Raw genomic sequence first — 72,089 nt, 5'->3', positions numbered from 1 at the left:
CAACTGTATGCATCAACGCTCCCTATCCCCGACGGTTTCTGGGTCATGTGGGAAGGACCCCCCTATCGCCCACACTCACTTGGCAACGGTTCCAAATGCCATCGCGGAAAGGGGTTAAAAACCGTTTGTATAGCACCGACGCGCACCAGTGCATGCAACTTCCACCACTTCCATTTGATGACTTGAGCATTCATTGTCATATTGCTTTGCATGATCATATAGCTGACATAGTAGCTGTGGCTCATCCACCGTTCATCATTTTTCATACATGTTACGCTAGATCATTGCACATCCTGGTACACTGCCAGAGGCATTCATATAGAGTCATATTTTTTCATAGGTATCGAGTTGTACTTTTTATTTCTTTTGAGTTATAAGTAAATAGAAGTGTGATGATCATAATTATTCATTTTTAGAGCAGTGCCCGAGTGAGGAAAGGATGATGGAGACTATGATTCCCACAAGTCGGGATGAGACTCCGGACAATGAGAGAAAAAGAAAAAGAAAAAAAAAGAAAAAGAAATAAAAAAAAAGAAAAAAAGAGAAAGAAAGAAAAAAATAAACAAAGAGAGAAGGGGCATTGTTAGTATCCTTTACCACACTTGTGCTTCAAAGTAGCACCATGTTGTTCATCTGGAGAGTCTCCTATGTTGTCACTTTCATATACTAGTGGGATTATAGGATTAGATGCACACCCACTTAGTTTTCATATTGAGCTTTCATACACTTATAGCTCTTAGTGCATTCGTTGCATGGCAATCCCTACTCCTCACGTTGATATCAATTGATGGGCATCTCCATAGCCCGTTGGTTAGCCGCGTCGGTGTGAGACTTTCTTACCTTTTTTCCTTCTTTATATTTACCCCTATCATCATACTCTATTCCACCCGTAGTGCTATATCCATGGCTTGCGCTCATGTATTGCGTGAGGGTTGAAAAATCTGAAGCGCATTAAAAAGTATGAACCAATTGCTCGGCTTGTCATCGGGGTTGTGCATGATAAATACTTTGTGTTAAGAAGACAGAGCATGACAAGACTATGTGATTTTGTAGGGATAGCTTTCTTTAGCGTTGATATTTTGAAAGACATGATTATTTGTTGGGATGCCTGAGTAATGATGTCTTTATGTCAAATTATAGACTTGCTTTGAATCACTTATGTCTTAATATTCATGCCATGATTAGACATATGATCAATGTCGGAGTAAAATGACCACGGGTAGCCTAACCGACTCCCCCTGGCTCTTCAAAACTTATCAGGCCGATCGAGCCTTCAAGCACCCAAAGCATAGGGCCGCCTTCCCCTGGCCAGCTATGTCACAGGCCGACTACTGGAAGGCGGCCCGGCCCTAAAACCCTCCCGAAGAGAGCCACAAGAAGGCAGACTCCAAGAAGCCGGCCACAAGAAGACCGACTCCACGATGCCGTCCACAAGAGGGCCGGCTCCCGGCAAGCGGCCAAGATTGCACCCTCAAGGACTGCACCCACATAACGGTGACGAGACGGGGCGTGGCTACAGCAAAGCCTGCCACCCCCGAATCCCGGAGCACGCATGGCCACAGTGCGCCGTACGGGTCGGCCATCCCCCGTCCAGCGCGGCACTGTTGCCATGTTGACCATGACGCCACCCACGACAAGCTGTCAGTACGGCCCGCGGGCGGCGGGCCCCTTCAGCCAGAGAGACGCTCGAAGGCGGCCAAGCCCCCCAGTCGGCCTGGGGTGTAGCCGGCTCCCAATAGCCAGCTACCTCACTCCCTCGAAGTATGTGCATCATTAAGGAGACAAGACGAGGTAAGACTACAGTGAGAGCCTGCCAGACGACGGCACTGTAGCCATGCTTACCTCGGCAAAGCCCTCTTCATCAGGGGCGAGGCTACAGTAACCAGCCACAGCCAAGACCCCCAGGCGGTGGGGCCGGCCTGTCGGCCAAGAGGCCGGCAGCCGGCGGGACCCACCAGTCGGCGGGCCCCAGCGGCCGGCGGAGAAGCCGGCGGATACAGACACTGTCGGCCTGGACCCGCATCCAGCCGGATTACCATTATACCCCTGGGGGGTAGGCCTATATAAACCCCCAAGGGCACCCATGCAAAGGGTTGATCTCTTAGAGTTTTAGACGGCACATAGAGAGAAGAGGAGAGCTAGCCTTGCCCTTATTCTTCCTCTAGCCGAACAGCTCAAGGAGCCACTTGTAGCCACTTGTGTTGATCTAGTGATCATGCGGAGACCCCGCAGAGCAGGACTAGGGGTGTTATCTCCATGGAGAGCCCCGAACCTGGGTAAGATTCTCCGGCGTGCATGTCTTCGCCTTATCCCGTTTCCAGGCACCGGCGATGTCTTACTGGCTCCCACAATGATAAGCCACCCGTTGGCATATGTCGCACCTACCACCCGACATTTGGTGCCCACCGTGGGGCCAGGTGCACCATCGTCCGGAGACCTATTCTGGACTGGAACCCATTTCCTTCCCAGCGAGCATAGCCAGCCCGGCACGCCCAATGGCGCTTGCCCCGACGCGCTGCAAGGCGTCAACGACACCAGCGCGGCGAGCTGCCTCGCCGATCTTGTTAGCGAGGCTCGCATCTCCGACGAGCCTGTGTCCGACACGGGCACAGACTGCCCCGAGAGCCGCCTCGTCAGCCTCCTCGATCAGGTTCACGTCTCCAGCGAGCCTGCTGTGAATTTGGAGTCAGTCGGCTCCACCGACCCGATGCTTGTCGACTCCGACACGGCATCGCTTGATGCCTTCCCCACCAACGTGGTGATCATCAATGACCCTCTTCCTCGAGCCGACGGTGGCGGCAGCACTGTCACTGAGGTGCTGGTCATCAGCCATGGCGCCGCCTCAGGCGAGAACGCCCACGATGCCCTACAAGCGGCGCTACACGACCTGTCCGCCCCCATCCCGGCCGACGCCGACGCCGAGACACTGGAGGCACGCCGCCTCGCCCTCATCGCAGAGGGCCAGAAGATAGCATCCATGAGACGCCTCACTGAGGCTCACAAGCACGAAGTCGACCGCGCCGCCTTTGGTACGCCGCCTCCTGGCGGGCCGAGCCGAGCCGGCATCGTCAAGAAGCGCGGCGCGGCCATCGCCGGCATGCTGGGAGCAGACCGCCCAGTCTACGCAACACCACTCGAGAACCTGCGTGCCACTCAGGCGGCCGTAGACGAGTTGAACGGGCTGGGGGCCGACGAGCTCCCCTACATGACTAGACGCATCCAGTAGCTGATCGACGCGACCGCAGAGCGGCATGAAGCTGGCGCCCGCGCTGAAAGTCCTCCCCCACGCCGAGAGCACGACGCGACATCCCGGACGCCGACTCCAAGCGGCGCCCGCGCGAGAAAATACAAGGAGACGGCTGCTAGCCGCAGTCGGACTCTGCTCACCATCGAGCACGACGCAGAAGGCCGCCCCCGAGCTGTGGAACGACGAGGCAATCCGCCTCCTCACCCGCCTCATGGGGAGAGATATCCCACCCCGCCGCCTATTACGCATCCGACTCTCGGCGACCGACTAGGCCACCGCGAAGGAGTCGGCGAGAATGACGCCCGCCATCGGATCGACCACCTAGCGCGATCCCTGGCGCTAGAAGAAGAAGATTATGTCGGCCCGCCTTGATTTGGCCCCCGCATCCGCGACGAGCCCTTCCCCAAAGGGTTCTCACTCCCAAGAGACACGCCAAAATACAACGGCTCCGTGAAGCCGGAAGACTGGTTGATCGATTACTCCACCGCAGTCCGTATAGCAAACGGCAACAGGCGCGTTGCCGTGAAGTACGTCCCGCTCATGCTTCAAGGCACGGCACGCACCTGGTTGAATAGCCTCAAGCCCTACAGCGTCAACAGCTGGCTAGACTTCACGGAAGTCTTCATCCACAATTTCACCAGCACATACAAGCGGCCTCCCAAGCCCCGCCAGCTTTCCTTGTGCGTCCAAGGGCCCAGCGAATCAACTCGCGACTACCTCACGCGTTGGGCCGAGCTCCGAAACTCCTGTGAAGGGGTGCACGAGGTTCAAGCCATAGAGTACTTCACCGCCGGGTGCCGAGAGGGCACCCTCCTTAAGCACCGACTCCTCTGCGACGAGCCGACTACCCTCGACGAGCTGCTGATCATAGCAGACAAGTACGCCACGGCCAACTCTTCAATGAAGACCGAGCTTCGAGTGGATGCCTCTGGAAAGGTGCTCGCTCCGGCTCCCAAGACGCCGGCCGGTAACTGCAATCGACACCCGTACCCAAACGACAACAAGCGCAAGGCTCCTATGCCGCCTTCCACCAGTCGGCAACTAGCCACAGTCGAAGACGAACAACCTGAAGGGCGGCCCATGCCCAAGAAGCAGAAGGGCGGCAGGCCGGCTTGGCAGCCGGCTTTCTCCTACAAGCAAACCCTTGATGCCCCCTGCAAGTTCCACAGCGGCGCGAAGCTGTCCAACCTGAAGTGTCATTGGCTCACGCGAATCTCCAAAGGCGAAGGGCTGGTGCTGCCTCCACCTGCTGGCCAGCCACCTCCAGCCCCTCAGCAGCCGGCTGCTCGACCAGCAGTCGGAGCCATTCAAGACGAGTTCCCGGACGAGCATGCTGCCTACGTCGTCTTTACAAGCCAAACTGAAGACAGACGCAGTCGGCGCCGACAACACCAAGAAGTCAACGCGGTCGCCTCTAACAACCCAGAGTTTATGCATTGGTCTGAGAAGCCTATCAGCTGGAGCCGGGCCGATCACCCAGAGGTGATGCCGTCTCCCGGCTGTTATGCATTGGTGTGGACGCCTCCCTCGCGACAGAAAGGCGAGCTGCCCGTTTCTCCCGAGTACTGATTGACGGTGGGAGCAGCATCAACATACTGTACCGTGACACCATGGAGAAGCTGAACATCAAGATGAAGCAACTCATGCCAAGCCGGACTGTGTTCCATGGCATCGTACCCGGCCTGTCCTGCTCACCAATCGGCAAGATCAAGGTAGATGTTCTCTTCAGAGACAAGGATCACTTCCGCCGAGAAGCAGTCTGGTTTGAAGTGGTGGATCTAGAGAGCCCTTACCACGCATTGCTTGGCCGACCTGCCCTGGCCATGTTCATGGCTGTGTCCCACTACGCCTACCTCAAGATGAAGATGCCTAGTTCAAAGGGGATCATCACCATAGCCGGAGACTACAAGAAATCCTCTGAGTGTGCTGCAGCCAGCAGCCGGCTCGCCGAGTCCCTCGTGATTGCCGAAGAAAAAAAGATGCTGGACCTAGTCGTGGCCATGGCCGGCAAGCAGCCGGCCCTGTCCCCTGACCCCAAGGAATGTGATGCTCAAGGCTCCTTCCAGCCGGCCAAGGAAACAAAGAAGATACCTCTGGACCCAGAGAACCCGGAGAGGTTTGCCGTCATTGGAGCAAACCTGGACAGCAAATAGGAAGGCGAGCTCGTCGATTTCCTCCGTGAGAATCGGGACATCTTTGCATGGTCCCCAAAGGACATGCCAGGTGTTCCGAAGTATTTCGCCGAGCACAAGCTACACGTCCGAGCAGACGCAAAACCAGTCAAACAACCTCTCCGCCGACTGTCGGAGGAAAAGAGAAGGATTGTAGGAGAAGAGATAGCCCGACTTCTGGCAGCCGGCTTCATTATGGAGGTGTTTTTTCCAGAATGGCTTGCCAACCCGGTCCTTGTATTGAAGAAAAACAATAAATGGCGAATGTGTATAGATTATACCAGCCTCAACAAAGCCTGCCCCAAAGATCCGTTTGCCTTACCTCGAATCAATCAAGTGATAGACTCCACAGCCGGATGCGAGCTGTTGAGTTTCTTGGATGCTTACTCGGGCTACCATCAGATCAAGTTGGATCCAGCCGACCGCCTGAAGACCGCCTTCATCACACCATTCGGAGCTTTCTGCTACCTGACTATGACATTCGGCTTGAGAAATTCCGGTGCCACTTTTCAGCGTTGCATGCAGAAATGCCTCCTCAAGCAACTCAGCAGAAATGCCCACGTCTATGTAGACAATATTGTGGTGAAGACGGAGAAGCGCGGCACCCTGCTGGAAGACCTCAGAGAAACATTGGACAACTTGCGTCGGTTTCAGATCGAGCTCAACCCTGAGAAATGCGTGTTCGGAGTACCAGCCGGCCAGCTTCTAGGCTTCTTGGTCTCCGAACGTGGCATCGAGTGCAACCCAGTGAAGATCAAGGCCATAGAGTGAATGGAGATTCCTACCAAGCTGCGAGACATCCAAAAGTTTATCGGGTGCCTGGCCTCCCTGAACCGCTTCATCAGCCGGCTAGGAGAGAAGGCTCTCCCCCTGTACCGACTGATGAAAAAGTCCACCCACTTCGAGTGGAACGACCAAGCAGACCAAGCTTTTCATGAGTTGAAGAAGATGCTGACCACGCCACCTGTCTTGGCGGCGCCAAGTGAGAAAGAGCCCATGCTCCTTTACATTGCCGCGCCTAGCCGAGTGTTCAGCACAGTTATTGTGGTCCAACGCCTAGAAGAAGGCCGGGCTCAGTTAGTCCAGAGGCCGGTGTATTATTTGAGCGAAGTACTGTCCACCTCGAAGCAAAACTACCCGCACTACCAGAAGATGTGCTATGGAGTATACTTTGCCGCCAAGAAGTTGAAGCCCTACTTTCAAGAGCACCCCATCACGGTCGTATGTACTGCCCCGCTTGCCGAGATCATAGGTAGCCGGGATGCATCCGGCCGGGTGGCCAAGTGGGCCATTGCGCTGGCTCCTTACATGATCGTCTACCAGCCTCGCACCGTCATCAAGTCCCAAGCATTGGCCGACTTCCTTGTCGACTGGGCCGAGACCCAGTACCTACCACCGGCTCCCGACTCCACTCATTGGCGGATGCACTTCGATGGATCCAAGATGCGCACCGGCTTGGGAGCCGGCATCGTCCTCACCTCTCCCAAGGGCGACAAACTCAGATACACATTGCAAATTCATTTTGCCGCCTCCAAAAACGTGGCCGAGTACGAGGCGCTCATACATGGGCTCCGGCCAGTCAAAGAGCTCGGCGTCCGCCGGATCCTGTGCTATGGCGACTCGGATTTGGTAGTCCAACAATCATTTGGCGACTGGGACGCCAAGGACGCAAACATGGCGAGCTACCGATTCCTCGTTCAGCAAATCAGCGGATACTTTGAAGGATGCGAGTTCCTCCACGTGCCACGGGCCGACAACGAGCAAGCAGATGCCCTGGCACGAATCGGTTCCACCCGACAAGCTATCCCAACCGGCGTCTCTCTCCAACGCCTCCTCAAACCGTCTGTCAAGCCGTCTCCAGAATCAGACTCCATCTTCGTACCGCCTGACCCTGATGCAGTCGGATCCGACTTGGGGAACCCAGCAGGTGGCTCGGGGACTTCGATAGGCGGCTCGGGGACTGCCGTAGTCGCACCCGGCTCGGGGACTTCAGAACCCGGCCCGGGGACTGCAGCAGTCGGCCTGGGGACTGCAACGGCACAACAGGCGGTGGCCGACTCCAACTCTTCACTACCCAACCCACCCACCCTAGTCGCAGTAGCCGTATTGGCAATAGAAGAAGTCACAGCTCCATCATGGGCCCAACCCATCCTCAACTTCCTGGTAAACAGAGAGCTGCCGACTGACGATATCTCGGCAAGACAAGTTCAACGCTGAGCCGGAGCATACACCAATAGTAAACAGAGAACTCGTTAGGCGCAGCGTCACTGGAGTCTTCCAGCGCTGCGTCGAGCCAGAGAAGGGCATAGCAATCCTCAAGGACATCCACCAAGGCGAATGCGGCCACCACGCGGCCTCAAGATCACTTGTCGCCAAAGCTTTCCGCCATGGGTTCTTCTGGCTGACTGCTTTGGAAGACGCCAAGGAATTAGTGAAATATTGCAAAGGGTGCCAAGTCTTCAGCTCCAAGCAACACCTGCCGGCTTCTGCACTCAAGACCATCCCCCTCACCAGGCCCTTTGCCGTCTGGGGACTGGACATGGTGGGCCCATTCAAGACGGCGCGCGGCGGCATGACACATCTGCTTGTCGCCGTGGACAAATTCACCAAGTGGATTGAAGCGAAGCCAATCAAGAAGCTGAACGGGCCGACTGCCGTGACATTCATCGCAGATATCACCACTCGGTATGGCATACCACACAGCATCATCACCGACAATGGCACGAATTTTGCCAAAGGAGCACTGGCACGTTTCTGTGCGACACAGAGCATTCGACTGGACTTAGCGTCCGTAGCCCACCCGCAGTCAAATGGCCAAGTCGAGCGAGCAAACGGCCTCATCCTCTCCGGTATCAAGCCCCGACTGGTCGTACCACTAGAGCGTTCGGACGGCTGCTGGCTCGACAAGCTGCCGGCCGTCCTCTCGAGTCTGCGTACTACCCCGAACAAGTCAACCGGCTTCACCCCTTTCTTCCTTGTATATGGCGCCGAGGCTGTCATCCCAACTGACATTGAGTTCGACTCACCTCGGGTCACCATGTACACGGAGGCGGAGGCCAAGGAAGCGCGAGAAGACGGCGTTGACCTGCTGGAAGAGGGCCGGCTATTAGCACTCAGCCGGTCCGCCATCTACCAGCAGGGTTTGCGCCGTTACCACAACCGGAAGGTCAAGCCAAGATCCTTCCAAGAAGGCGATCTTGTGCTCCGGCTGATCCAGCGAACAGCCGGCCAACACAAGCTCTCGGCCCCTTGGGAAGGCCCCTTCGTCATCAGCAAGGCCCTCGGCAACGACTCCTACTACCTGATCGACGCACAGAAGCCGAAGGCACGCAAGAGAGATGATTCCGGCAAGGAGTCAAAACGACCATGGAACGAAAATCTCCTTCGAAGATTTTACAGCTAAATGCAGTATGTACCACGCTACCTTTTGTATTAAGTACAAGACAACGGGCCCCCCAAGGAGCACTCGGGGACTACCCTCTTTTATCTATGTATGATGAGTGTCATACCTATGAATGTATTACTACATTTGTTTCCCTGTCCGGCACCGGGTTTGATCAGTCGCCCCGGGGACTTGCCGCCTTGAGTTATATTAAAGTTCTACCTGCAGTCAGAATAATAGTGTGCCGGCACCGAAGCCCTCTCTCGTTGAAAGTCGCTGCTCGAAGAATCGACTGTCCGACTGGCAAGAGTCAAGGGCAGGAAAGGATGCCCACACGAAAAATGGCTAAGGACTAACGAACTTATATAACACAAGCCGGCCTCCCACCCCGCCAACCGGCTGTCAGAACAGCCGGCTTGCCGGCTTCCGATTCACCTTGCTACAATCTAAGAAAGCTATACTTGCCCTCCCAAACGGCCAAGCCCTTCCCCAGCCACAGACTGCAGAGAAGCTGTCCGGCTGGGAAGGCAGCGACCAAGGGAGGGCGGCAAAGGAAACAGCCAAAAGGATGAAAAGCAAATACAATCGGAAGCCAAGCACATGCATGATTATATTTACACAAAAGGCCTTTGAAAGTCCGGCGTTCAAAATAGTTTGAATACACCCCCAGTGGGTGGAACTGCGCAAACCTAACAAATATTGTTCAAAGAATAATAAACAGGAAAGCAAAGGTGGCGGATCAGGCCAAAGGTGCAACAGGCGAGCCAGGAAGGTCAGTGGAGACGGCAGTGCTGGCTGGAGGAGTGGCCGGCTGGCGAGTCTCGGCTTGATCATCACCGGCTGCAGGCGGCGCGCTCGCAAGCGCCTCGTTGCTGGAGGCACGATCAAGCTGAGGCTGGCCGGTTGCTCCACCGTCTCGCACAGCGTCTTCACCATCCTCTCCCTCCTCCTCTTCGCCCTTGTCACTGGAGTCGATCTCCTCCGCCGAGTCGTCACCATCCGCTGGGTTCAGCCCAAACCACTCCTCCGGCTGAGCAACGCGGTCATCATTCACCTTAGGGGCAAAGGCAGTGGTGTCGGTGTAGTCGGCGATCGCCGAGGCGCGCTGGATGGTAGCCGGCCGCACCGCCTCCAGCTCCTTGTTGGCCTCCTGCCGCCAGGTGGTCAGCTGGGCCAAATCCCGCCCAGGATACCAAGCTCGGATGAACTCCAGCGCCCGCCTAGCGCCTGACCGAGCTGCAGAAGCCTTCCAGGCCTCGAAGCGGCCAACCGCTACCTCCAGCCAATCGGCAGTCCGACTGGGGGTACGGGGAACCACCTCGCCGGGCCAGAGGGCGGCCAGCACTTGCGCCCCAACGCGCTGAAGACGGCGGAGCATGCGGTGAGCCGGCTGGAGGCGGGCTTGGATCGCCAAAAACTGCTCCTCAAGCGACCAGCGAGCATCCGGCGCGATCTCAGCCCCAGCCTGCCTTTGCGCGTCGTGGCGGGCCTCGATGACTTGGTTGGCGGCAACTGAGTAACTAGGGAAGTACTCTGCGCAAGTAAGAAAGAAAAAATTAGAAAGTCAGAAAATGGACCAAATGGCAGGTGGCAAGCAAAGGGACGAAGAAGAAGGTGGCCTACCGTCAACCAAATCTTCGATCCGGCCGTAGCCGTCGCTCGGCGCTTGCCTTGCCTCAGCCCAGCTCGCTGCCTCGGTCTCATATTCGGCTTGGAGGGCGGCCTCGCTGTCCTGCGCCGCCTTTAGGGCCGCCTTATGGCTCTCCTCCTGGTCGGCCAGCTTCTTGACCAAGCAGTCACGCTCCTGAGCCAAGGCGTTGCACTCGGCTTCCTTGGCGCGAAGGTCGGTCTGGGCCCCACCCAACTGCTCCCTAAGGTCGGCATTGGCCTCTATAGATATGGTAAAGAAAAAAAAGCAATAATAAAGAAGTCGCCAGGAAAGATCCGGCCCGAATCTCGGGGACTACACCCAGTGGGTGCGCTGACGCGCCCCCACGTGAGATAAAAGATGAAGCACTTACTCCGGCTCTCGGTCAGTTCAATGGTCTTCTGGTTTAGCTCCCGAGCCTGGGAGTTGAAGGTAGCCGCGTGGAGGTTGTGATAGTCCTGCAAATAGGACAGAGGAGCGAATAAGAACAAGATAGCAATCGAAGTCTACTAAGAAGTTCCAAGCCGCCTGCTCAGCAGCCGACTTGGAACTCGGGGACTACACCTAGTGGGTGCGCTGACGCGCCCCCACGGAAGAAGTCAAAAAAAAGAAACAAAAAAGTGGGAAGACTCACCCGAATGGCCGTCCGTGTCACGAGGAACTCTTGAGTACACTGCTTCAGCACGGTGGCTTGGGATTGAAGCCGGTTCTGGACTTCTTGCACCGCCACGTTCAGCACGGCCGTCCCACCACCCGGCGTCCACCCTGGCGAGCTGGCGTTGGCCGTCTCCAGATCCTGGGCCGACGAGTTAGAGCCCGCGGCCTTTTGCAGGTCCGGCGCCGAAGTCGCCTTCCCTGCGTGCTGGCGCGATGGCGACCGGACCACAAGGTCTGCCCTCGCAGCCAGATCGCCTCCAGCCGGTTGCACGGGCGGCGCGCTAGGCCGGCTGCCTTGGTCCGCCCTAGTCGGCGATGGCGGTGCCGCCTCCCTCTCCAGGACGGCGACGTCGCCCTCCTCCCTCTCCACCACCAGCTGCTCGCCACCGGCTTCCTCCGGCGGGGGCACCGGATCTCGGGTGCCACAGCGCGAAGGGGGACGACAAGCTACGGATGCCGGTTACGCAGGGCCTTCGCCGCCCTCTCCGCGGCTGCAGCCTCCGCCTGAGCCTTGGCTGCTGCGTCGGCTTGTGCCTCCGCTGACCTCTCCGTCGTCTCCTGCGCCGCCGTGGCAGCGGCCGCCCTCAGGTCCTCCGCCTCCCGCTCCTCCGGCGCCTCCCGCGCATTCCGCTCCGTCGCCGGTTGAAGCTCGGCACGGGGGTCCACGCGGCGGGCGCTTGCAGATCCTCCCGCCGCTCCAACCACGAAGGCGGCAGCGGTCCGCTCAAGAGAAAGCGGAGCCCTGTTTTTTTTAAGTCAAGACAAGGACTCAGAAGAATATCAACAAAAAAGAAGAAGGAATACGTGAGAGAATTGACACTTACGCCGAAACCATTTGTGGCTGCTTCACCACCTTGCGGAAGCGGGCAGCCTTCGCAGCTGCCTCGTCCCGCTGGGTCGCCGCCGCCGCGCTCTTGGGCTTCTTCGGCCGACTGCCGAATAGGCTCGGCGCGGCCCGGCGTTTCTGCGCGCTGCCTCGGACAGCCGGCGCGGCAGATGAACCCGCGCCATGATGATCGGACGCTGGCTGGCGGCGCGGGACGACTTCCGCCTCGTCATCATCCGACCAGTCGTCGAAGCTGGCTCCAAGCCCGGAGCCGCCTGCCTTGCCGCCTCCCCCCACGTTGTCGTCGTCCAGAGTGGTCGCCCCCAAGTCGGGGTCGTCCAAGTCGTGCGTCGTCCGGTCGGGGGGATATTGGCGCTCCACCCCCGCTGCCCCGGCTGCCGGTCGAAGGAGGGGGCTCTGTCAAGACAAACCGACTGGTCAGAGTCGGCCAAGAGAAACTTGGTGACGAAAGTAAAGAAGATAAGAAAAAGAAAGCTTACCATAGGCGGGGCATTGGCACGGGAGTACGGCTCCTTGCCAAACTGCCACTCGTCGAGGAGCTTGCAGTTCGCAAGGTAGTTCACCATGTGCGCTACCTCTGCATGAGGCATCTCCTTGTAACACAGCCGACTCGGATCGAGTTGGCCGCTCATTTGACAAATCATATGAGGGCGGCCTTGGAGTAGGAGCACCCAGCGCGCCACGAAGGCAGCCAGCAGGTCGGGCCCGGTCAGGCCCTCCGACTGGACCAATACCCGGAGTCGCGCGATGGCGGCGGCTCCAGCAGGCGACAGTGTTTTGGCCCGATAGGACCATTGGGGCCGCCTCCCAGCCGGCGGGCCGGCTACATAAGCCGGCAAGTTGACGAAGTCGCCTTGCGGAGCGACGTTCTTCACATAGAAGTAGGATTGCTGCCAGAGCTTCACCGACTGGATTAGCGTGATGGGAGGAAAAGGGTTGTCGGCTACCGGCCTCCGCATCGCGATGAAGGCGCCGCTGTGAGCCGGCACGCCCCTCATGGCGGTACCGAGCTTGGACTGGAAGAATTCCCCCCTAGAGCTCAAGGGTGGGAAGGATGCCGAGGAAGCCCTCGCACAAAGTGATGAAGGCAGACAGGAGCACCACCATTATTGGAGTAAGGTGGTGCGGGTGGAGCTGGTAGAACTCGAGGAAGGAACAGAAGAAGCCGCTCGCAGGCAGGCCGAGGCCGATCAGGTAGTGCGAGCAGAAGATTACCCGCTCGCCCTCCTCCGGCGCCGGCGAGATCTCCCTCTCCAGCGCAAGACGGACCCGCACATGATCCTTGCCGGGCAACTGCAGCGTCTTGCGGAGGAAGTCGATGTGGTCCTCGTGGACGTTGGAGCCGTCCCAGTCTCCGCCGCGCGACATGAGGACAAGAAGCCGATGAAAAAGGTGCAGCGACGGCAAAAGCACAGCCCCGCAGCGGCGAAGCTGCGGGGTAGTGCGATGACTGGAGGGACGGCGCGGCAGCGAGGGGCTACAACGATGGAGAGGAGGGAGAAGAAGAAGATGGCGGAGCGAGGGCGAGAGTGCGAGCGTCTGCCGCTCCTCCTCCTCCCCCTATATATAGCCTCGTGCAGCGAAGCCGAGGAGGCGAGGCGTGGGGGGGCGTGGGATTAACTGCTCCCACTCCCCCACGTCCCGCGATTATTGCGCCCTAACGGCGTGCGGAAACTGCCGTTGGAAGGCGAATGGCCCGTTTTGGGCCACAGAAGATCCACACCTAGGCCGAGGCGTGGAAGTGGCAGGCCCCGGCCTGCGACTGCGTCCCGTTGCGCGCGTGGGCTGGCGGGCTCTCCCAGCCGGAGGGCGCCACGTGGCGCGCGGGCGGCAAGCGGTCGGCTCCTAGCTGCTGGCTCGTTAAGATAGGAAGCTGATTAAGCTTCTCATCATCCTTTCAGCCGCGAAGCCCAACCAGCTTCGGGGACTACTGTCGGAGTAAATGACCACGGGTAGCCTAACCGACTCCCCCTAGCTCTTAAAAAATTCTCGGGCCGATCGAGCCTTCAAGCACCCAAAGCACATGGCCGCCTTCCCCTCGCCGGCTATCTCACAGGCCGACTACTAGAAGGCGGTCCGGCCCTAAAACCCTCCCGAAGAGAGCCACAAGAAGGCTGACTCCAAGAAGCCGGCCACAGGAAGACCGACTCCATGATGCCGGCCACAAGATGGCCGGATCCCGGCAAGCGGCCAAGATTGCAGCCTCAAGGACTGCACCCACATAACGGTGACGAGACGGGGCGTGGCTACAGTAAAGCCTGCCAACCACGAATCCCGGAGCACGCATGGCCACAGTGTGCCGTACGGGTCGGCCATCCCCCGTCCGGCGCGGCACTGTTGCCATGTTGACCATGACGCCACCCACGACAGGCTGTCAGTACGGCCCACGGGCGGCGGGCCCCTTCAGCCAAGCCCCCCCAGTCGGCCTGGGGTGTAACCGGCTCCCAATAGCCGGTTACCTCACTCCCTCGAAGTATGTGCATCATTAAGGAGACAAGACGAGGTAAGACTATAGTGAGAGCCCGCCAGACGGCGGCACTGTAGCCCTGCTTACCTCGGCAAAGCCCTCGTCATCAGGGGCGAGGCTACAGTAACCAGCCGCCAGCAAGACCCCCAGGCGATGGGGCCGGCCTGGCGGCCAAGAGGCCGGCAGTCGGTGGGACCCACCAGTCGGCGGGCCCAGCGGCCGGCGGAGAAGCCGGCGGATACAGACACTGATGGCCTGGACCCGCATCCAGCCGGATTACCATTGTACCCCTTGGGGGTAGGCCTATATAAACCCCTCAGGGCACCCATGCAAAGGGTTGATCTCTTAGAGTTTTAGACACCACATAGAGAGAAGAGGAGAGCTAGCCTTGCCCTTCTTCTTCCTCTAGCCAAATAGCTCAAGGAGCCACTTGTAGCCACTTGTGTTGATCTAGTGATCATGTGGAGACCCCGCAGAGCAGAACTAGGGGTGTTATCTCCACGGAGAGCCCCGAACCTGGATAAGATTCGCCGGCGTGCATGTCTTCGCCTTATCCCGTTTCCAGGCACCGGCGATGTCTTACTAGCTCCCACAATGATAAGCCACCCGTTGGCATATGTCGCACCTACCACCTGACAATCAAGTTTATGCTAGGTAGCATTCCACATCAAAAATTATCTTTTTTATCATTTACCTACTCGAGGACGAGCAGGAATTAAGCTTGGGGATGCTGATACGTCTCCGTCGTATCTATAATTTTTGATTGTTTCATGCCATTATTATACAACTTTCACATACTTTTGGCAACTTTTTATATGATTTATTGGACTAACCTATTAATCCAGTGCTTAGTGCAGGTTCCTATTTTTTGCATGTTTTTGGTATCGCAGAAAATCCATATCAAACGAATTCCAAATGCAATGAAATTTTACGGAGAATTATTTTGGAATATATGTGATTTTTGGGAGTTGGAATCATCGCAAACGGAGGCCCACACAGCCCACAAGATACCAGGGTATGCTAGAGGCCCCTGGCGCGTGGTGGTGGGTTGTGTCCTCCTCGAACGTCGGTTGGAGCTCTACTTCGGGCGCAAGCAACCTTATATCCGAAAAAAAATTGTGTTAAAATCTCAGCGCAATCGGAGTTACGGATCTCCTGGAATATAAGAAACGGTTTTGGCCAGATCAGGGGAACGCGAAACAGAAGAGAACAGAAAGGGAGATCCAATCTCGGAGGGGCTCCCGCCCCTCCGCCGCCATGGAGACCATGGACCAGAGGGGGAACTCTCCCCCCATCTAGGGGGAGGCCAAGGAAGAAGAAGAACGAGGGGGCTCTCTCCCCCTCGCTTCCGGTGGCGCCGCAGTGCCGCCGGGGCAACGATCGGGACGGCGATCTACATCAACAATCTTGCTACCGTCAACACCGACTCTCTCCCCCTCTATGCAGCGGTGTAACACCCCTTCTCCCCAATGTAATCTCTACTTAAACATGGTGCTCAACTCCATATACTATTTTCAATGATATTTGGCTATCCTATGATGTTTGAGTAGATCTGTTTTGTCCTCTGGGTTAATCGTGATCTTGGTTGGTATGATTGTATATTTTATTTATGGTGCTGTCCTATGGTGCCCTCCATTCTCGTGCAAACGTGAGGGGCCCCCGCTGTAGGGTGTTGCAATATGTTCATGGTTCGCTTATGGTGGGTTGCGAGAGAGACAGAAGCTTAAACCCGAGTAAGTGGGGTATGACGTGTGAGAGTAAAGAGGATTTGATACTTAATGCTATGGTTGGGTCTCACGACCTCAATGATCTTTAGTAGTTGCGGATGCTTGCTAGAGGTCCAATCATAAGTGCATATGATCCAAGTAGAGAAAGTATGTTAGCTCATGCCTCTCCCTCATATAAAATTGCAAGAATGATTACGGGTACATGTTATCGAGTACCTAGGGACAAATAAATTTCTTGTTTACACAAACCCTTTTACTAAACACCTAACTTTTATTATCTTGCAAAGTACTTCTAGTTTTATTCTTGCAAAGTAGTTCTAGCATCACTCCTACAAAATAGTTTCATAGTTGTTTTTGGTAAAGTAAACATCAAGTGTGTGTAGAGTTGTATCGGTGGTCGATAGAACTTGAGGGAATATTTGTTCTGCCTTTAGCTCCTCGTTGGGTCCGACACTCTTATTTATCGAAGAAGGCTACAAACGATCCCCTATACTTGTGGGTTATCAGTGGCCCAATCCTTTTTGTAGAAAAGGACAAGCCTGGACGGACTCTTATTTAATGCAAAGCGCTCCCGAGGACACATGGGAATATTCGTCAAGTTATATTTCATCATGCTCATATGATTCACGTTCGTTGCTTTGATAATTTGATATGTGGGTGGACCGATGCTTGGGTGTTGACCTTACTTGGACAAGCCTCCCAATTATGATTAACCCCTCTCACAAGCATCCGAAACTACGAAAGAAGAATTAAGGTAAACCTAACCATAGCATGAAGCATATGGATCCAAATCAGCCCCTTACGAAGCAACGCATAAACTAGGGGTTAAGCTTCTGTCACTCTAGCAACCCATCATCTACTTATTACTTCCCAATGCCTTCCCCTAGGCCCAAATAATGGTGAAGTGTCATGTAGTCAACGTTCACATAACACCACTAGAGGAAAGATAACATACATCTCATCAAAATATCGAACGAATACCAAATTCACATGATTACTTATAACAAGACTTCTCACATGTCCTCGGGAACAAACGTAACTACTCACAAAGCATATTCATAATCATAATCAGAGGAGTATTAATTATCATTAAGGATCTGAAAATATAATCTTCCACCGGATAAACCAACTAGCATCAACTACAAGGAGTAATCAACACTACTAGCAACCCACAGGTACCAATCTTAGGTTTTGGGACCAAGATCGAATACAAGAGATGAACTAGTGTTTGAGAGGAGATGGTGCTAGTGAAGATGTTGATGGAGATTGACCCTCCCTTGATCAGAGGATCGTTGGTGATGACGATGGCGATGATTTCCCCCTCCCGGAGGGATATTTCCCCGGCAGAACAGCTCCGCCGGAGCCCTAGATTGGTTCTGCCCAGGTTCCGCCTCGAGTCGGCGGTGCTTCATCCCGAAAGATGGGCGTCGGAGGCCTGCCGGGGGGCCCACAAGGACGGGGGGCGCGCCCTCCACCCTTGTTGCTGGCTGGTGGCCCCCTCTGGTATTTTCTTCGGCCAATATTTTTTATATATTCCAAAAATATTCTCCGCCAAGTTTCAGGACTTTAGGAGTTGTGCAGAATAGGTCTCTAATATTTGCTCCTTTTCCAGTCCAGAATTCCAGCTGCCGGCATTCTCCCTCTTCATGTAAACCTTATAAAATAAGAGATAAAAGGCATAAGTATTGTGATATAATGTGTAATAATATCCCATAATGCAATAAATATCAACATAAAAGCATGATGCAAAATGGACGTGTCAACTCCCCCAAGCTTAGACCTCGCCTGTCCTCAAGCGAAAGCCGATATCGATAAATATGTCCACATGTTTAGAGATAGAGGTGTCGATAAAATAAAATACAGACATGAGGGCATAATGATCATCCTTAGAACATCAACATATAATGTCATATAACTTCTTATGCTAAAGTAACAATGCATTCACAAGGTAAAGTATGAATCGGAAACTTCATTGAAAACTAACAAACTATGATCTCAGTCATTGGAGCAATTGGAATTTATCATAACATCAGAAAGAGTCAATATAAGAGATTTTTCAGCAAGTCCACATACTCAACTATCATTTAATCTTTCACAATTGCTAACACTCACGCAATACTTATGGGTACAAAGTTTCAATCGATCACAGAGAAAGATAGGGGCTTATAGTTTCGCCTCCCAACCTTTTACCTCAAGGATAATGTCTGAAGGAAATATGCCCTAGAGGCAATAATAAAGTTGTTATTTATATTTCCTTATATCATGATGAATGTTTATTATTCATGCTAAAATTGTATTAACCGGAAACTTAGCACATGTGTGAATACATAGACAAACAGAGTGTCACTAGTATGCCTCTACTTGACTAGCTCATTGAATCAAAGATGGTTAAGTTTCCTAGCCATAGACATGAGTTGTCATTTGATTAACGGGATCACATCATTGGAGAATGATGCGATTGACTTGAGCCATTCCGTTAGCCTAGCACTTGATCGTTTAGTTTATTTTCTATTGCTTTCTTCATGACTTATACATGTTCCTATGACTATGAGATTATGCAACTCCCGAATACCGGAGGAACACTTAGTGTGCTACCAAACGTCACAACGTAACTGGGTGATTAAAAAGGTGCTCTACAGGTGTCTCCGATGATGTTTGTTGAGTTGGCATAGATTGAGATTAGGATTTGTCACTTGTCGGAGAGGTATCTCTGGGCCCTCTCGGTAATGCACATCACTATAAGCCTTGCAAGCAATGTGACTAATGATTTGAGTTTATGTGTTTTGATGTACCGAAAGTAGCTCGTTTTCCCGGATATAATCATGGACATGACAAGGAGTGTCAAAATGGTCGAGACATAAAGATTGATATATTGGATGACTATGTTTGGACATCGGAATGGTTCCGGGTGAGTTCGGGCATTTACCGGGAGGTTACCGGAACCCCCCGGGAAGTATATGACCCTTATTGGGCCATAGTGGGATAGAGGAGAAGGGAGCCTAGGAGGGGGCGCCCCCCCCCCCCCTAAGCCCAATCTAAATTTGTTGGGGGGGCACCCCCCCTTTCCTTCCTCCCCCTTCCTTCCTGTCCTAGTCCAACTAGGGAAGGGGGGAATCCTACTCCCGGTGGGAGTAGGACTCCTCCAGGGCGCGCCATAGAGGGCCAGCCCCCCTCCTCCACTCCTTTATATACGGGGGAGGGGGGCACCCCATAGACACACAAGTTGACATTGTCTTAGCCGTGTGCGGTGCCCCCCTCCACCATAATCCACCTCGGTCATATCGTTGCAGTGCTTAGGCGAAGCCCTGCACCAGTAGCTTCATCATCACCGTCATCACACCGTCGTGCTGACAAAGCTCTCCCTCAACATCAGCTGGATCAAGAGTTCGTGGGACGTCACCGAGCTGAACATGTGCAGATCGCGGAGGTGCCGTACTTTTGGTACTAGGATCGGTCGGATCGGAAGACGTACGACTACATCAACCGTGTTGTCATAATGCTTCCGCTTTCGGTCTCGAGGGTACGTAGACAACACTCTCCCCTCTCGTTGCTATGCATCACCTAGATGGATCTTCCGTGTGCGTAGGAATTTTTTTGAAATTACTGCATTCCCGAATAGTAGCATCCGAGCCAGGTCTATGCGTAGATGTTATATGCACGAGTAGAACACAAATGAGTTGTGGGCGATAATAGTCATACTGCTTACCACCATGTCATACTTTGATTCGGCGGTATTGTTGTATGAAGAGGCCTGGACCGATATTACACGTACGCTTACACGAGACTGGTTCTACCGACGTGCTTCGCACACAGGTGGCTGGCGGGTGTCAGTTTCTCCAACTTTAGTTCAATCGAGTGTGGCTACGCCCGTTCCTTGTTGAAGGTTAAAACAGCACACTTGACGAAAAATCATTGTGGTTTTGATGTGTAGGTAAGAACGGTTCTTGCTCAGCCCGTAACAGCAACGTAAAACTTGCAACAACAAAGTAGAGGATGTCTAACTTGTTTTTGCAGGGCATGTTGTGATGTGATATGGTCAAGACATGATGCTAAATTTTATTGTATGAGATGATCATGTTTTGTAACAGTTATCGGCAACTGGTGATACGTCTCCAACGTATCTATAATTTTTTATTGTTCCATGCTATTATATTATCTGTTTTCGATGTTTATGGGCTTTATTATGCACTTTTATATTATTTTTGGGACTAACCTATTGACCCAGAGCGCAGTGCCAGTTCCTGTTTTTTCCCTTGTTTCAGTGTTTCGAAGAAAAGGAATATCAAACGGAGTCGAAACGGAATGAAACCTTCTGGAGAAATTATTTTTGGAAGGAAAGCAACCTGATAGACTTGGAGTGCACGTGAGGAAAGAAACGAGGGAGCCACGAGGTAGGGGGGCGCGCCCACCCCCTGGACGCACCCTCCACCCTCGTGGGCCCCTCGTGGCTCCCCTGACGTATTTCTTCCGCCTATATATATCCATATACCCTAAAACGATCAGAAAACAGAAGAGATCGGCAGTTCCGCCGCCGCAAGCCTCTGTAGCCACCAAAAACCAATCGGGACCCTGTTCCGGCACCCTGCCGGAGGGGGAAACCCTCCCGGTGGCCATCTTCATCATCCCGGCGCTCTCCATGACGAGGAGGGAGTAGTTCACCCTCGGGGCTGAGGGTATGTACCAGTAGCTATGTGTTTGATCTCTCTCTCTCTCTCTCGTGTTCTTGATTTGGCACGATCTTGATGTATCGCGAGCTTTGCTATTATAGTTGGATCTTATATTTCTTCTCCCCCTCTACTCTCTTGTAATGGATTGAGTTTTCCCTTTGAGGTAATCTTATCGGATTGAGTCTTTAATGATTTGAGAACACTTGATGTATGTCTTGCCGTGCGTATCTGTGGTGACAATGGGATATCACGTGATTCACTTGATGTATGTTTTGGTGATCAACTTGCGGGTTCCGCCCATGAACCTATGCATAGGGGTTGGCACACGTTTTCGTCGTGATTCTCCGGTAGAAACTATGGGGCACTATTTGAGGTTCTATGTGTTGGTTGAATAGATCAATCTGAGATTGTGTGATGCATATCGTATAATCATACCCCACGGATACTTGAGGTGACATTGGAGTATCTAGGTGACATTAGGGTTTTGGTTGATTTGTATCTTAAGGTGTTATTCTAGTACGACCTCTAGGGCTTGTTGTGACACTTATAGGAATAGCCCAACGGATTGATTGGAAAGAATAACTTTGAGGTGGTTTCGTACCCTACCATAATCTCTTCGTTTGTTCTCCTCTATTAGCGACTTTGGAGTGACTCTTTGTTGCATGTTGAGGGATAGTTATATGATCCAATTATGTTATTATTGTTGAGAGAACTTGCACTAGTGAAAGTATGAACCCTATGCCTTGTTTCCTAGCATTGCAATACCGTTTGTGCTCACTTTTACCATTAGTTACCTTGATGTTTTTATATTTTCAGATGACAAAAACCCATATCTACCATCCATATTGCACTTGTATCACCATCTCTTCGCCGAACTAGTGCACCTATACAATTTACCATTGTCTTGGGTGTGTTGGGCTCATAAGAGACTCTTTGTTATTTTGTTGCAGGGTTGCTTGAGAGAGACCATCTTCATCCTACGCCTCCCACGGATTGATAAACCTTAGGTCATCCACTTGAGGGAAATTTGCTACTGTCCTACAAACCTCTGCACTTGGAGGCCCAACAACGTCTACAAGAAGAAGGTTGCATAGTAGACATCAAGCAGTTTCTGGCGCCGTTGCCGGGGAGGCTAGGTAAGCGGCACTCACACCCCATCAACTAAGCTCATTTCTGGCACCGTTGCTGGGGAGGTGAGGGCTTGAAGGTACATCTTTAGATCTTGCAATCGAATCTTTTTGTTTCTTGTTTTAGCACTAGTTTAGTCTATAAAATAAAACTACAAAAAAATGGAATTGAGTTTGTCGCATACGCTTCGTCTTTTTAATATCTTTCGTGAGTATGATGGAAAGGAAAATTGTGCCAAAGTGTTAGAAGAAGAATGTATTAAAATGTTTGGCACTAAATCTTTGAATGATGAGCATGATTGCAATGTTGTTAGTATGAACTCCTTGAATATCCATAGTACTAATGATGATTGCACTAGTTATGATGAAAATGTCTCCTATAAACATGTCAATTTTTGTGGAGTGTATTGGGTTTGCAAGTACACACCAAATAGAGAAGATAGATATTGCAAGAGGCATAAGCATTTAGAAACTAAATTGTTGCAAGAAAGGCTAGATGATTGTACTAAAAATTTAAATTTTCTTGGCCGTACTTGTGAACTTTGCAATGAAACTGGTCATTTAGCTATCCGATGCAAATTGTTTCATGATCTAATCGTGTCCAAAATTTGTGATGAGTTGATTTCCCTTGCACATTATAATGAACTTAGCTTGCTTATGGGTTGCGAAGAAATGAAACATATAACTAGGCATCTTCCAAAATTTGCCCGTTCTAAACTTCTTGGTTTGATTTAGAGGAAATTTATATGTATTGTGCGGTGAATTGCATTGAAAATCCTGATATTGCCAATTACATAAAGAAAAGAAAACAAATAGAAGATGAAGAGAATGCTAACGAAAGGGAAGAGACTTCCCAATATTCTCCTATTATTTCTTATGATGAATCAGGTAACGAGGAGGAGCCTTCTATTCAACCAATCTCATTAATAAGGAGCTCCAAAAAGAGGATTAAACCCACACATGAGGTGAATAAGAAGAAAAGAAAAAGGAAGAGAGGTAAAAAGGTATCCCTCCCAAATAATGTTGCTCCTATTATTGTTGTGCCCCATGAAAATGAATCAAAAATAATTGTGGAAGATGATGCACTTGATGATGATCTCGTTATGCCTATTGCTTGTTGTGATGATTATGATTGGGAAGATAATGATACTTCTTATGATCTTGAAAATCTTTTTGGCACTTGCTTGGAATAATATGATAATTGCTATACTATTGGTGCTATCCATACTATTAATGATGAGAGTAATTATGCTTATGATTTGAAAAGGCCCAAGCTTGGGGAAGCTATGTTTGATGAGAATGACATATTTGAGAATATATTTGCTGCAATTAATGTTTGTCCCAAGCTTGGGGATGCTACGTTTAATGATGATGATATTTTTAGCCTCCCAAGTTTTGATATGCAAAGTTGTTATGATGATAGCATGCCTTCTACCTATGATGATTATATTGATGAAAGTGGGTTTGGAAGAGTGTCAACTTTAGGAAGTAATGATCCCACTATTTTGGAGGATGTTGAATCTTATAATATTTATGAAAGTGGATTTGGAGAGGTCATGACTTTATTTAGTGATGTATCCACTATTTCGGAAGAGGTTTCAATTGATTATGATGAGAACAAAGTTGCTACTTATGATGATTATTGTGATGAAACTTATGCTATAAAAAGTAATGATGATTATATTTATAAAACTTGTCATGATTATGATTACCCTTTTCCTGAACATCACTCTTTTAATGTGGAAACAATTTATAGTATTCAAGTCTCTTATGATACTCCCACTATTCCGAATGAGAAGAATTTTGCTTATGTGGAGAGTAGTAAAATTTCTATGCAAGTAGATCATGAAAAGAATGATTTAGGTGCTGGTTATATTGTTGAATTCATTCATGATGCTACTGAAAATTATTATGAGGGAGGAATATATGCTTGTAGGAATTGCAATAATATCAAGTTTCCTCTCTATGTGCTTAATGTTTTAAAGTTATGCTTGTTTTGCCTTCCTATGCTAGTTGATTATTGTTCCCATAAGTTGTTTGCTCACAAAATAGCTATGCTTAGGAAGTGGGTTAGACTTAAATGTGCTAGTCATATTCTTCACCATGCTCTCTTTATGTTTCAATTCTTATCTTTTATGTGAGCATCATTGAAATCATCATGCCTAGCTAAGGGCGGTAAACGTTAGCGCTTGTTGGGACGCAACCCAATTTTATTTTAGTTTATTTCTTTTTGGTTAATTTTAAGAATAAATAATCCATCTAGCTTCTGTTTAGATGTGTTTTTGTGTTTTAATTAGTGCTTGTGCCAAGTAGAACCTTTGGGAAGACTTGGGTGAAGTCTTTATGTTCATGCTGTAAAAAACAGAAACTTTAGCGCTCACGAGATTTGCTTAAACTCTTTACTGGAGAGTGATATTTAGTTGATTCTTTTTGAAGATGATTACTAGACAAATTCCTCAGGTCCAAAAATTTATTTTAGAATTTTTGGAGTTCCATAAGTTTGCGTTAGTTACAGATTACTACAGACTGTTCTGTTTTTGACAGATTCTGTTTTTCGTGTGTTGTTTTCTTATTTTGATGAATCTATGGCTAGTATAAATAGTTTATAAACCATAGATAAGTTGGAATACAGTAGGCTTAACACCAATGTAAATAAGTAATGAGTTCACGACAGTACCTTGAAGTGGTGTTTTGTTTTCTTTCGCTAACGGAGCTCACGAGATTTTCTGTTAAGTTTTGTGTTGTGAAGTTTTCAAGTTTTGGGTAAAGATTCGATGGATTATGGAATAAGGAGTGGCAAGAGCCTAAGCTTGGGGATGCCCAAGGCACCCCAAGGTAATATTCAAGGACAACCAAAATCCTAAGCTTGGGGATGCCCTGGATGGCATCCCCTCTTTCGTCTTCATTCATCGGTAACTTTACTTGGAGCTATATTTTTATTCACCACATGATATGTGTTTTGCTTGGAGCGTCGTTTTATTTTCTTTAGCTTAGCTTGCTGTTTGAATAAAATTCCAAGATCTGAAATTATTAAATGGTAGAGTCTTCACATAGTTGTATAATTATTCAACTACTCATTGATCTTCACTTATATCTTTCGGAGTAGTTTGTTGTTTGCTCTAGTGCTTCACCTATATCTTTTAGAGCACGGCGGTGGATTTATTTTGAAGAAATATATGAACTCTCATGCTTCACTTATATTATTTTGAGAGTCTTTAGAACAGCATGGTAATTTTCTTTGGTTATGAATTTAGTCCTAATATGATGGGCATCCAAGAGGGATATAATAAAAACTATCATATAAAGTGCATTGAATACTATGAGAAGTTTGATTCCTTATGATTGTTTTGAGATATGAAGATGGTGATATTAGATTCATGCTAGTTGAGTAGTTGTGAATTTGAGAAATACTTGTGTTAAAGTTTGTGATTCCCGTAGCATGCACATATGGTGAACCGTTATGTGATGAAGTCGGAGCATGATTTATTTATTGATTGTCTTCCTTATGAGTGGCGGTCGGGGATGAGCGATGGTCTTTTCCTACCAATCTATCCCCCTAGGAGCATGCGCGTAATACTTTGCTTTCATAACTTGTAGATTTTTGCAATAAGTATGTGAGTTCTTTATGACTAATGTTAAGTCCATGGATTATACGCACTCTGATCCTTCCACCATTGCTAGCCTCTCTAATACCGTGCACCTTTCGCCGGTATCATACACCCACCATATATCTTCCTCAAAACAGCCACCATACCTACCTATCATGGCATTTCCATAGCCATTCCGAGATATATTGCCATGCAACTTACCACCGTTCGGTTTATTATGACACGCTCCATCATTGTCATATTGCTTTGCATGATCATGTAGTTGACATCGTATTTGTGGCAAAGCCACCATTCATAATTCTTTCATACATGTCACTCATGAGTCATTGCACATCCCGGTACACCGTCGGAGGCATTCATATAGAGTCATATCTTGTTCTAAGTATTGAGTTGTAATTCTTGAGTTGTAAGAAAATAAAAGTGTGATGATCATCATTTTTAGAGCATTCTCCCAAGTGAGGAAAGGATGATGGAGACTATGATTCCCCCACAAGTCGGGATGAGACTCCGGACGAAAAAAAGAGAAAGGCCCAAATAAAAAATGAAAAAATGAAAAAAATGAGAGAAAAAGAGAGAAGGGGCAATGCTACTATCCTTTTACCACACTTGTGCTTCAAAGTAGCACCATGATCTTCATGATAGAGAGTCTCCTATGTTGTCACTTTCATATACTAGTGGGAATTTTTCATGATAGAACTTGGCTTGTATATTCCAATGATGGGCTTCCTCAAAATGCCCTAGGTCTTCGTGAGCAAGCGAGTTGGATGCACACCCACTTAGTTTCTTGTTGAGCTTTCATATACTTATAGCTCTAGTGCATCCGTTGCATGGCAATCCCTACTCACTCACATCGATATCTATTGATGGGCATCTCCATAGCCCATTGATACGCCTAGGTTATGTGAGACTATCTTCTCCCTTTTTGTCTTCTCCACAACCACAATTATATTCCACATATAGTGCTATGTCCATGGCTCACGCTCATGTATTCCGTGAAGATTGAAAAAGGTGTCAAGCCGGTGACGATGGTGATCATGACGGTGCTCTGGAGATGGAGATCAAAGGCCCAAGATGATGATGGCCATATCATATCACTTATATTGATTGCATGTGATGTTTATCCTTTATGCATCTTATTTTGCTTAGTTCGGCGCTAGCATTATAAGATGATCTCTCACTAAATTTCAAGGTACAAGTGTTCTCCCTTAGTATGCACCGTTGCGAAAGTTCGTCGTGCCGAGACACCACGTGATGATCGGGTGTGATAAGCTCTACGTTCACATACAACGGGTGCAAGCCAGTTTTGCACACGCAGAATACTCGGGTTAAACTTAACGAACCTAGCATATGCAGATATGGCCTCGGAACACTGAGACCGAAAGGTCGAGCATGAATCATATAGTAGATATGATCAACATAGTGATGTTCACCATTGAAAACTACTCCATCTCACGTGATGATCGGACGTGGTTTAGTTGATTTGGATCACGTGATCACTTAGATGATTAGAGGGATGTCTATCTAAGTGGGAGTTCTTAAGTAATTTGATTAATTGAACTTTAATTTATCATGAACTTAGTACCTGATAGTATTTTGCATGTCTATGTTGTTGTAGATAGATGGCCCGTGTTGTTGTTCCTTTGAATTTTAATGCGTTCCTAGAGAAAGTTAAGTTGAAAGATGATGGTAGCAACTACAAAGACTGGGTTAGTAACTTGAGGATTATCCGCATTGCTGCACAGAAGACTTACGTCCTGGAAGCACCGCTAGGTGCCAAACCCGCTGCAGGAGCAACGCCAAATCGCCTGGCAGAGCAAAGCTGATGACTACTCGATAGTTCAGTGTGCCATGCTTTACGGCTTAGAACCAGGACTTCAACGACGTTTTGAACGTCATGGAGCATATGAGATGTTCCAGGAGTTGAAGTTAATATTTCAAGCAAATGTCTGGATTGAGAGATATGAAGTCTCCAATAAGTTCTACAGCTGCAAAATGGAGGAGAATAGTTCTGTCAGTGAGCATATACACAAAATGTCTGGGTATAACAATCACATGATTCAACTGGGAGTTAATCTTCCTAATAATAGTGTCATTGACAGAATTCTTCAATCACTGCCACCAAACTACAAGAGCTTCGTGATGAACTATAATATGCAAGGGATGGATAAGACAATTCCCGAGCTCTTCGCAATGCTAAAGGTTGCGGAGGTAGAAATAAAGAAAGAGCATCAAGTGTTGATGGTCAACAAGACCACCAGTTTCAAGAAAAAGGGTAAAGGGAAGAAGGCGAACTTCAAGAAGAACGGCAAGCAAGTTGCTGCTCAAGTGAAGAAGCCCAAGTCTGGACCTAAGCCTGAGACTGAGTGCTTCTACTGCAAAGGGACTGGTCACTGGAAGCGGAACTGCCCCAAGTATTTGGCGGATAAGAAGGATGGCAAGGTGAACAAAGGTATATGTGATATACATGTTATTGATGTGTACCTTACTAATGCTCGCAGTAGTGCCTGGGTATTTGATGCTGGTTCTGTTGCTAATATTTGCAACTCGAAACAGGGACTACGGATTAACCGAAGATTGGCTAAGGACGAGGTGATGATGCACGTGGGAAATTGATACGTCTCCAATGTATCTATAATTTATGAAGTATGCATGCTATTATATTATCTGTTTTGGATGTTTATGGGCTTTACTAAACACTTTTATATTATTTTTGGGACTAACCTATTAACCGGAGGCCCAGCCCAAATTGTTGTTTTCTTACCTATTTCAGTGTTTCGAAGAAAAGGACAAACGGAGTCTAAACGGAATGAAACCTTCGGGGGAGTTATTTTTGGAACAGAAGCAATCCAGGAGACTTGGAGTAGACGTCAGGGAAGCTTCAAGGAATCCACGAGGCAGGGAGGCGCGCCCTACCCCCCTGGGCGCGCCCCCACCCTCGTGGGCCCCTCGTGGCTCCCCTGACCGACTTCTTTCGCCTATATATCCATATACCCTAAAAACATCGGGGAACAGAATAGATGGGGAGTTCCGCCGCCGCAAGCCTCTGTAGCCACCAAAAACAAATCGGGACCCTGTTATGGCACCCTGCCGGAGGGGGGTCCATCACCGGTGGCCATCTTCATCATCCCGGTGCTCTCCATGACGAGGAGGGAGTAGTTCACCCTTGGGGGTGACGGTATGTACCAGTAGCTATGTGTTTGATCTCTCTCTCTCTCTCTCTCGCGTTCTTGATATGGCACAATCTTGATGTATCGCGAGCTTTGCTATTATAGTTGGATCTTATGATGTTTCTCCCCCTCTACTCTCTTGTAATGGATTGAGTTTTCCCTTTGAAGTTATCTTATCGGATTGAGTTTTTAAGGATTTGAGAACACTTGATGTATGTCTTGCATGTTCTTATCTGTGGTGACAATGGGATATCACGTGATCTACTTGATGTATGTTTTGGTGATCAACTTGCGGGTTCAGTGACCTTGTGAACTTATGCATAGGGGTTGGCACACGTTTTCATCTTGACTCTCCGGTAGAAACTTTGGGGCACTCTTTGAAGTTCTTTGTGTTGGTTGAATAGATGAATCTGAGATTGTGTGATGCATATCGTATAATCATACCCACGAATACTTGAGGTGACATTGGAGTATCTAGGTGACATTAGGGTTTTGGTTGATTTGTGTCTTAAGGTCTTATTCTAGTATGAACTCTATGATAGATCGAATGGAAAGAATAGCTTCGTGTTATTTTACTACGGACTCTTGAATAGATTGATCAGAAAGAATAACTTTGATGTGGTTTCGTACCCTACCATAATCTCCTCGTTTGTTCTCCACTATTAGTGACTTTGGAGTGACTCTTTGTAGCATGTTGAGGGATAGTTATATGATCCAATTATGTTATTATTGTTGAGAGAACTTGCACTAGTGAAAGTATGAACCCTAGGCCTTGTTTCCTAGCATTGCAATACCGTTTGTGCTCACTTTTATCAATAGTTACCTTGCTGTTTTTATATTTTCAGATTACAAAAACCTATATCTACCATCCATATTGCACTTGTATCACTATCTCTTTGCCGAACTAGTGCACCTATACAACTTACCATTGTATTGGGTGTGTTGGGGACACAAGAGACACTTTGTTATTTGGTTGCATGGTTGTTTGAGAGAGACCATCTTCAACCCACGCCTCCCACGGATTGATAAACCTTAGGTCATCCACTTGAGGGAAATTTGCTACTGTCCTACAAACCTCTGCACTTGGAGGCCCAACAACGTCTACAAGAAGAAGGTTTTGTAGTAGACATCAGAAATGGTTCCAAAGTCGATGTGATCGCCGTGGGCACACTACCTCTACATCTACCTTCAGGATTAGTTTTAGACCTGATTAATTGTTATTTGGTGCCAGCGTTAAGCATGAACATTATATCTGGATCCTGTTTGATGCGAGACAGTTATTCATTTAAATCAGAGAATAATGGTTGTTCTATTTATATGAGTAATATCTTTTATGGTCGTGCACCCTTGAAGAATGGTCTATTTTTGTTGAATCTCGATATTAGTGACACACATATTCATAATATTGAAGCCAAAAGATGAAAAGTTGATAATGATAGTACAACTTGTTTGTGGCACAGCCGTTTAGGTCATATTGGTGTAAAGCGCATGAAGAAACTCCATTCTGATGGACTTTTGGAATCACTTGATTATGAATCACTTGGTACTTGCGAACCATGCCTCATGGGCAAGATGACTAAAACTCCGTTCTCCGGAACAATGGAGCGAGCAACGGATTTGTTGGAAATCATACATACTGATGTATGTGGTCCGATGAATATTGAGGCTCACGGCGGGTATTGTTATTTTCTCACCTTCACAGATGATTTGAGCAGATATGGGTATATCTACTTAATGAAACATAAGTCTGAAACACTTGAAAAGTTCAAAGAATTTCAGAGTGAAGTGGAAAATCATCGTAACAAGAAAATAAAGTTTCTACGATCTGATCGTGGAGGGGAATAATTGAGTTATGAGCTTGGTCTTCATTTGAAACAATGCGGAATAGTTTCCCAATTCACGCCACCCGGAACACCACAACATAATGGTGTGTTCGGACGTAGTAATCGTACTTTACTAGATATGGTGCGATCTATGATGTCTCTTACTGATTTACCGCTATCGTTTTGGGGTTATGCTTTAGAGACGGCTGCATTCACATTAAATAGGGGACCATCTAAATCCGTTGAACGGCACCTTATGAACTGTGGTTTGGCAAGAAACCCAAGTTGTCGTTTCTTAAAGTTTGGGGCTGCGATGCTTATGTGAAAAAGCTTCAACCTGATAAGCTCGAACCCAAATCGGAGAAATGTATCTTCATAGAATACCCAAAGGAGACTGTTGGGTACACCTTCTATCACAGATCCGAAGGCAAGACATTCGTTGCTAAGAATGGATCCTTTGTAGAGAAGGAGTTTCTCTCGAAAGAAGTGAGTGGGAGGAAAGTAGAACTTGATGAGGTAACTGTACCTGCTCCCTTATTGGAAAGTAGTTCATCACAGAAATTGTTGGGGAACGTAGTAATTTCAAAAAAATCCTACGCACACGCAAGATCATGGTGATGCATAGCAACGAGAGGGGAGAGTGTTGTCCACGTACCCTCGTAGACCGAAAGCGGAAGAGTTAGCACAACGTGGTTGATGTAGTCGTACGTCTTCACGATCCGACCGATCAAGTACCGAACGTACGGCACCTCCGAGTTCAGCACACGTTCAGCCCGATGACGTCCCTCGAACTCCGGTCCAGCCAAGTGTTGAGGGAAAGTTTCATCAGCACGACGGCGTGGTGACGATGATGATGTTCTACCGACGCAGGGCTTCGCCTAAGCACCGCTATAGTATTATCGAGGTGGACTATGGTGGAGGGGGCACCGCACACGGCTAAAAGATCAAACGATCAATTGTTGTGTATCTAGGGTGCCACCCTGCCCCCGTATATAAAGGAGCAAGGGGGAGGTGCGGCCGGCTAGGGGGAGGCGCGCCAGGAGGAGTCCTACTCCCACCGGGAGTAGGACTCCCTCCCTTCCTTGTTGGAATAGGAGAAGGGGGGAAAGAAGTGGAGGAGAAGAAGGAAAGGGAGCATGAGTTGTTCTATGATTAAAATATCTACGGTAGCGAAACAAAAGTTTATGAAAAGGTGCAAAACATGAATAATTTGTGTAGATAAGTTGTTCTATGATTTCCATATGGCGGCAGAGACCGGCATCGAAGAACTAAATGATGGAAAGGCTGTTGTAATGTGTTGAATGTCCTATTTAAATGAGTTCTTAGTTTCGAAGGAGGAGAAAAACTAAAGTAATATATTGAAAATATATGAAAAACTGCTGAAAAGGATGTGACTCTTACATAGCGGAGTTCGCATGATGGACCTGAGGACTTCCTTTCTAGGGCGGCCTTCACGGTCAACTCATGCTCGCGGGGTTTTGATATCCTTGTGGATCCGCCCCCCTCTCCTTTTCTTATTCGGACTAGGGGGGAGGGGCACGTGGCCCTTGCCCTGGCCGCCTCTCCTCTTCTCCACTAAGGCCCACTATGGCCCATTACCCCCGAGGGGTTCCGGTAACCCCTCCGGTACTTCGGTAAAATCCCGATTTCACCCGGAACACTTCTGATATCCAAATATAGGCTTCCAATATATCAATCTTTATGTCTCGACCATTTCGAGACTCCTCGTCATCTCCGTGATCACATCCGGGACACCGAACAACCTTCGGTACATCAAAACTCATAATATAACTGTCATCGAAACTTTAAGCGTGCGGACCCTACGGGTTCGAGAACTATGTAGACATGACCGAGACACGTCTCCGGTCAATAACCAATAGCGGAACATGGATGCTCATATTGCCTCCCACATATTCTACGAAGATCTTTATCGGTCGGACCGCATAACAACATACGTTGTTCCCTTTGTCATCGGTATGTTACTTGCCCGAGATTCGATCGTCGGTATCTCAATACCTAGTTCAATCTCGTTACCGGCAAGTCTCTTTACTCGTTTCGTAATACATCATCCCGCAACTAACTCATTAGTTGCAATGCTTGCAAGGCTTAAGTGATGTGCTTTACCGAGTGGGCCCAGAGATACCTCTCCGACAATTGGAGTGACAAATCCTAATCTCGAAATACGCCAACCCAACAAGTACCTTTGGAGACACCTGTAGCGCACCTTTATAAACACCCAGTTACATTGTGACGTTTGGTAGCACACAAAGTGTTCCTCCGGTAAACGGGAGTTGCATAATCTCATAGTAATAGGAACATGTATAAGTCATGAAGAAAGCAATAGCAACATACTAAACGATCAAGTGCTAAGCTAACGGAATGGGTTAAGTCAATCACATCATTCTCCTAATGATGTGACCCCGTTAATCAAATGACAACTCATGTCAATGGCTAGGAAACATAACCATCTTTGATCAACGAGCTAGTCAAGTAGAGGCATACTAGTGACACTCTGTTTGTCTATGTATTCACACAAGTATTATGTTTCCGATTAATTCAATTCTAGCATGAATAATAAACATTTATCATGATATAAGGAAATAAATAATAACTTTATTATTGCCTCTAGGGCATATTTCCTTCAGTCTCCCACTTGCACTAGAGTCAATAATCTAGATTACACAGTAATGATTCTAACACCCAAGGAGCCTTGGTGCTGATCATGTTTTGCTCGTGGAAGAGGCTTAGTCAACGGGTCTGCAACATTCAGATCCGTATGTATCTTGCAAATTTCTATGTGTCCCACCTGGACTAAATCCTGGATGGAATTGAAGCGTCTCTTGATGTGCTTGGTTCTCTTGTGAAATCTGGATTCCTTCGCCAAGGCAATTGCACCAGTATTGTCACAAAAGATTTTCATTGGACCCGATGCACTAGGTATGACACCTAGATCGGATATGAACTCCTTCATCTAGACTCCTTCATTTGCTGCTTCCGAAGTAGCTATGTACTCCGCTTCACACGTAGATCCCGCCACAACGCTTTGTTTAGAACTGCACCAACTGACAGCTCCATCGTTCAATGTAAACACGTATCCGGTTTGCGATTTAGAATCGTCCGGATCAGTGTCAAAGCTTGCATCGACGTAACCATTTACGACTAGCTCTTTGTCACCTCCATAAACGAGAAACATATCCTTAGTCCTTTTCAGGTATTTCAGGATGTTCTTGACCGCTGTCCAGTGATCCACTCCTGGATTACTTTGGTGCCTCCCTGCTAGACTTATAGCAAGGCACACATCAGGTCTTGTACACAGCATTGCATACATGATAGAGCCTATGGCTGAAGCATAGGGAACATCTTTCATCTTCTCTCTATCTTCTGCAGTGGTCGGGCATTGAGTCTTACTCTACTTCACACATTGTAACACAGGCAAGAACCCTTTCTTTGCTTGATCCATTTTGAACTTCTTCAAAACTTTGTCAAGGTATGTGCTTTGTGAAAGTCCAATTAAGCGTCTTGATCTATCTCTATAGATCTTGATGCCCAATATATAAGCAGCTTCACCGAGGTCTTTCAATGAAAAACTCTTATTCAAGTATCCCTTTATGCTATCCAGAAATTCTATATCATTTCCAATCAACAATATGTCATCCACATATAATATCAGAAAGTCTACAGAGCTCCAACTCACTTTCTTGTAAATACAGGCTTCTCCAAAAGTCTGTACAAAACCAAATGCTTTGATCACACTATCAAAGCATTTATTCCAACTCCGAGAGGCTTGCACCCGTCCATAAATGGATCGCTGGAGCTTGCACACTTTGTTAGCTCCCTTTGGATCGACAAAACCTTCTGGTTGCATCATATACAATTTTCTTCCAGAAATCCATTCAGGAATGCAGTTTTGACATCCATTTGCCAAATTTCATAATCATAAAATGCGGCAACTGCTAACATGATTCAGACAGACTTAAGCATCGCTACGGGTGAGAAAGTCTCATCATAGTCAATCCCTTGAACTTGTCGAAAATCTTTTGCAACAAGTTGAGCTTTATAGACAGTAACATTACCGTCAGCGTCAGTCTTCTTCTTGAAGATCCATTTATTCTCAATGGCTTGCCGATCATCGGGCAAGTCAACCAAAGTCCACACTTTGTTCTCATACATGGATCCCATCTCAGATTTCATGGCCTCAAGCCATTTTGCGAAATCTGGGCTCACCATCGCTTCTTCATAGTTCGTAGGTTCGTCATGGTCTAGTAACATAACCTCCACAACAGGATTACCGTACCACTCTGGTGCGGATCTTACTCTGGTTGACCTACGAGGTTCAGTAACAACTTGATCTGAAGTTCCTTGATCATCATCATTAACTTCCTCACTAATTGGTGTAGGCATCACAGGAACCGGTTTCTGTGATGAACTACTTTCCAATAAGGGAGAAGGTACAGTTACCTGATCAAGTTCTACTTTCCTCCCACTCACTTCTTTCAAGAGAAACTCCTTCTCTAGAAAGGATCCATTCTTAGCAACGAATGTCTTGCCTTCGGATCTGTGATAGAAGGTGTACCCAACAGTCCCCTTTGGGTATCCTATGAAGACACATTTCTCCGATTTGGGTTCGAGCTTATCAGGTTGAAGCTTTTTCACATAAGCATCACAGCCCCAAACTTTAAGAACCGACAACTTTGGTTTCTTGCCAAACCAGAGTTCATAAGGCGTCATCTCAACGGATTTCGATGGTGCCCTATTTAACGTGAATGCAGCCGTCTCTAAAGCATAACCCCAAAATGATAGCGGTAAATCAGTAAGAGACATCATAGATCGCACCATCTCTAGTAAAGTACGATTACGTCTTTCGGACACACCATTACGCTGTGGTGTTCCAGGTGGCGTGAGTTGCAAAACTATTCCGCATTGTTTCAAATGTAGACCAAACTCGTAACTCAAATATTCTCCTCCACGATCAGATCATAGAAACTTTATTTTCTTGTTACGATGATTTTCAACTTCACTCTGAAATTCTTTGAACTTTTCAAATGTTTCAGACTTATGTTTCATTAAGTAGATATACCCATATTTGCTTAAATCATCTGTGAAGGTGAGAAAATAACGATATCCGCCGCGAGCCTCAACATTCATCGGACCACATACATCTATGTGTATGATTTCCAACAAATCTCTTGCTCTCTCCATAGTTCCGGAGAACGGCGTTTTATTCATGGTTCGCAAGTACCAAGTGATTCGTAATCAAGTGGTTCCAAAAGCCCATCAGTATGGTTTCTTCATGCGCTTTACACCGATATTACCTAAACGGCAGTGCCACAAATAAGTTGCACTATCATTATCAACTCTGCATCTTTTGGCTTCAACATTATGAATATGTGTATCACTACTATAGAGATTCATCAAAAATAGACCACTCTTCAAGGGTGCATGACCATAAAAGATATTACTCATATAAATAGAACAACCATTATTCTCTGATAAAAATGAATAACCGTCTCGCATCAAACAAGATCCAGATATAATGTTCATGCTCAACGGTGGAACCAAATAACAATTATTTAGGTCTAATACTAATCCCAAAGGTAGATGTAGAGGTAGCGTGCCGACGGCGATCACATCGACTTTGGAACCGTTTCCCACGCGCATCGTCACCTCGTCCTTGGCCAGTGTTCGCTTAATCCGTAGTCCCTGTTTCGAGTTGCAAATATTAGCCACAGAACCAGTATCAAATACCCAGGTGCTACTGCGAGCTCTAGTAAGGTACACATCAATAACATGTATATCACATATACCTTTGTTCACCTTGCCATCCTTCTTATCCGCCAAATACTTGGGGCAGTTCCGCTTCCAGTGACCAGTCTGCTTGCAGTAGAAGCACTCAGTCTCAGGCTTAGGTCCAGACTTGGCTTTCTTCTCTTGAGCAGCAACTTGCTTGTTGTTCTTCTTGAAGTTCCCCTTCTTCTTCCCTTTGCCCTTTTTCTTGAAATTGGTGGTCTTATTGACCATCAACACTTGATGCTCCTTCTTGATTTCTACCTCCGCAGCCTTTAGCATTGCGAAGAGCTCGGGAATCGTCTTATCCATCCCTTGCATGTTATAGTTCATTACGAAGCTCTTGTAGCTTGGTGGCAGTGATTGAAGAATTCTGTCAATGACGCTATCATCCGGAAGATTAACTCCCAGTTGAATCAAGTGATTGTTATACCAGACATTTTGAGTATATGCTCACTGACAGAACTATTCTCCTCCATCTTGCAGCTGTAGAACTTATTGGAGACTTCATATCTCTCAATCTGGGCATTTGCTTGAAATATTAACTTCAACTCCTGGAACATCTCATATGCTCCATGAAGTTCAAAACGTCGTTGAAGTCCCGGTTCTAAGCCGTAAAGCATGGCACACTGAACTATCGAGTAGTCATCAGCTTTGCTCTGCCAGACGTTCATAACATCTGGTGTTGCTCCTGCAGCAGGTTTGGCACCTAGCGGTGCTTCCAGAACGTAATTCTTCTGTGCAGCAATGAGGATAATCCTCAAGTTACGGACCCAGTCTGTGTAATTGCTACCATCATCTTTGAACTTTGCTTTCTCAAGGAACGCATTAAAATTCAACGGAACAATAGCACGGGCCATCTATCTACAATCAACATAGACAAGCAAGATACTATCAGGTACTAAGTTCATGATAAATTTAAGTTCAATTAATCATATTACTTAAGAACTCCCACTTAATAGACATCCCTCTAATCCTCTAAGTGATCACGTGATCCAAATCAACTAAACCATAACCGATCATCACTTGAAATGGAGTAGCTTTCAATGGTGAACATCATTATGTTGATCATATCTACTATATGATTCATGCTCGACCTTTCAGTCTCAGTGTTCCGAGGCCATATCTGCATATGCTAGGCTCGTCAAGTTTAACCTAAGTATTCCGCGTGTGCAAAACTGGCTTGCACCCATTGTAGATGGACTTAGAGCTTATCACCCCCGATCACCACGTGGTGTCTGGGCACGACAAACTTTGGCAACGGTGCATACTCAGGGAGAACAATTTTATCTTGAAATTTAGTGAGAGATCATCTTATAATGCTACCGTCAATCAAAGCAAGATAAGATGCATAAAAGATAAACATCACATGCAATCAATATAAGTGATATGATATGGCCATCATCATCTTGTGCTTGTGATCTCGATCTCCGAAGCACCGTCATGATCACCATCGTCACCGGCGCGACACCTTGATCTCCATCGTAGCATCGTTGTCGTCTCGCCAATATTATGCTTCTACGACTATCGCTACCGCTTAGTGATAAAGTAAAGCATTACAGGGCGATTGCATTGCATACAATTAAGCGACAACCATATAGCTCCTGCCAGTTGCCGAAAACTCGGTTACAAAACATGATCATCTCATACAATAAAATTTAGCATCATGTCTTGACCATATCACATCACAACATGCCCTGCAAAAACAAGTTAGACGTCCTCTACCTTGGTGTTGCAAGTTTTACGTGGCTGCTACTGGGCTTAGCAAGAACCGTTCTTACCTACGCATCAAAACCACAACGATAGTTTGTCAAGTTGGTGCTGTTTTAACCTTCGCAAGGACCGGGCGTAGCCACACTCGGTTCAAGTAAACTGGAGAAACTGACAGCCGCCGGCCACCTGTGTGCAAAGCACGTCGGTAGAACCAGTCTCGCGTAAGCGTACGCGTAATGTCGGTCCGGGCCGCTTCATCCAACAATACCGCCGAACCAAAGTATGACATGCTGGTAAGTAGTATGACTTATATCGCCCACAACTCACTTGTGTTCTACTCGTGCATATGACATCTACGCATAAAACCTGGCTCGGATGCCACTGTTGGAGAACGTAGTAATTTCAAAAAAATTCCTTCGCACACGCAAGATCATGGTGATGCATAGCAACGAGAGGGGAGAGTGTTGTCCACGTACCCGCATAGACCGAAAGCGGAAGCCTTAGCAGAACGCGGTTGATGTAGTCGTACGTCTTCACGATCCAACCGATCAAGTACCGAACGTACGGCACCTCCGAGTTCAGCACACGTTCAGCCCGATGACGTCCCTCGAACTCCGATCCAACCGAGTGTTGAGGGAGAGTTTCGTCAGCACGACGGCGTGGTGATGATGATGATGTTCTACCGACGCAGGGCTTCGCCTAAGCACCGCTACAGTATTATCAAGGTGGACTATGGTGGAGGGGGGCACCGCACACGGCTAAAAGATCAAATGATCAATTGTTGTGTATCTAGGGTGCCCCCCTGCCCCCGTATATAAAGGAGCAAGGGGGGAGGTGCGGCCGGCCCGGAGGAGGCGCGCCAGGAGGAGTCCTACTCCCACCGGGAGTAGGACTCCCTTCCTTGTTGGAATAGGAGAAGGGGGGAAGAAGTGGAGGAGAAAAAGGAAAGGGGGGCGCTACCACCCTCTCCTTGACCTATTCGGACTGGGGGAGGGGCGCGCGGCCCTTTCCCTGGCCACCTCTCCTCTTCTCCACTAAGGCCCACTATGGCCCATTAACCCCCGGGGGGTTCCGGTAACCCCTCCGGTACTCCGGTAAAATCCCGATTTCACCCGGAAGACTTCCGATATCCAAATATAGGCATCCAATATATCAATCTTTATGTCTCGACCATTTCGAGACTCCTCGTCATGTCCGTGATCACATCCGGGACTCCGAACAACCTTCAGTACATCAAAACTCATAAACTCATAATATAACCGTCATCGAAACTTTAAGTGTGCGGACCCTACGGGTTCAAGAACTATGTAGACATGACCGAGACACGTCTCCGGTCAATAACCAATAGCGGAATCTAGATGCTCATATTGGCTCCCACCTATTCTAGGAAGATCTTTATCGGTCAGACCGCATAACAACATACGTTGTTCCCTTTGTCATCGGTATGTTACTTGCCTGAGATTCTATCGTCGGTATCTCAATACCTAGTTCAATCTCGTTATCGGCAAGTCTCTTTACTCGTTTCATAATACATCATCCCGCAACTAACTCATTAGTTGTAATGCTTGCAAGGCTTAAGTGATGTGCTTTACCGAGTGGGCCCAGAGATACCTCTCCGACAATCGGAGTGACAAATCCTAATCTCGAAATACGCCAACCCAACAAGTACCTTCGGAGACACCTGTAGAGCACCTTTATAATCACCCAGTTATGTTGTGGCGTTTGGTAGCACACAAAGTGTTCCTCCGGTAAACGGGAGTTGCATAATCTCATAGTCGTAGGAACATGTATAAGTCATGAAGAAAGCAATAGCAACATACTAAAGGATCGAGTGCTAAGCTAACGGAATGGGTCAAGTGTAACATCCCAAATTTTCAATTTGGAATGTTATACATTAGATCATCATTGCATACCATATTTTATTGCTGTGACACCCAAAAAATTTATTTGGCTTTTTCAAACTTTTATTTGATTTGAGGGGGTGTTATTTAATTTTTTTTCTTCTAAAGAACTCTCCCTCTCAAAAACTTTCTTTTATGACAAAGTGTTTTGTTTGGAGTCACCCAAAACTTGATTTTTGGTCTTGGAGGTTTTTCATGTCATGTTGGCTCAAATGTTTTTCATTTGGAAATATTTTGAAAATCTTTTAAATAGCCCTATGGCCTTTGAAGTAATCTTTTCCCCTTTCAAAAATCCCTCTTGCCATGAACTAAGTGGAAATCCCCTCCCATAAGCCTTTCCCCATCTTTGGGTCATGATTTACTTCAAATCCAGCAAGTTGAACCTCCCCATACATTTTCTTCCATTTAATTCTTATCAAAAATAATTCCTGCCCTCTACTTTGATCCTTGGAGGTTTTCAAAGGAACTACCATTTCTACTTTGAGTTTTGCCTCCAAACCAATTTCCCTGGCTAGTCCTTAGAGCCCTCAACCAAGATCCACTGGTCTCCAGTTCACATATTTCAAATTTTGCTTGCTGCAAGTTTGGACCATATTTGCCAAATTTGATGAAATTCATTTGAATTCTCCTCCTAAAAATCTGAGAAAATTCAGGCAGCCTCTGGGTGCATTGAGAGGTCACCTCACCAAGTCCCAGCTCCAGAAAAAAATTTCTTCATGCCAAATCATTTCGTCGAACACCTGAAGAGCACTGTTTCTGTCAATGTTCAGATAGTTTAGTTAACAGTTTCAGGAACTGCTGTCGTTTTCTTCAGAACTCCTTCTCGATCTCGCCAGTACCGCGATGGCGCCTTGCTCCCTGTTCTCTCCTTCTTATCCCTGCGCTGCACGATCTCCTGCAGGCTTGCGGACATCGGCGACGAGCAGGAGGAGGTGCGCCACCCGTGAGCGACGGCAGCACCGGCTTTGCGGCCGCCAGAGAGAGGCGCAGCGTGGACGGCGCCGCCCAGCGCCGCCCAAGCCACCCAAGGCCGCCGCGTGGCCCTCCACTCACCCGTGCGCGCTGCCATCCTTCGTCGTGAACTGCTAGGTGCGGAGCACGCTCTCTGACGCCGCCGTGTATGTTTTCGCTATACCGTAGGTTCCGGAGGAGGTGACGGAGCCGCGAACTTCGCCGAGCTAGACTCCGACTTCTCCGAACCAGGCAAGCATGTTTGAACCTTTGATATGATAGGTGTTTTGCATGTTTGCTTGAATGGTTTGAGCATGGCATATGAGCATCGGTGAGTATCTCGTTGCATGTAAGGCAACTATCCGTGTGTTCCGAAGTTACTGTGATCTCTGATGAGAGATGGCCTAGTCATGTGGTGACATGAAAGGCAGTAAGGTGGTATTGTTGTAGCATGCCAGCCTTACGACATCCGATAAACTCCGACGTTAACGTGGACTGAGTCACGTTATCGTTCTTCCCCTTCCGTGCTGCCACATGTTTTCTGCCAAGAATACGGTTTAGTAAGTTGTTAACCTCTTTCCGAGTACACACCAAATAGAGGGGCCGGGATGAGGGTTCCATGGCCCTGGATTAAAGCCAGTCATCCAGTCAGGGGGCATGGGTGTTTCCGGTTGGGACCGAGAGGGGGGCACCCCTTAGAGCGCGCGTATATAAATTTGATCGCATGCTACGCGAGGTTGTAGCCTCCCCGTCTCAAAGTTTTTCTTGAACGCTGCCGAGGGTGATTCCTGGCATCGGAATGTTGAATGGGTGTGTACTGGTTAGATGTGTTTCTTCCAAAACACCGTAAACGGAACTAGTCCCCGTGACTACTGAAATCCGTTGGCTGTGGTTAAAGTACAAACTCTGCAGAGTCAAATCCTTTCGAGTCATCGTATCCATGGTCAAGGACCGTGACCAGTGTATCCATATCTATGTCAGTCCTCGTGGTAAATCCCCGGTGAACAAGCTTGAGTGGTAAACTTGGTTGAACGTTATTCCTGTGGATGGACTAACCCTGTTGTTTATCTCATACCTGATTATTCCCTTGATATGATTTAAATTCTTGAGCTACTGAGATATTAAGTTATGAAATATAAGCCCTTTATGTGATGTCGCTCAGACGTCTGACTGTGGCACTCTTGTTATTTACTTTTGATATAAGCCCTTTATGTGATGTCGCTCAGACGTCCGACTGTGGCACTCTTGTTATTTACTTTTGATATAAGCCCTTTATGTGATGTCGCTCAGACGTCCGACTGTGGCACTCTTGTTATTTACTTTTGATATAAGCCCTTTATGTGATGTCGCTCAGACGTCCGACTGTGGCACTCTTGTTATTTACTTTTGATATAAGCCCTTTATGTGATGTCGCTCAGACGTCCGACTGTGGCGCTCTTGTTATTTACTTTTGATATAAGCCCTTTATGTGATGTCGCTCAGACGTCCGACTGTGGCACTCTTGTTATTTACTTCTGATATAAGCCCTTTATGTGATGTCGCTCAGACGTCCGACTGTGGCACGCACTGTCATTTATATTCTATTATAAGCCCTTTATGTTGTGTCACCTTGACGCCCGACTGCGGCATTGTTATTCTTTTTGTATCCTTTCGAGGAGTCATTCAGACACTCGATTGGCCCTCAGTATCACTTTGGGATTTCGGGAGGACTACCGCCCGACTTCCCTTTTATTTCCCATACATTATTATCTCATTGTCTGAGTGCGCTTGTTAATCTGTTCATATGCATCATGTTCACATTTGTTATATCTTATGTCCGAACTGTCTTGCGAGTACTTTCATAGTACTCACCTGGCTTGTTGATTTGGCCAGATGTTGACGAAGGCGATCTCATGGATGAAGAGTTTGATAGTGAGTCCGACGCCTAGAGGAGTCCCATTCAGTCCCGTGCGATCCTGGATATTGGTCACTTGTATTATATATGCTTCCGCCACCCACAATAAGAATCCTCGAGCCTCACTTCGACGCTCGAAGAGCTGTTAGATTAAGGAGTCATGGCACCCGCTTCACTGTGACATATCCACCACCGCTTTTATCGTGAGTTAGTAGTTATGCCACCCTATCCGCCTTTATGTATTATCGGCGTGTTTGTAATAAATTGTTGGGCAGTCTCCGCTCAACCTTGTATTATATTCAGTACTCCTGGTATTTCTTCTGTGATCAAGATTTTGTCTACCAGTGAGAAGGATTCTTCTCTACTGGTCCGTAAAAGGGATTGGTTTCTCAATAAATATTTTTATTGGAAAAACCGGTCGTGACAAGCTTGGTATCAGAGCCAGGCTAACTGTAGGAAGCCACTAGGTGCGATCGCTAATCGGTTATTAGCGTCTTTAGTGCTTTTTCAGCATTTTGCAAATGTAGCTATTTTCTGTTGGTCATCATAAATTTATGATATGACTACTCAGAATTTTTGCCTACTTTTGTAGATGGCTGGCAACGACTGCGAGACTCGGGTGTTCACTAACGTGCCCGAGGGGTTTGTCAAACTCCTCGTCTCCATCACCAAGCTCGCGATCGGGCCAGCGACTCGTCCGGAGTTCACGCTTTATCAGCACAAGCTCAGCGACGACGTGTCTATGCACCAAGCCGTGGTGCAATTCAAGGGAGGACGTTCTGCGTCTCGCCACTTCCGTTTTGTGGGAAGGGCCATGCCTACGGGGAGGCATGCCATGCAGATGGCTGCCCGTGAGGCGATAGCTCGCCTTCGGGACATCCTTCCTATGATGAAGACTCGTCGCTACCGCTACCTCCCATGCCATGTGCCATATACTTGTCACTATGCATTCGCCTGCCATAGGGGAGAGCGGGATGAAGCTATCGAGATGCTTGTCGAGTACCTCAAAGCTCTGGAGGAATCTTTCGACAACCTCGTGGACGATCTTGTGGCTGCCCGCATGGACTTAGTTCGGGGCAGTCCTACCAGCAGGAAGGAGCTTCTCCACATGGCACCGCCACTGACATTCGTCTCGTCCTCAGCATCTTATTCACCGGCCATTTTGGCCACTGCTCGTCGTCTGCCTACCACTGAGGAGTTCGACCGAGTCATCGCTCCTACTCCAGTCAGAGCTGCACCGCCTGCCGCACCCGCACTGCCGCCTGTCGCACCCACGCCATCACCTCAGCGCAGTGCTACGCGCCTGGAGCCTACTAGGGAGGAGGTGGAGGTTGAGTCTCCTGCACCGCTGGTTCTTACCCTCGGCAAGGGAAAGGACATCTTCACCATCTCCGACTGAGTGCGCCGAGTAGCCGCGCGATGTGTCTGCATGTATGTTATGTTTTATGTGTACGTTAGTTTGTAGTATTTGTGTGTGCTTCTTGTAGAATCCCGGAGGGGTATGCTAGCCTTAATAACATGTCAGGAGTGTGTATGCACATCCTGAGTGCTGTATCGTATGTTTGCGTTTCGCGTGTAAGATATGTGCTAAGCGGTCCTTCTCCGTGCAAAATCGTTTATGTTCTTGAAAAATCTTGAGGCCTTTTAAATTTTTGCCTTTGCAAGATTTTCCTTGTGCCACACAGTTCTTCTCATGAGTTTTGCAAAATAATACCCCAGAGTGGAAAATGTCTCGTCCGTGGACTCGTTCCATGCCCAATCAACCCAAAGAAGTTTATGGAACACAGACCAGCAACAACTTCACTCAGGGACAGTCTAGTCAACAGGACAGCGAAGCAGCCTTATCTCAAGTATGCCGCCTCTTCGAACAAAGCCAACAGCAACACCAAGAGATGATGAATCACGTCATCAATATGGGAAATCACCGTGAGCCATACCAACCACACTCAGACTCGCCCTCCAACGTTTGCTCACACTGATAGGCCGCTTGAAGCCGATGATTCGCTTAGAGACATCGAAAGAAAGCTGATTTTTGCTCAGTGTTCAGATCATGAGAAGGTGCTTTATGCACCTCACTACCTCACTGGAGCAGCTGCAGCATGGTGGGAAAACTTCATACACATGCATCCCAGTGAACACAACATCACCTGGGAAGAGTTTAAGGAAGGCTTTCGTGGGGCACACATTCCCAGGAGCATCATAAAAATCAAGAAAACAGAATTTGATGACCTCAAGCAAAGAGGCATGTCAGTGACAGAATACAACGGTCAGTTTACCCAGCTATCTCGTTATGCCTACGATGAACATATGACCGAGAACAAAAGGATGGAAAAATTTCTGGATGGCCTGGCGCCAGCATTAAGATGCCAACTGGTCGTACACACTTTCCCAGATTTCAAGACTCTGGTTGACAAGGCCATTACCTTGGAGAATGAGCGCCGCAGTCTGGAGGATATCCGTAAGTGGAAAAGGGACAAGACGACTCTTGCTCGCAACAATCGAAGCAAAACTGAGGTTCCGAGGAATGAAGCGAGAAAATCCACGACTACTGATCTAAGGCCAACCAGACAGTTTCATTCCAGGGAGAAGGACTTCACGTACCGTCCAGGGGTCACTTGCTATGCTTGTGGTGAAGAAGGGCACTCTGCCAAACAGTGCCCAAAACCAAGGAACTCGGCCCCCAAGCCGAACAATGGTGGGAACAATCCAGCCCCCAAGCGCAACAATTTCAATCCCAGCAACAATCACAGGAAGGGTCACCTGAACCATGTGACCAGGGAAGAAGCACAGAATGCCCCAGACACCGTGCTCGGTACGTTCCCTGTCAACACAGTACCTGCCACGGTTTTGTTTGATTCTGGAGCTTCTCACTCGTTCGTTTCGAAGAGTTTTGTTTTACAACATGGTTTTCCGATACTTCCCTTGGAAAAATCTATGATCATCAAGTCCCCCGGGAATAAGCAGATCGCTCAAAGTTACTGCCAAGGAGTGATCATTGAGTTCGAAGGACTAAAGTTTCAAGCTAATCTCATCGTGTTGGAAAATAAAGGACTGGATGTCATCCTAGGGATGGACTGGTTGACCACCAACAAGGGATTTATTGATTGTTTCAATCGGACCGTGATACTCACTCATCATCACGGCAAGACAATAAAAGTTACCGCTCAAAAGAGACCACGGTCACGGCAACCAAAATTGAACAAAGTGGACATTTCAGAACTGAGAAAAGTTCCAGTGGTGTGCAAGTTTCCTGACGTATTTCCTGAAGAACTACCAGGCATGCCACCAGACCGAGAGATAGAGTTCAGCATTGAACTAGCACCTGGCACCACTCCCATCTCTAAGAAACCTTATAGAATGGCACCCTCAGAGTTGGTAGAATTGAAGAAGCAAATAAAAGAATTACTGGACAAGGGATTTATTCGAGCCAGCTCCTCACCATGGGGTTCGCCAGTATTATTCGCCAAGAAAAAGGATGGGACACTGAGACTGTGTATAGACTACCGAGCGCTCAATATGGTCACCATCAAAAACAAATATCCGATGCCACGGATAAATGATTTGTTTGACCAGCTCGCACAAGCCAAGGTGTTCTCAAAAATTGATTTCAGATCGGGATATCATCAATTGAAAGTACGGACAGAAGATATCCCTAAGACAGCATTCACCTCCAGATACGGATTATATGAGTTCACAGTGATGCCTTTTGGACTGACGAACGCCCCCGCATATTTTGTCCACCTCATGAACAAAGTGTTTATGAAATTCATGGACAAATTTGTAGTAGTGTTCATTGACGATATTCTGGTATATTCAAGGACACCAGAAGAGCATGCTGAGCATCTCAGAATTGTTTTGGGAGAATTAAGGAAACATAAATTGTACGCCAAATTTAGCAAGTGTGAATTTTGGCTAAGGCAAGTTGGTTTCCTAGGCCATATATTGAACCAAGAAGGCGTGGCCGTAGACCCAGAAAAAGTCAAAGCCATACTTGACTGGAAACCACCAGCCAACGTGACAGATGTACGGAGTTTCCTTGGAATGGCCGGATATTACAGAAGATTTATTGAAGGATTCTCCACTGTGGCAAAACCAATAACCCAGTTGCTCAAGAAAGACAAGAAATTTGTATGGACGGAAGCATGCGAGAAAAGCTTCCAAGAACTCAAGAAGAAACTAACAACAACACCAGTTTTGACCGTGCCGGACATACACAAGAGTTTTGAAGTGTATTGTGACGCGTCCCGGAAGGGCCTCGGATGCGTACTGATGCAAGATGGCAAAGTTGTCGCATATGCTTCCAGGCAACTATGGAAGCATGAGGAAAATTATCCTACTCATGACTTGGAGCTAGCAGCCATCATCCATGCACTCAAAGAGTGGAGACACTTTCTGTTGGGAAACCGTTGTGAAATATATACGGACCCTAAGAGCCTCAAATATATTTTCACACAACCAGAGCTAAATTTGCGACAACGACGCTGGTTGGAATTGGTCAAGGACTATGATGTTGGCATTCACTATCATCCAGGGAAGGCCAATGTAGTGGCAGATGCTCTTAGTCGGAACCCCAGCCCGGGCAACGACAGTCCACAGAACTTGAGACCTGAGTTTCAGCAGGAGTTCGCTAGACTCAACATGGTGTTGGTCTCTAAGGGCACCGTATCAAATCTGGAGATACATCCCACCCTAATGGAGCAAATTAAGAAGGCTCAGCAGGGACATCCCAGCATCGAAGGTATGAAGAGAAAAATGAGCCTAGGCAAGGCTTCAGAGTTCGTCACAGACAATGAAGGAATATTATGGTACGGGGACAGACTTTGCGTACCAAACATTGAGGAACTCAAGCAACAAATCCTAACCGAAAGCCACACCGCCCCATACTCGATCCACCCTGGAGTAACCAAAATGTACAAAGACATTCAGGAGAGATTTTGGTGGCACGGTATGAAAAGGGATATAGCCGCATTCATTGCTTGTTGCGATTCTTGTCAACGCATAAAAGCTGAGCATCAAAAGCCAGCAGGGCTACTACAGCCAAACATGATACCGAAGTGGAAATGGGATGAAATTGGAATGGACTTCATCGTCGGACTACCTCGATCGCAACGCGGAAATGATGCCATATGGGTCATCACAGATAGGCTAACCAAGGTAGCACATTTCATTCCCGTGAAGACGACCTACTCCACTCAAAGGCTAGCCAAGCTATATCTCTCCCGCATAGTTTGTTTGCATGGAGTCCCAAAGACTATAATATCCGATCGAGGCACTCAATTTGTCTCTAAATTTTGGGATCACCTGCAACAAGCTCTGGGCACGCAACTAGCTTTCAGTACAGCGTACCACCCTCAGACTGATGGACAAACGGAACGCATGAACCAAATCCTAGAGGACATGCTGAGAGCCTGTGTGCTCACCTATGGATCCAGTTGGGAAGAAAGTTTGCCATATGCCGAGTTTGCTTACAACAACAGTTACCAAGCCAGCTTGCAAATGGCACCCTTTGAAGCATTGTACGGACGGAGGTGTCATACCCCACTAAATTGGTCAGAGACAGGTGACAGTCGTATCTTCGGCCCAGACATGCTCAAGGAGGCCGAGGAGAAAGTTAAACAGATCAGGGACAGACTCAAGACCTCTCAAAGCCGACAAAAGAGCTATTACGATCGAAAACATCGTGAGGTCAGCTTCGAACCCGGTGAATATGTATACCTATGAGTATCTCCTATGAGGGGCCTACAACGGTTCAAAATTAAGGGGAAGCTAGCCCCGAGATTTATTGGACCATTCTGTGTGATTGCACGAAGAGGCACAGTAGCCTACCAGCTAGACCTACCCAAAGAGCTGTCAGACGTCCACGACGTGTTTCACGTCTCACAATTGAGGAAATGTGTGAGTAACCCGGAGAAGCATGTATCTCATGACAGCATTGATGTGCAACCAGATCTCACCTACAGAGAACGGCCCGTAAAGATATTGGAAGAATCTGAAAGGAGGACCCGTCAGAAAACGACTAGATTTTTCAAGGTTCAGTGGAGCAATCACACCGAGGATGAGGCTACATGGGAAAGGGAAGATTTTCTTCAGGCAGAGTACCCACAGCTATTTGAGGATCATCTAGAATCTCGGGGACGAGATTTTTCCTAAGGGGGTAGGTGCTGTGACACCCAAAAAATTTATTTGGCTTTTTAAAACTTTTATTTGATTTGAGGGGGTGTTATTTAAATTTTTCTTCTAAAGAACTCTCCCTCTCAAAAACTTTCTTTTATGACAAAGTGTTTTGTTTGGAGTCACCCAAAACTTGATTTTTGGTCTTGGAGGTTTTTCATGTCATGTTGGCTCAAATGTTTTTCATTTGGAAATATTTTGAAAATCTTTTAAATAGCCCTATGGCCTTTGAAGTAATCTTTTCCCCTTTCAAAAATCCCTCTTGCCATGACCTAAGTGGAAATCCCCTCCCATAAGCCTTTCCCCATCTTTGGGTCATGATTTACTTCAAATCCAGCAAGTTGAACCTCCCCATACATTTTCTTCCATTTAATTCTTATCAAAAATAATTCCTGCCCTCTACTTTGATCCTTGGAGGTTTTCAAAGGAACTACCATTTCTACTTTGAGTTTTGCCTCCAAACCAATTTCCCTGGCTAGTCCTTAGAGCCCTCAACCAAGATCCATGAAGATCCACTGGTCTCCAGTTCAAATATTTCAAATTTTGCTTGCTGCAAGTTTGGACCATATTTGCCAAATTTGATGAAATTCATTTGAATTCTCCTCCTAAAAATCTGAGAAAATTCAGGCAGCCTCTGGGTGCATTGAGAGGTCACCTCACCAAGTCCCAGCTCCAGAAATTTTTTTCTTCATGCCAAATCATTTCATCGAACACCTGAAGAGCACTGTTTCTGTCAATGTTCAGATAGTTCAGTTAACAGTTTCAGGAACTACTGTCGTTTTCTTCAGAACTCCTTCTCGATCTCGCCAGTACCGCGGTGGCGCCTTGCTCCCTGTTCTCTCCTTCTTATCCCTGCGCCGCACGATCTCCTGGAGACTTCCGGACGTCGGCGACGAGCAGGAGGAGGTGCGCCACCCGTGAGCGACGGCAGCAGCGGCTTTGCGGCCGCCAGAGAGAGGCGCAGCGTGGACGGCACCGCCCAGCGCCGCCCAAGCCACCCAAGGCCGCCGCGTGGCCCTCCACTCACCCGTGCGCGCTGCCATCCTTCGTCGTGAACTGCTAGGTGCGGAGCACGCTCTCTGACGCCGCCGTGCCCGTACGGCCGCCCCGTCGAGGATCGGCGCATTACGCCTTGCCCGACCGAGGTTTAGCGGTGGAACGGTACCAGTGATCTTCCCTGATGGTGCCTAGCCCCCTAAACCCCCTACCCAACCTCTGCCTCGCCGTAATCGCTCCCCGGAGAAATCCCGTTCACGGCCACCCCCTCGGATCGCCTATAAATAGAGGCCCCGAGCTTGAACTCGTACTCACACCACCCCTACGCACCACCAATACCACGCCAAGCCACTGGTAGAGCCACGAGGGAGCCTTCTTCCCCAACTCCGGCCGCCTCGACCCGCCACGGGACCCAGCTCGATTCGCTCCCGTGCATGCACCCCTACCCCTCAGCTCTTGCCAGTAGCTTTCTAGTGCATCCACTCTGCTGACCCGCGCTTCAATTTGGAGTTTGCAGCACCCACCGGAGTTATCCACCATCACCCGAACCACCGTCCGCCGGAGAAAGTGTCGCCGTCGACGTGGTGCTCTCCGTCGGCCAAGTCCACCACCCACCGACGCGGAAGAACACACTGAACCTCTCGGTACCTTCCGATCTCCCTGCCTCGCCGTGGTTCAACGCCGGCGACCACCGCAGCCTTCGGGCGCGGGCGAAGTTTTAAACCTGACATGTGGGACCCCCCCCCCCCGTCAGCCTCTCTTCTGTTTCCCTCTCGAACCGTTTTCTGATGGCGCCTTCGGGCAAATACGTTTTCGCTTTGGGCTGGCGCATTTCCTTCCGAATCGTTTTCTGTTTTCTCAGTTAAGTCCCTGGTTCTTTTCTGTTTCATCACAGATTAGTCCCTGGACTAAAAGCCTTATATCTTGTTAATAAAAGATGATTTTTGATTGATTCTTTTTCTGTCAGTCTTATATTTTTTTCTAGTTTTTTATAGTATTTATTTGGAAAAAATTTGGAACAATTTTTATGCACGCGATGATTTTCACGTTAGTGTACGTTTTCGCTATACCGTAGGTTCCGGAGGAGGTGACAGAGCCGCGAACTTCGCCGAGCTAGACTCCGACTTCTCCGAACCAGGCAAGCATGTTTGAACCTTTGATATGATAGGTGTTTTGCATGTTTGCTTGAATGGTTTGAGCATGGCATATGAGCATCGGTGAGTATCTCGTTGCATGTAAGGCAACTATTCGTGTGTTCCGAAGTTACTGTGATCTCTGATGAGAGATGGCCTAGTCATGTGGTGACATGAAAGGCAGTAAGGTGGTATTGTTGTAGCATGCCAGCCTTACGACATCCGATAAACTCCGACGTTAACGTGGACTGAGTCACGTTATCGTTCTTCCCCTTCCGTGCTGCCACATGTTTTCTGCCAAGAATACGGTTTAGTAAGTTGTTAACCTCTTTCCGAGTACACACCAAATAGAGGGGCCGGGATGAGGGTTCCATGGCCCTGGATTAAAGCCAGTCATCCGGTCAGGGGGCATGGGTGTTTCCGGTTGGGACCGAGAGGGGGGCACCCCTTAGAGCGCGCGTATATAAATTTGATCCCATGCTACGCGAGGTTGTAGCCTCCCCGTCTCAAAGTTTTTCTTGAACGCTGCCGAGGGTGATTCCTGGCATCGGAATGTTGAATGGGTGTGTACTGGTTAGATGTGTTTCTTCCAAAACACCGTAAACGGAACTAGTCCCCGTGACTACTGAAATCCGTTGGCTGTGGTTAAAGTACAAACTCTGCAGAGTCAAATCCTTTCGAGTCATCGTATCCATGGTCAAGGACCGTGACCAGTGTATCCATATCTATGTCAGTCCTCGTGGTAAATCCCCGGTGAACAAGCTTGAGTGGTAAACTTGGTTGAACGTTATTCCTGTGGATGGACTAACCCTGTTGTTTATCTCATACCTGATTATTCCCTTGATAAGATTTAAATTCTTGAGCTACTGAGATATTAAGTTATGAAATATAAGCCCTTTATGTGATGTCGCTCAGACGTCTGACTGTGGCACTCTTGTTATTTACTTTTGGTATAAGCCCTTTATGTGATGTCGCTCAGACGTCCGACTATGGCACTCTTGTTATTTACTTTTGATATAAGCCCTTTATGTGATGTCGCTCAGACGTCCGACTGTGGCGCTCTTGTTATTTCCTTTTGATATAAGCCCTTTATGTGATGTCGCTCAGACATCCGACTGTGGCACTCTTGTTATTTACTTTTGATATAAGCCCTTTATGTGATGTCGCTCAGACATCCGACTGTGGCACGCACTGTCATTTATATTCTATTATAAGCCCTTTATGTGGTGTCACCTTGACGCCCGACTGCGGCATTGTTATTCTTTTTGTATCCTTTCGAGGAGTCATTCAGACACTCGATTGGCCCTCAATATCACTTTGGGATTTCGGGAGGACTACCGCCCAACTTCCCTTTTATTTCCCATACATTATTATCTCATTGTCTGAGTGCGCTTGTTAATCTGTTCATATGCATCATGTTCACATTTGTTATATCTTATGTCCGAACTGTCTTGCAAGTACTTTCATAGTACTCACCTGGCTTGTTGATTTGGCCAGATGTTGACGAAGGCGATCTCATGGATGAAGAGTTTGATAGTGAGTCCGACGCCTAGAGGAGTCCCAGTCAGTCCCGTGCGATCCTGGATATTGGTCACTTGTATTATATACGCTTCCGCCACCCACAATAAGAATCCTCGAGCCTCATTTCGACGCTCGAAGAGCTGTTAGATTCAGGAGTCATGTCACCCGCTTCACTGTGACATATCCACCACCGCTTTTATCGTGAGTTAGTAGTTATGCCACCCTATCCGCCTTTATGTATTATTGGCGTGTTTGTAATAAATTGTTGGGCAGTCTCCGCTCAACCTTGTATTATATTCAGTACTCCTGGTATTCCTTCTATGATCAAGATTTTGTCTACCAGTGAGAAGGATTCTTCTCTACTGGTCCGTAAAAGGGATTGGTTTCTCAATAAATATTTTTATTGGAAAAACCGGTCGTGACAATTGCATTACCATATTTTATTGCATTTTGATTTGATCCTAGAAATTCCACGCAACTCAAGGACCCACGCAGATAGTTGGGGATTTCAATTTATTTCATATTCGAGTTTTTCTAAGAGGATCGTTTGATTTTAATTATTTTTCTCCGAAATATTTCTTTTATAAAAAATATAAAAGAGAGAGGATAAAATGACTTCCGCAAAATAAAGAAATATCAGAGATTTAATATTAAAATCAAATAATATTTTTATTCGGAGTTTTATCGCTATTTTATTGGAATTTGGGAAAATATGCGTTTTTCAAAATTGCATTTTAGGCCCAAATAAATGTTCAACTTGTCCGGCTTACTTTTAGAAGACGGGGAAAATATATTTTGGGATTTTTGGAGTCCGTTTAGTATTTATTTTCTTTCTTTTTCTACACGTCAAAATTATTTTAAAAAAAGTCTAACCGACTCCGGGCCGTACCCGAGCGTGACTCCGCCCGGGGGGCCTTTATAAGCCACCACGCCCCGAGCCGCCGAAGCCCACCAGCACCGCCAGCCCGCCCCGCTCCCGAAACCCTAACCCTAGCCGCCGCCGCCGCCTCGCCGGAGCCGCCGAAAGTAGCCACGCCGCCGCCGCCGGTTTTCTTCGGAAAACCGTACGGTTTTTTTAAGAACCACGGTTTATTTTATTTTTTTAGATCGGTTTTTTTGGTTTAGTTATATAGCGAACGCTCGTTTGTTCGTTCGTTTTAACGAACGGTTTTCACCGTTTAACCGCAGACAGCGAACGCTCGTTCGTTAGCCTGTTCGTCAGATTTTCTTATTCTCGGATTTTCCGCGATTATTTTCGATCGCGATTTCTGCTCCGATTTTCGTTCTAGTACAACTTTTCGCTCGTTTATCGAAATCAGGTGATTCAAGCGCCTAGAGTTTCATCTCGAAACCCTCTTTCTGTTCAGCCAACTTGAACAAGATTTTGCTACTGTAAAATTTGACTTTAGTTCAAATCAGTAAACGAAGCTTGTTTCTTTCGCCGTCTGAGTTTTGTTGTTTCGTTTGATTTGATTCTTTTTGCAAACCGGAGTTCTTAAGTTGAACTTTCTGGTTAGATCTTTTATTTGAGTTTTACCTGTGCTCTTGCTTGATTGCTTATTGTATGCTTGTTTGTTTGCGATAGAGTACCCGGAGTGCGAAGCGTTCTACTACGAGTCTCTAGGTTTCGCGGATCATCAGCAAGGCAAGTAACACTTTGATCATACCTCTTACTACCTGGTTTTATTGCATTAGATCAATCCTCAAACAATTGCATGGTTAGGATCTGAATTAAATTGTGGGTTTGGGAAGTAGATGAGGTAGTACCTATTCACCTGTTTATTATCAAACCTTGGGAGTTACTTCTATGCTAAGCTTATATTGCTATGCTATGCTCGTAGACGTGGATTGGGTTTGAGTGTATCCATGACTGTTGTGAGATTGTTAATTAATTGTTCAACTTAAGGTGGCAAATTAAATACACATCTGGGTGGATTGAGGCACCTGGGCAATCCAGTGATTGCCTGTATTTTTTTGGAAATCCCGGGGTACCGTGTGATTCTCCTATGGACTGCCACCCAGGCTCAAAGGGATCATGAGATTATTCATACTAGAAACTTCCGTGTGCAGCCACAAGCTATTATGGGATCTAGCATAGTTGATTAAGTCGTGTGAACTCTTAAAGTGGTAGACTAGCAGATGTAGGGGATGTAGGTGGTACGGTCTACCCATCGTAAGGTGCTAACGCTTCTGAAAGACTATGTCTCGGTCATCCGTTTCTCAAACATCTTGTAGTGCGAGAAACCAAACGGAGGAGATCGAGTCTTGTGGGGAAAAGTGCGCAAACCTCTGCAGAGTGTATAAGCTAATCATGGTTAGCTGTGTCCCCGGTTATGGACATCTTGAGTATCTGGTTCTTGGATTATCATGTTGATCTCATCACTACTTAATTAATTTGATTGGGTTGTTAATGATTACTTTTAATTGGGATTGAGAGGGGGTTTACCTTCTCAATATATTTCAACAAACTTTGTAGTTAAATAAAACTTATTCCGTTGCAGTAGGGAAAAATTGGCTTTTCGCAAAAACATATTAACCCTACAGCCTCCACCAGCCATATATGCATGTAGTGATAGCATTATTCTGTTCTTTATCCTTTGTGTTACATTGCCAGCATATTCCATGTGCTGACCCGTTTTCGGGCTGCAACGTATCATGTTGCAGACTTTTCAGACGACGAGTAAGGAGCCTTAGGTCGTGGTCTTTCACTCAGTGATGCCGTTGGAGTTGATGGACTCACTTTATCTTCCAAGCCTTCTGCTGTTATCGTTTTAGATGGCCTTAAGCCATATTTATTGTAATAAGTTCTCTTTTGAGACATTCGATGTAATAAGTGTGTGATTGCTACTCTGTTATAAATCCTCCAAGTATTGTGTGTGTCAGCATTACCGATCCAGGGATGACACTTATGCATAGAGATCAGACTGTTTGAGGTCTGGTCGCTACAAAGATGGTATCAGAGCACACGCTGACTGTAGGACAGGACCACTAAGCTAAATCCCTAGATCACTACTCTCTTCTCATTTCTAACTCCTCTCCATTTTCTACACTTTAGGATGGCGGATGCAAGGATTAAGTTCATGCAACCGGATGAAGACACCCCATTTGGACGCCACTTGAAGGAAGTTACTACGTACCTGAACATTGGAATACCAAGGTTCACCGGGACCTACAACGCCACTTTACCAAAAGAGGAGCGCTGGATGATTCACGTTCAAGTTCCAGGAAGGACGTTCACGCCAGTCACTGAGCCCATAGAGTTTTCTTTCGATGCACCAACCTGGAGTCTAGGAAAGAGTATGGCAGCTCACATTACCATGGGACGCATTGCAGAAGTTTACCACAATGACCTCAAGGATACAATCTACCAGATTTGTGGGCGCCGAGATGAGAAATGGGAGATGATCAGTACCAGGAAGGATAGATCGATTGACTCTTTCATCCAAGAGTTAAACCAGCACATTCAACGCCAGGAGAACCAGATGTGCACAGGCATGGCGGATTTGAAGAAGGCAATGACAAGGATCACGGAGCTGGAGGAAGAACTCAAGGCTACACGTGAGGATTATATGAAGGAAATCGTAGCACTAGTAGAGAAGAATGGCGACCTGACAAAGAAGCTAGGAGTTTTCATGGGAGACCCTGCGCCAGGAGGATAAGATGACAGTTCCACTTGCCCGGAGAACTATATCATCATCGACGACACCGACTCGAACCCTGACGATAGCGATGATGACTATGTTGATGAAGCTGGAGCAGATATCATGGAGTCTTCGACCGATCAATTTTTCTAATCGACCACCATATCAGTAGTAGTTTTCCACAATGTATATAGTATAGTCCAAACACTTTTGTAACGATAGTTCTAGACCGATTGTATGCCCTTGTTTGATTGATTGAGTGATATGTTTGTGTCTGTCTCATGTGCATATGGGTAGTGTTTTCCCTCTAGACCTCATTCTATTATGTTTTCTCATCTTTTCTAAACCCAGCAGATGCCTCCGAGACGCGACAATGGATTTGCTTTCCCACCGGAGCTCACTCAGGTTATCCAGCAACAGAATGCATTGATGCAGATACTAGTCCAGAATCAGAACCAGGGGAACAACAACAACAACAACCCACCACCACCCCCACCAGTTGACCACTTAGCTCGTTTTCTTAGGCTGAATCCGCCAGTGTTCTCCAGTAGCACCGAGCCGATTGTTGCAGATGATTGGCTTCGCAAGATTGATAGGGAGTTGACCACTGCAGGATGCACAGATGCGGAGAGAGTGTGTTTTGCCGCACATCAGCTTGATGGACCCACAGCATCTTGGTGGGAGAATTTCATAGTCACTTACCCTATTGACACTGTGACATGGGACCAGTTCCAGCAGGCTTTTTGCACTGCCCATGTTTCAGCAGGAGCTATGGCCATGAAGAAGCGTGAGTTTCGCAACTTACGCCAAGGAGGGCGCACTGTTGGCCAATATGTGGATGAGTTTAGTAAGTTAGCATGTTATGCCCCAGATGACGTCGCTATAGATGCAGCTAAGAAGGAGAAGTTTCTGGAAGGACTGCATGATGAGATGAGCATGCAGTTGATGGTGGCAAATTTCAATAACTACCAGGAGTTGGTGGATAGAGCTCTCATGCTTGAAGGGAAGCAGCAAAAGATTGACAGCCGCAAGAGGAAGTATGGACAAGGGAAGTATAATTCTGGAGCCCAGCAGAGATCCCGTTACACCTCGAACCCGGGAGGACTTGTTCATAACCATGGAGGACACACTCATAATGGAGGAAGTTCACACAATCATTGTGGCCCCAAGAATGGTAATGGTAATGGAGGAAGCAGCGGACAGAACCGTTCCAACCCGGCAACACCCGCCAAGAAAGATCTAAGCCACGTTACTTGCTACAAGTGCCAGAAGACCGGACATTACGCAAATGAATGTCCTGAAGCTAAGAATGGAAACGGCAATGGAAGCTCTGGGAAGAAGCCCAAGCCTTTCAACAGGGGACAAGTGAACCACGTTAACGTGGAGGAGGTTGAAGCCCAGCCAGATGCAGTAATAGTAAGTTTTTTGTTAAGTCATTTACTGCAGTCGTACTTTTTGATACTGGTGCATCGCATTCATACATATCAAGGGGATGCGTGGATAAGTTTAAACTGCCAACCCAAGCCCTTAGGTCACCTATGTTAGTAACCTCGCCAGGAGCAGAGTATATGGCTAGCCTATGGTGTGATAAGTTACCATTAAGGATTGGTAACTACCTGTTTCCCTCGGGCCTAATAGTATTGGAGTCACAAGGACTGGATGTGATATTAGGCATGGATCGGTTATCGAAGTATGGAGGGAACATTGACTGCACCAGTAAGTCAATTTTGCTTACCACCCCAGAAGGAAGAAGGATCAAGTATGTATCCCGGCATGTGCCGAATAGAACCCAAGTAAATTCCTTATCAGGAGTTGTACAGGAGGAAGTACCAGTGGTGAAGGATTTTCCGGATGTATTTCCAGAAGAGTTGCCATGCATGCCACCGGATAGAGACACTGAGTTTGTGATTGAACTTTTGCCAGGCACAGGGCCAATATCTAAGAGACCGTACATAATGCCCGCAAAGGATTTGGAGGAAATTAAGAAGCAGATTAAGGAGGTACTGGATAAGGGATATATTCGCCCAAGTTCGTCACCTTGGGGATCACCAGTACTTCTAGTGGAGAAGAAGGATGGATCGTTAAGGATGGTTGTTGACTATCGTGGATTGAATGAGGTGACGATCAAGAACAAGTACCCACTGCCGATGATCAATGATTTATTTGACCAGTTGCAAGGAGCAAAAGTGTTTTCTAAGATCGATCCGCGATCAGGGTACCACCAGCTGAAGATTCAAGAGTAGGATATACCTAAGACAGCTTTTACAACGAGGTACGGGCTGTATGAGTACACCGTTATGTCATTTGGTCTGACTAGCGCACCTGCCTATTATATGAACATGATGAACAAGGTGTTTATGGAATTTTTGGATAAGTTCGTCGTGGTGTTCATTGATGATATTCTGGTCTACTCTAAGAACGAAGAGGAGCATAAAGAGCATTTGCGTTTGGTACTTGGGAAGCTCAGGGAACATCAGCTATACGCCAAGTTCAGCAAGTGTGAGTTTTGGCTAAAGGAAGTCGGATTCCTTGGACATGTTATATCCGGGGAAGGAATAGCAGTAGACCCCACCAAAGTTGTCACTGTGACAAATTGGGAGTCACCCACAACAGTTGGAGAGATCCGGAGTTTCCTTTGACTCGCAGGATACTACCGGAGGTTCATTGAGAATTTCTTAAAGATTGCAAAGCCTATGACGGAATTGTTGAAGAAGGACACCAAATTCAATTGGACTGAGGAATGTGAGGCCAGTTTTCAGGAGTTGAAAAGATTCTTGGTTACATCACCAGTGTTGATTCTACCAGATCAACGCAAAGATTATGAAGTGTATTGCGACGCTTCACGTCGAGGACTTGGAGTCGTACTTATGCAGGAGGGAAGAGTTGTTTCATATGCCTCACGATAGCTTAAACCCCATGAGTTAAATTATGCTACGCATGATTTGGAGTTAGCAGTCGTAGTGCATGCGTTGAAAACATGGAGACATTTTCTCATCGGAAACCATTGTGAGGTATACACGGATCACAAGAGTTTGAAGTATATCTTCACGCAGAAGGAGCTGAATCTCAGACAGAGGAGATGGCTGGAGCTCATTAAGGATTATGATATGAGATTGCATTATCACCCAGGAAAGGCTAACGTAGTAGCTGATGCGTTGAGCCGCAAGAGTCATGTAAATACCCTCATGACCGGAGAGTTACCCAAGGAGTTAGCAGAAGACCTTTGCGAGCTGCGTTTGGAGATAGTTCCAAGAGGTTATGTAGCAGCCTTGGAAATTCAGTCTACCTTGATGGATAAGATCGGAGAAGCTCAAAATACGGACAAGGAGATTGCCGAGATAAAGGAAAGGATGTGTAAAGGAAAGGCTAAAGAATTTTGTGAGGATGAGCATGATACCTTATGGTTTGAGGACCGCATATATGTGCCCAATGATCAGGAGATCAGGAAGTTGATTCTGCAAGAGGCCCATGATTCACCATATTCGATTCACCCAGGAAATACCAAGATGTATCTGGATTTGAAGGATAGTTTCTGGTGGACCGGAATGAAGAAGGATATTGCGGAGTATGTAGCAGTTTGTGATGTATGTCAGAGAGTGAAGGCAGAACATCAGAAGCCAGCAGGATTGCTACAGCCATTGCCTATACCCGAATGGAAGTGGGATAAACTAGGCATGGATTTTATCATGGGATTACCCAGGACTCGTTCAGGCTATGACTCGATATGGGTTGTAGTCGATCGTTTGACGAAAGTAGCTCATTTCATCCCCGTGAAGACCCCTTACACCAGTGCTAAGTTGGCAAAGATATACATGACCAGGATCGTATGTCTGCATGGACTTCCGAGGACCATTGTATCAGATAGAGGAACCCAGTTTACTTCAAAGTTTTGGAATCAGTTGCATGAAACTTTGGGAACCAGACTAGAGTTCAGTACAGCTTTTCACCCGCAAATAGATGGACAGGCTAAAAGAGTAAATCAGATTCTGGAGGACATGTTGAGAGCTTGTGCGCTAGACTATGGATCTAGCTGGGACGATAATTTGCCTTATGCAGAGTTCTCTTATAACAACAGTTATCAAGCCAGTTTGAAGATGGCCCCTTTCGAAGCGCTTTACGGAAGTAGGTGCAGAACACCGTTGTTGTGGGACGAAGTTGGAGACCGACAGTTGTTTTGACCAGATTTGATTAAAGAGTCTGAAGAGAAGGTTAAGCTGATTCGCGATAGACTCAAGGTAGGCCAATCCAAGCAGAAGAGTTACGCGGATTCTAAACACAAGGAGACAATCTACGAAGTCGGAGACAGAGTGTATCTTCGAGTATCACCACTTCGAGGAGTGAAGCGCTTTGGAGTTAAGGGAAAGTTAGCACCACGTTTTGTGGGACCATACAGAGTTTTGGAACGTATGGGAGAAGTTGCCTACAAGTTGGAATTACCCGAAGGATTGTCCGGAGTTCATGATGTCTTCCACGTTTCTCAGTTGAAGAAGTGCCACGCGGAGATGGCTGGTATTCCTCTAAGAGATACAGTGCCGCTAGAAGCGATACAGTTGGATAGTGATTTGACATATGAGGAGAAACCAGTCAAGATACTCGAGTTTGCCAGCCGATTTACACGCAACAAAGTAATCAAGTTCTGCAAAGTTCAGTGGAGTCACCATACCGAGGATGAAGCCACTTCGGAACGAGAGGAAGACCTACGGAAGGATAACTCTCACCTATTTTCTAGCCAAACCGAATCTCGAGGGCGAGATTCATCTTAAGGGGGGTAGGTTTGTAACATCCCAAATTTTCAATTTGGAATGTTATACATTAGATCATCATTGCATACCATATTTTATTGCATTACCATATTTTATAGCATTTTGATTTGATCCTAGAAATTCCACGCAACTCAAGGACCCACGGAGAGAGTTGGGGATTTCAATTTATTTCATATTCGAGTTTTTTTCTCGAATTTTTGAAAAGAGGATCGTTTGATTTTAATTATTTTTCTCTGAACTATTTCTTTTATAAAAAACAAAAGAGAGAGGATAATGACTTCCTCAAAATAAAGAAATATCAGAGATTTAATATTAAAATCAAATAAGATTTTTATTCGGAGTTTTATCGCTATTTTATTTGAATTAGGAAAAATATGCGTTTTTCAAAATTGCATTTTCGGCCCAAATAAATGTTCACCTTGTCTGGCTTATTTTTAGAAGACGGGAAAAATTTATTTCGGGATTGTTGGAGTCCGTTTAGTATTTCTTTTCTTTCTTTTTCTGCATGTTGAAATTATTTTTCAAAAAGTCAAACCGACTCCGGGCCGTACCCGAGCGGGACTCCGCCCGGGGGGCCTTTATAAGCCGCCCCGCCCCGAGCCGCCGAAGCCCACCAGCGCCGCCGCCCGCCCCGCGACCGAAACCCTAACCCTAGCCGCCGCCACCGCCCCCCGCCGCTCGCTGCCGACCCGCCACCCATGCCACCTCGCCGGAGCCGCCAAAGGTAGCCGCGCCGCCGCAGCCGGTTTTCTTCGGAAAACCATACGGTTTTTTTTAAGAACAGCGGATTATTTATTTTTTTAGATCGGTTTTTTTTCGGTTTAGTTATATAGCGAACGCTCGTTTGTTCGTTCGTTTTAACAAACGGTTTTCACCGTTTAACCGCAGACAGTGAACGCTCGTTCATTAGCCTGTTCATCAGATTTTCTTTTTCTTGGATTTTTCGCGATTATTTTCGATAGCGATTTCTGATCCGATTTTCGTTCTAGTATAACTTTTCGCTCGTTTATCGGAATCAGGCGATTCAAGCGCCTAGAGTTTCGTCTCGAAACCCTATTTCTGTTTAACCAACTTGAACAAGATTTTGCTACTGTAAAATTTGACTTTATTTCAAATTAGTAAACGAAGCTTGTTTCTTTCGCCGTTTGAGTTTTGTTGTTCCGTTTGATTTGATTCTTTTTGCAAACCGGAGTTCTTAAGTTGAACTTTCTGGTTAGATCTTTTATTTGAGTTTTACCTGTGCTCTTGCTTGATTGCTTATTGTATGCTTGTTTGTTTGCGATAGAGTACCCGGAGTGCGAAGCGTGCTACTACGAGTCTCTAGGTTTCGTGGATCATCAGCAAGGCAAGTAACACTTTGATCATACCTCTTACTACCCGGTTTTATTGCATTAGATCCATCCTCAAACAATTGCATGGTTAGGATCTGAATTAAATTGTGGGTTTGGGAAGTAGATGAGGTAGTACCTATTCACCTGTTAATTATCAAACCTTGGGAGTTACTTCTACGCTATGCTTATATTGCTATGCTATGCTCGTAGACGTGGATTGGGTTTGAGTGTATCCATGACAGTTGTGAGATTATTAATAAATTGGTCAACTTAAAGTGGCAACTTAAATACACATCTGGGTGGATTGAGGCACCTGGGGAATCTAGTGATTGCCTGTATTTTTTTAGAAATCCCGGGGTACCGTGTGATTCTCCTATGGACTGCCACCCAGGCTCAAAGGGATCATGAGATTATTCATACTAGAAACTTCCGTGTGCAGCCACAAGCTATTATGGGCTCTAGCATAGTTGATTAAGTCGTGTGAACTCTTACAGTGGTAGACTAGCAGATGTAGGGGATGTAGGTGGTACGGTCTACCCATCGTAAGGTGCTAACGCTTCTGAAAGACTATGTCTCGGTCATCCATTTCTCAAACATCTTGTAGTGCGAGAAACCAAATGGAGGAGATCGAGTCTTGTGGGGAAAAGTGCGCAAACCTCTGCAGAGTGTATAAACTAATCATGGTTAGCCGTATCCCCGGTTATGGACATCTTGAGTATCTGGTTCTTGGATTATCATGTTGATCTCATCACTACTTAATTAATTTGATTGGGTTGTTAATGATTACTTTTAATTGGGATTGAGAGGGGGTTTACCTTCTCAATATTTTTCAAAAAAATTGTAGTTAAATATAACTTATTCCGTTGCAGTAGGGAAAAATTGGCTTTTCGCAAAAACATATTAACCCTACAGCCTCCACCAGCCATATATGCATGTAGTGATAACATTATTCTGTTCTTTATCCTTTGTGTTACATTGCCAGCATATTCCATTTGCTGACCCGTTTTCGGGCTGCAACGTATCATGTTGCAGACTTTTCAGACGACGAGTAAGAAGCCTTAGGTCGTGGTCTTTCACTCAGTGATGCCGTTGGAGTTGATGGACTCACTTTATCTTCCAAGCCTTCCGCTGTTATCGTTTTAGATGGCCTTAAGCCATATTTATTGTAATAAGTTCTCTTTTGAGACATTCGATGTAATAACTGTGTGATTGCTACTCTGTTATAAATCCTCCAAGTACTGTGTGTGTCAGCATTACCGATCCAGGGATGTCACTTATGCACAGAGATCAGACTGTTTGAGGTCTGGTCGCTACATCAAGTCAATCACATCATTCTCCTAATGATGTGATCCCATTAATCAAATGACAACTCATGTCAATGGCCTTGAAACATAACCATCTTTGATCAACGAGCTAGTCAAGTAGAGGCATACTAGTGATACTCTGATTGTCTATGTATTCACACAAGTATTATGTTTCCGGTTAATACAATTCTAGCATGAATAATAAACATTTATCATGGTATAAGGAAATAAATAATAACTTTATTATTGCCTCTAGGGCATATTTCCTTCAGAAATATGTTCATGTGACTCGTACACCAATTAGTGAGGAAGCTAATGATGATGATCAACTTCAGATCAAGTTACTACCGAACCTCGTAGGTCATACAGAGTAAGATCCGCACCAGAGTGGTATGGTAATCTTGTTCTGGAGGTCATGTTACTTGACCATGATGAACCTACGAACTATGAGGAAGCAATGATAAGACCAGATTCCGTGAAATGGCTTGAGGCCATGAAATCTGAGATGGGATCCATGTATGAGAACAAAGTGTGGACTTTGGTTGACTTGCCCGATGATCGGCAAGCCATCGAGAATAAATGGATCTTCAAGAAGAAGACTGACGCTAACGGTAATGTTACTGCCTACAAAGCTCGACTTGTTGCGAAAGGTTTTCGACAACTTCAAGGAGTTGACTACGATGAGACATTCTCACCTGTAGCGATGCTTAAGTCCGTCTGAATCATGTTAGCAATTGCTGCATTTTATGATTATGAAATTTGGCAAATGGATGTAAAGACTGCATTCCTGAATGGATTTCTGGAAGAAGAGTTGTATATGATGCAACCTGAAGGTTTTATCGATCCAAAGGATGCTAACAAAGTGTGCAAGCTCCAGTGATCCATTTATGGACTGGTGCAAGCATCTCGGAGTTGGAATAAACATTTTGATAGTGTGATCAAAGCATATGGTTTTATACAGACTTTTGGAGAAGCCTGTATTTACAAGAAAGTGACTGGGCGCTCTGTAGCATTTCTAATATTATATGTGGATGACATATTGTTGATTGGAAATGATATAGAATTTCTGGATAGCATAAAAGGATACTTGAATAAGAGTTTTTCAATGAAAGACCTCGGTGAAGCTGCTTATATATTGGGCATCAAGATCTATAGAGATAGATCAAGACGCTTGATTGGACTTTCACAAAGCACATACCTTGATAAAGTTTTGAAGAAGTTCAAAATGGATCAAGCTAAGAAAGGGTTCTTGCCTGTGTTACAAGGTGTGAAGTTGAGTCAGACTCAATGCCCAACCACTACAGAAGATGGAGAGAAAATGAAAGTCATTCCCTATGCTTCAGCCATATGTTCTATCATGTATGCAATGTTGTGTACCAGACCCGATGTGTGCCTTGCTATTAGTTTAGCAGGGAGGTACCAAAGTAATCCAGGAGTACTGGATCACTAGACAGCGGTCAAGAACATCCTGAAATACCTGAAAAGGACTAAGGATATGTTTCTCATTTATGGAGGTGACAAAGAGCTCGTCATAAATGGTTACGTTGATGCAAGCTTTGACACTGATCCAGGTGACTCTAAGTCACAAACCGGATACGTATTTATATTGAACGGTGGAGCTGTCAGTTGGTGCAGTTCTAAGCAAAGCGTCGTGGCGGGATCTACGTGTGAAGCGGAGTACATAGCTTCTTCGGAAGCAGCAAATGAAGGAGTCTGGATGAAGTAGTTCATATCCGATCTAGGTGTCATACCTAGTGCATCGGGTCCAATGAAAATCTTTTGTGACAATACTGGTGCAATTGCCTTGGCAAAGGAATCCAGATTTCACAAGAGAACCAAGTACATCAAGAGACGCTTCGAATCCATCCGCGATCAAGTCAAGGAGGGAGACATAGAGATTTGCAAGATACATACGGATCTAAATGTTGTAGACCCATTGACTAAGCCTCTCTCACGAGCAAAACATGATCAACACCAAGACTCCATGGGTGTTAGATTACTGTGTAATCTAGAGTATTGACTCTAGTGCAAGTGGGAGACTGAAGGAAACATTCCCTAGAGGCAATAATAAAGTTGTTATTTATATTTCCTTATATGATGATGAATGTTTATTATTCATGCTAGAATTGTATTAACCGGAAACTTAGTACATGTGTGAATACATAGACAAGCAGAGTGTCACTGGTATGCCTCTACTTGACTAGCTCGTTGAATCAAAGATGGTTAAGTTTCCAAGCCATAGACATGATGAGTTGTCATTTGATTAACGGGATCACATCATTGGAGAATGATGTGATTGACTTGAACCATTCCGTTAGCCTAGCACTTGATCGTTTAGTTTATTTTCTATTGCTTTCTTCATGACTTATACATGTTCCTATGACTATGAGATTATGCAACTCCCGAATACCGGAGGAACACTTAGTGTGCTACCAAACGTCACAACGTAACTGGGTGATTAAAAAGGTGCTCTACAGGTGTCTCCGATGATGTTTGTTTAGTTGGCATAGATCGAGATTAGGATTTGTTACTCCGATTGCCGGAGAGGTATCTCTGGGCCCTCTCGGTAATGCACATCACTATAAGACTTGCAAGCAATTGGACTAATGAGTTAGTTGCGGGATGATGCATTACGTAATGAGTAAAGAGACTTGCCGGTAACGGGATTGAACTAGGTATTGAGATACCGACGATCGAATCTCAGGCAAGTAACATACCGATGACAAAGGGAACAACGTATGTTGTTATGCGGTTTGGCCGATAAAGATCTTCATAGAATATGTGGGAGCAAATATGAACATCCAGGTTCCGCTGTTGGTTATTGACCGGAGACGTGTCTCGGTCATGTCTACATAGTTCTCGAACCCGTAGGGTCCGCACGCTTAACGTTCCGTGACGATCGGTATTATGAGTTTATGTGTTTTGATGTACCGAAGGTAGTTCGGAGTCCCGGATATAATCACGGACATGACAAGGAGTCTCGAAATGGTCGAGACATAAAGATCGATATATTGGATGACTATGTTTGGACATCGGAATGGTTCCGGGTGAGTTCGGGCATTTACCGGAGTACCGGGAGGTTACCGGAACCCCCCGGGAAGTATATGGGCCTTATTGGGCCATAGTGGGAGAGAGGAGAAGGGAACCTAGGAGGGAGCGCCCCCCCCCCCCAAGCCCAATCCGAATTGGGTGGGGGGCCGGCCCCCCCTTCCTTCCTCCTGCCTCCCCCTTCCTTCCTCTCCTAGTCCAACTAGGGAAGGGGGGTGGAATCCTACTCCCGGTGGGAGTAGGACTCCTCCAGGGCGCGCCATAGAGGGCCGGCCCTCCCCCCTCCTCCACTCCTTTATATACGGGGGAGGGGGCACCCCATAGACACACAAGTTGACATTGTCTTAGCCGTGTGCAGTGCCCCCCTCCACCATAATCCACCTCGGTCATATCGTTGCAGTGCTTAGGCAAAGCCCTACACCGGTAGCTTCATCATCACCGTCATCACGCCGTCGTGCTAACGAAGCTCTCCCTCGACACTCAAATGGATCAAGAATTCATCGGACGTCACCGAGCTGAACGTTTGCAGATCGCGGAGGTACGGTACTTTCGGTACTAGGATCGGTCGGATCGTGAAGACGTACGACTACATCAACCGCGTTGTCATAACGCTTCCGCTTTCGGTCTACGTGGGTACGTAGACAACACTCTCCCCTCTCGTTGTTATGCATCACCTAGATGGATCTTGCGTGTGCGTAGGAATTTTTTTGGAATTACTGCGTTCCCCAACAATGTCAACAATAATACTTTATGAAAACCTACATCCGAGTGGATATATATATATCCGGATCTCTCCAACACATAGTGATTGCCAAAGGAAAAAATGTAAAAAGGAAAGGTGATGATCACCAAGACTCTTGTATAAGGGTAGGACATAAAAGTAAAAGATAAGCCCTTCGCAGAGGGAAGCAGAGGTTGTCATGCGCTTTTATGGTCGGATGCACAAAATCTTAATGCAAAAGAACGTCACTTTATATTGCCACTTGTAATAAGGACCTTTATTATGCAGTCTGTCGCTTTTATTTATTCCTTATCACAAGTTCGTATAAAGCTTATTTTCTCCACACTAATAAATCATACATATTTAGAGAGCAATTTTTGTTGCTTGCACCGATGACAACTTACTTGAAGGATCTTACTCAATCCATAGGTAGGTATGGTGGACTCTCATGGAAAAACTGGGTTAAGGGATGTTTGGAAGCACAAGTAGTATCTCTACTTCGTGCAAAGAATTTGGCTAGCATGAGAGGGAAAGGCAAGCTCAACATGTTGGATGATCCATGACAATATAACTTCTATTCGGATATAAGAAAGCATAACCCATTATGTTGTCTTCCTTGTCCAACATCAACTTTTTAGCATGTCATATTTTAATGAGTTCTCACAATTACAAAAGATGTCCAAGATATTATATTTATATGTGAAGCCTCTCTTTCTTTAGTACTTCCTATTAATTGCAACAATGACCAAAACTATGTTTGTCAATTCTCAACAACTTTTATTCATCATACTCTTTATATGTGAAGTCATAAATCTCCATAAGATAAATATATGATCTTTTTATTTCTTTTTATTCTTTCTATTATTTTATTCCCTCAAGATCATAGCAAGAAAGCAAAGCCCTCAACTCAAAACTACTCTTTATTATATATAACTCACGGACTCTTTATTATGTAATCTAGTCCGTGAGTTACATATAATAAAGAGTAGTTTTGAGTTGAGGGCTTTGCTATCTTGCTATGATCTTGAGGGAATAAAATAAGAGAAAGAATAAAAATAAATAAAAATAAATAAAAAGATCATATAATGATCTTATGTAGAGTGATGACTTCACATATAAAGAGTATGATGAATAAAAGTTGTTGAGAGTTGACAAACTTAGTTTTGGTCATTGTTGCAATTAATAGGAAGTAATAAAGGAAGAGAGGTTTCACATATAAAGATACTATCTTGGACATCTTTTGTAATTGTGAGCACTCATTAAAATATGTCATGCCAAAAAGTTGATGTTGGACAAGGAAGACAACATAATGGGTTATGTTTTCTTATATCTGAATAGAAGTTGTATTGTCATGGATCCTCCAACATGTTGAGCTTGCTTTCCCTCTTATGCTAGCCAGATCCTTAGCACCAAGTAGAGATACTACTTGTGCATCCAAATATCCCTTAAACCCGTTTTGCCATGAGAGTCCACCATACCTACCTATGGATTGAGTAAGATCCTTCAAGCAAGTTGTCATCGGTGCAAGCAATAAAAATTGCTCTCTAAATATGTATGATTTATTAGTGTGGAGAAAATAAGCTTTATACGAACTTGTGATAAGGAAGAAATAAAAGCGACAGACTGCATAATAAAGGTCCTTATCACAAGGGCAATATAAAGTGACGTTCTTTTGCATTAAGATTTTGTGCATCCGACCATAAAAGCGCATGACAACCTCTGCTTCCCTCTGCGAAGGGCTTATCTTTTACTTTTATCTCCTACCCTTATACAAGAGTCTTGGTGATCATCACCTTTCCTTTTTACATTTTTTCCTTTGGCAATATAAAGTGACGTTCTTTTGCATTAAGATTTTGTGCATCCGACCATAAAAGTGCATGACAACCTCTGCTTCCCTCTGTGAAGGGCCTATCTTTTACTTTTATCTTCTACCCTTATACAAGAGTCATGGTGATCTCCACCTTTCCTTTTTGACACTTTTTTTGGCAAGCACTATGTGTTGGAGAAAGATCAAGATATATATATATATATATATATATATATATATATATATATATATATCCACTCGGATGTAGGTTATCATAAAGTACTATTGTTGACATTACCCTTGAGGTAAAAGGTTGGGAGGCGAAACTATAAGCCCCTATCTTTCTCTGTGTCCGACTGAGGCTTTGAACCCATAAGTATCGCGTGAGTGTTAGCAATTGTGAAAGACTGAAAGATGGTTGAATATGTGGACTTGCTATACAAAAGCTCTTAAGTTGACTCTTTCCGATGTTATGATAAATTGCAATTGCTTCAATGACTGAGATCATAGTTTGTTAGTTTCCAATGAAGTTTTTGATTCATACTTTACCTTGTGAATGAATTGTTACTTTAGCATAAGAAATTATATGACAATATATGTTGTTGTTCTAAAGATGATCATGATGCCCTCATGTCCGTATTTTATTTTATCGACACCTCTATCTCTAAACATGTGGACATATTTTTCGATTTTGACTTTCGCTTGAGGACAAGCGAGGTCTAAGCTTGGGGGAGTTGATACGTCCATTTTGCATCATGCTTTAATATTGATATTTATTGCATTATGGGTTGTTATTACACATTATAGCACAATACGTATGCCTTTTCTCTCTTATTTTACAAGATTTACACAAAGAGGGAGAATGCCGGCAGCTGGAATTGTGGACCGGAAAGGAGCAAATCCGAGAGACCTATTCTGCACAACTCCAAAAGTCCTTAAAACTTACGGAGAATTATTTTGGAATATATAAAAAATATTGGGCGAAGAAAGTACCATAGGGGACCCCCGGGGCGCGCCCCTGGCTTGTGGGCTCCCTGGTAGGCCTCCGGTGCCCATCTTCTGTTATATGACGTGTTTTGACCTAGAAAAAATCAAGAGGAAGCTTTCGGGACGAAGCGTCGCCGTCTCGAGGCAGAACCTGGGCAGAAGCAATCTAGGGCTCAGAAGGATCTGTTCTGCTGGGGAAACTTCCCTCCAGGAGGGGGAAATCGAAGCCACCGTCATCACCAACGATCCTCTCATCGAGAGGGGGTCAATCTCCATCAACATCTTTACCAGCACCATCTCCTCTCAAACCCTAGTTCATCTCATGTATCCGATCATTGTCTCAAAACCTCATATTGGTACCTGTGGTTGCTAGTAGTGTTGATTACTCCTTGTAGTTCATGCTTATTGGTTTATTAGGTGGAAGATAATATGTTCAGATCCTTAATGATAATTATTACGCCTCTGATTATGAACATGAATATGCTTTGTGAGTAGTTACGTTTGTTCCTGAGGACATGGGAGAATTCTTGTTATAAGTAATCATGTGAATTTGGTATTCGTTCGATATTTTGATGAGATGTATGTTGTCTCTCCTCTAGTGGTGTTATGTGAACATCGACTGCATGACACTTCACCATGATTTGGGCCTAGGGGAAGACATTGGGAAGTAATAAGTAGATGATGGGTTGCTAGAGTGACAGAAGTTTAAACCCTAGTTTATGTGTTGCTTCGTAAGGGGCTGATTTGGATCCACATGTTTCATGCTATGGTTAGATTTATCTTAATTATTCTTTCGTAGTTGCGGATGCTTGCGAGAGGGTTAATCATAAGTGCGATACTTGTCCAAGTAAGGACAGCACCCAAGCACTGGTCCACCCACATATCAAATTATCAAAGTAATGAATGCAAATCATATGAGCATGATGAAAACTAACTTGACAGTAATTCCCATGTGTCCTCGGGAGCGCTTTGCATTATATAAGAGTTCGTCCAGGCTTGTCCTTTTCTACAAAAAGGATTGGGCCACCTTGCTGCACCTTAGTTACTCTTGTTACTTGTTACCCGTTACGAATTATCTTATCACACAACTATCTGGTACCGATAATTTCAGTGCTTGTAGAGAATACCTTGCTGAAAACCGCTTGTCATTTCCTTCTGCTCCTCATTGGGTTCGACACTCTTACTTATCAAAAGGACTACGATAGACCCCCTATACTTGTGGGTCGTCATCCAAAAAGCCTACAAAGAAGTTACTCACTCCCGGTGGTGAGCATCATATAATTGTTGATGAAGAAGGGTTGATGATGCTGACAGTGACGAATCCCCCTCTCTGGAGCCCCAAACGGACTCCAGTTCAGCCCTCCCAATGAAGAACACGAGGTAGCGGCGTCTTCATATGGTAAAACGTGATGAAACTTCTTCTCCTATTTTTTCTCGGGAGGACGGTACTTATGGAGTTGGAGTAAGGTGAGACGGCTGCCTATGGGCCCCAAAAGACATCAGTGCGCACCCTGTTGTCTTCTGGACATCAGGTGGGCCCCCTTCGGTAGATTTTCGTTCGAGTATTTTTTGTTTATTCAATAAAAAATTCTCGCCAAGTTTCGTCCAATTCCTAAAACTTTTATTTCTACACAAAAATAACACAATGGTAGTTTTGCTGAAAACAGCGTTAACCCGAGTTAGTTTCGTTCAAATCATGCAAATTATACTCCAAAACAAGAGCAAAAGTGTTTGGAAAAGTAGATACGATGGAGACATATCACAGGTAGGCATCCATGGAGCAACAAGGTCGGGCTGATTTGACATCGGCTTGATGGTGAAGATCACCTCGAAAAAGGCTCAAAATTTGTGGGCACGTTTTTGAAAACAAACCATAGTACCTTTA

The sequence above is a fragment of the Triticum aestivum genome, chromosome 2D, assembly GCF_018294505.1.
Source record: "Triticum aestivum cultivar Chinese Spring chromosome 2D, IWGSC CS RefSeq v2.1, whole genome shotgun sequence".
Classification (NCBI taxonomy): domain Eukaryota; kingdom Viridiplantae; phylum Streptophyta; class Magnoliopsida; order Poales; family Poaceae; genus Triticum; species Triticum aestivum.
This window is presented reverse-complemented; position numbering follows the sequence as displayed.